This window comes from Mauremys mutica, chromosome 12, assembly GCF_020497125.1.
Source record: "Mauremys mutica isolate MM-2020 ecotype Southern chromosome 12, ASM2049712v1, whole genome shotgun sequence".
NCBI lineage: Eukaryota > Metazoa > Chordata > Testudines > Geoemydidae > Mauremys > Mauremys mutica.
Window position 1 is genome coordinate 43,124,445 of NC_059083.1, and position 71,150 is coordinate 43,195,594.

The 71,150-nt window shown below is 50.2% G+C and overlaps 1 protein-coding gene and 1 pseudogene across 1 annotated transcript; one reads left to right on the forward strand and one right to left on the reverse strand.

Annotated features, from left to right (window-relative positions):
* Window positions 1–6,065: 6,065 nt before the first annotated feature.
* LOC123345968 (E3 ubiquitin-protein ligase TRIM39-like) lies at window positions 6,066–21,940 on the reverse strand. The gene is made up of 6 exons (XM_044983107.1): window positions 21,381–21,940; window positions 19,636–19,731; window positions 15,858–16,088; window positions 15,308–15,330; window positions 15,105–15,208; window positions 6,066–6,755 (listed from the first exon to the last, which is right to left on the reverse strand). The coding sequence occupies exons 1-6, from the start codon at window positions 21,795–21,797 to the stop codon at window positions 6,196–6,198; spliced, it is 1,431 nt and encodes a 476-aa protein (XP_044839042.1). The 5' UTR covers window positions 21,798–21,940; the 3' UTR covers window positions 6,066–6,195.
* Window positions 21,941–36,218: 14,278 nt separating this feature from the next.
* Window positions 36,219–59,614, forward strand: LOC123346805 (annotated as a pseudogene).
* The last annotated feature ends 11,536 nt before the right edge of the window (window positions 59,615–71,150 follow it).

Sequence of the window (71,150 nt, forward strand, 5' to 3'; positions counted from 1 at the left end):
GGGGCTCACATGGCTGTTGGGTGCCCAGGGCATTGTCAAGGCTGGCTATGGCCTCACCCAGCCTGGCTGAGTGCCCCATGCCCATGTGCCCAGTGCCCTGGGATCGCAGCCTTTAGGGAGCCCGTCAGCTGGGGCAGGGGGGCACCAATTGCTCCTCTCCGTCCCTCCCCACCATCACTCACCCTTAAGGCAGGAGGGGGCAGACAGGAGCAAGCGGCAGGCAAGGGGGACTTGGGGGAGGGGGTGGGGGAGAGGAGCGAGCTGCAACAGTGAACGGTGAGCGGGGAGCCTCTGGGGAGAGGGCTGAGTGGGAGCCGGGCATGGGGCAGAGCAGGAGCGGCACATGGGTGGGGCCTCAGGGAGAGGAGGACAAATGGGGTGGAGCAGTGGGCAGGGTGATGATCTGGGTACCAGGGAGTTTCTGGCACTCATGCCTGGCATCCCCAAATGCCGGAGGCATGCACTGCCCATGGCCGGCACCAAGCAAAAGGCTTGGTATGATAAACATACCAGAGAGCGTTCCTTCAAAGTAGGGGACCAGGTTATGGTCTTAAAGGCGCTACAGGCCCATAAGATGGAGGAATCATGGGAAAGGCCATTCACAGTCCAAGAGCACCTGGGAGCTGTCAACTATCTCATAGCATCCCCCATCTCAACCCTAAAGCCTAAAGTGTACCATGTTAATTCTCTAAAGCCCTTTTACTCCAGAGACTTAAAGGTTTCTCAGTTTATAGCCCAGGGAGGAGATGACGTTGAGTGGCCTGAAGATGTCTACTACAAAGGCAAAAGTGATGGTGGCGTGGAAGAGGTGAACCTCTCCACCACCCTGGAACGTTTACAGTGGCAACAGATCAAAGTAGCTGATGCACTCTCTCGTGAAAGTTTCCCAAAATCAAATGGTTAAAAAGTGTTCTTGAAATGTGAAAAATCTTGTTGTTTACATACTTAGTATATGTAATGGTGCAGTGTTTTATTAATCTGTTTATTTTAAAGTTCTAGGGAGAAATCACCACCAGTGGTTCCCCCACTGTCTGCGATTTGGGGGGCGTGTCATAAACAGATAGTTAAGGGTTAAGGTCTCTTTTACCTGTAAAGGGTTAACAAGCTCAGTAACCCGATGAACACCTGACCAGAGGACCAATCAAGGGACAAGATAATTTCAAATCTCTGTGGAGGGAAGTCTTTGTCTGTGTTCTTTGTTGGGTCTTCGTTCTCTCTTTGGATCTAAGAGAGCCCAGACATATCTTCAAGCTCTCCCAGTTTTCCTGAAGTATTTTCTTCTATTCATTATAGTGAGTATTAGAAAGGTGGTTTAGTCTTATAATTAATTTCTGCATTTGCAACTGTGTGTTTGCTGAAGAAATATCTTTATTTCTGTTTGCTGTTACTTTGATTATTCTGAGAAAGGAGGGGGGGAAACACTCTCTAGGTTTATAAGATAGACCCTGTATATTTTTCATCCTGGTCTTACAGAGATAGTGTACTTACTTTCTTTCTTTTAATAAAATCCTTTTCTTTTTAGAATCTGATTGATTTCTTCCCTTGTTTGGATTTTCAGGGGAAGGGAAGGGGGATAGGGAATCCCTCTTTGTTTGGTTCAAGGAATTTGAATCCAGGTGATCTCTCCCAAGGACTAGGGGAAGGGAGGGGGAAGAAGGTGGGGGGAATGGATTATTTCCCTTTGTGTTAAGATTCAAGGAGTTTGGATCTGTGTTCCCAGGGAAGGTTTGGGAGGAATGGAAAGTGTACCAAAACACTATATTTTTGGTTGGTGGCAGCTTTACCAGATCTAAACTAGGATTTTAGTTTAGAGGAGTCCATGCAGGTCCCCATCTTGTGGACGCTAAAGTTCAAAGTGGGGAATAAACCTATGACAGAAGGGCTGGGAGCCCCACTGCTGGAACCTTTCCAAACACACTGGAGACGGCTCTGGAGAAGCCTCTGCCCAGTCTGAGAGTGAGGGGCTCTTGGGGGCTGTTTGCAAATGAAATCCCCCTTTGGAGATGTTCTCTCCCCCTCTTTCTGCCACTCTCCAGACAGAAAGGGGAAGCCACCGAGGAACCCTAATGCCACTCACTTGCTGTAGGTGATGGTAGGATGGATGGCGGATGTTCAGGGTCAGCAGATGTCCCTCGCCCTCCTCCTCACTCTCCAAGCCCAAGGCAGGCTGGAGAGGGTGGTGACCTGAGGAGTTACCCTGCCCAGCCAGCAGGCAGGGTGATGACATTAGGGCGATCGACTGGCTGTGAAAACAAGAGTCTGTCTTATTGCCAGGGGATGGAGAAAGTCAGCCAGCAGCAGGGGGTGCAAAACAAGAGCATCTCCTGTTTGTCACAGTGCATTAAACTGTCTCGTCGTACACAAAGAGGAGACACTGTGATCTAGAAAATTAGATGAGATGCTTCAGTCTGAGCTAAGTAGTTGCTGCTCTTAACAATTTCAAAAGAAAAAAATACCAATCAAATAGAATATTATGTCATAATCTGATATGGCTCAATGTGATAGGACATCTCCTATTCTGCACTGCTACTAGCTGCTCAGGAGCCGGTGGAGAAGGGCCTGGTGGGGGGGGGGGTGTTTGGCCCCCTGGAGCCGTTGGAATACCTGGGTGTCCAGTTAGTCCTGATCTCCGTCCCTCCCTTCCTGCCCAATGCTGCCTCTGCTTTCTACCCTGGGGCGACCAATCTCTGTTATCAGCCCTCTTCCATTGGGCTGCAAAGACCCCACCCTCCATCACATCCTCTCGTTCCGCCAGCAGGTGCAGCTTCAACTGCCGCCGGCGGCGTGTGATGGAGACGCGCTCGAGGGGTTCTTCCTCATCCCCTACCATGGAGACCACTACTGGGTGCATTATTCCACGGGGGAGGCCCGGTGCTACCTCTGCCAGGAGATGGGACACGTCTGGAGGGAATGCCCCTTGGCCCAGAACGGAGGGTGTAAAGAAACCATGTTCTGCGGGAGTCAGAAGGGTCTAATGATTATGGCACTGGACTAAGAATCAGGAGACCTGGGGTCTATTTCTGCCTTGCTGGGCAAGTCAGAAATTCTTAGTGTGCAGACTGTAGATTAAAATAGGGTTGACTTCTTCAGGGACAAGAAACTGTCCAGAGCTGTGGCATTTGAGGCCCTTTCAATTATCCTGTGCTGGTTCCATCAGGCAGTTTGTGTTTCCATTGCTTGGTTGAGTCTCTCTTAGATCTCCAAGGAGAACCTTGAGTGCTCTGGTTTCATTGGAAAGACAGCAGAGAACCCAGGGAGTTACAGTAGGTTCTGGTCACCCTGCTGTCTCTGTCATATGCTTTGCAGGAGTTCATACAGAATATCATGCCAGGCAAATGTCCTGCTTGGATTGGACTTAACTTTACAACTCCTGCAATGAAGTGGACCTGAGCGGATGGCTTCCCATTAAATCAAACATTTTGCATCTTTCCCCATGTTAAATACATCTGAAGTTTTTTTAAATATTAGCCAAGCTAATTGTTTATCATTATCTGTATTTATTATTGCTGCACAATAAAGCCTGCCTGCTGTGCTGGCACAGTGACAGCATATTTATGCAAGTTTTCAGTTGCGGAAGTTTGGCCTGTATTTATTTATGTCTGAAAAACACCAAAAGTTAGATTCTGACTGTGTGGAGACATCAACTATTATAGAAACCACATTATAATGTTTACTTTGCTTACTATATATGGGATTTTAATAAAAATGTCATAGGAAAGATCTAAATGATAAATCAAGCCTGTGTTCTTGCACATAGGTTGTTAAACCCTGGGAACTGCTGAGAACAAATTTGATTGGGCTCTATCCAGTACCACAGACGCGATACCGGTATGTACTGACAGCTACAGATGATTTTTCAAAAGAAGTAGAAGAATTTCCACTTAGAACTATGACAGCACATGAGGTGGCAAAGAAGACATGTAAAATTAGATATCAACATGGCTATGCAGAGCAGATACGGGCAGATCTAGGTTCTGAATTGAAGCATGAGGTAACAGCTTACATTTTCACTATATGGTCAATTACACACTCGTAGCCGTGTGATGGGGGCTGTTAGCAGTTACGAACTGAGCCCTTTGGAAGCCAGCACCCTGGTCACTGAGAGCACCCAGGGCACCGGGTGCAGCTAGAATAGGAGGGACTGAGCAGTTTGGGTTTGGAAGGGCAGAGGGGATCACTTGCACCTGTAGGGAGCCTGATGAGGTCACTAGCTCAGTGCTGAGAAGAAAGCAGCAGTATAAAATTCCCAATTGGAGCAGGAAGGGGCTCCTTGTAACTACTGCTATCTTGTGATGCACCATAAAAAGTTATAAAAGATGCTTGGTGGAAGTTCCCTGGCAGACTGAATGCTGCTTCATTCACACAGAGCTCTGCCAGCCAGGGGTTGCAGGAACTGATGGGGGAGCCCATTCACAGTTAGAAATTTAAAAATGAACATTGCCTGCAATCTCTTCATGAGACTTCATGCTGCAAATTCTGAGTGACAACACATTTTTGTGTCTTGTCAGATAGTAAAAAGCATGTTGTATATTACCCTATAGCTTCAGGAGCTCATGCCACCTAGACAACAGTAGACTGGATAAAAAGCACAAATGAATCCAATAAATATAATTTTAGGGTATTTATTTTCAATTAATCAAGGTACATTTAGAGCACTCTGCCATGGATGGCATAGTATGAATAAATCTTCAAAACTGAATTATTACATTGAAAATGTTCATAACGCATCAAGATTAAAACAAAAAGGAGTCCTAGCAATGCCATGTGATGTGCCTCCCCTCAGATTCTGCTCAGCTAGATCTTCAAGAAATTAGGTTCAACAGCTAATTTCAAGGAATTAGATCAGTCAGTCACTATTTTTACAGAGCTTTAGAGAAAGTGGTGGACAGAACCCAGAGGAATTGTGATGAATTTCCTGGAGAAACTTTATTTTCTTTGTACTCTAAACCTCACATGACAACAAAAATATCACCCTTTCGAGTGATTTATGTCTGAGAAGGAAGGTTTGCCAAAAAGCTTCACCAAATTTTATGTTATGTGTCATTAAGTGCCGGCGTCTTTAATACAGTTAAGTTAATGTGTGATGATTGAGTAAAGGAATACAACCCCTTCTCTATTTGTTTATCAAACTACATTTGTTGTGTGCTTATAACCAAGAACATGAAGAGCCTGGCAGTACACCAAAATCAACAGTGGACAATGACAGTACATTGTCTGCAAATAATATGTCTAAAGAAAAATAAACTAAAAACTGGAGATTGTAGAAGAGATTTCCATCAATAGGAAGAGAGCATATGAGGTTGGGGACCATGTTTTGTTAATTGATGTAAGAAAAAGAAAGGAAGGGTCATATCTTGATTACCAATTAGATGTAGATAGAAAGTTAAAAATCACATGAATTAATGCTGACAGAGGTTCAAAGATTATTTGAGAATTTTGTGTGAGTTAACTTAAATATATTGCTTAATTAATTCTATCATTTTTTCAACTATTAATTTTCAAAGATGAAGAGCAGGAGGTGGGTGTATGTGCCCTGCCTGCCAGAGAGAACCAGTCAAGACAATAAGGGTGGGGGGGAGAGGGAGAGACCAGCTGCACATGTGTGTAGTTGTGATGTTTATGACACATGTACATTGTAACTGAACAACCCAGTCTTACAATTTAATGTTTATTTTGTTAAGATAAATATTTTGGATTTCTTGAAATCCCACAATTGAAATACAAATGACGTTATTTAGAGAAGTTAAACTTCACTATAGATTTGAGGCAAAGATAAAAAAAATGTAAATAATTACATTTCTACAAATATATTTAGATGCTTGTTTTCTGAAATACTGTTGAAATGTAAATTAAAATATTCTTGTATTTACACCTTGTTACAATAATATTTTCTAAATTAAAATTATCTTCTTTCTTTCATATTTTACACTGAGATTTCACAGGGGTAAAAAATTCTGACAGGAGTGAACGACCCCATCCACCCCCATCTGCTACCCCTGGGGCAGGGGACGGGAAAAGGTGGGGGCTGGGGGTTCCCAGGTGTCTGGTTTTCAACTGGAACCTCCAGTTGAAAAGGGAAACTGGCAGCGTCCGGTCAGCACAGAAAGACCAGTTGCTGCAGTAACTGGCCCCCACCTCTGGGGGGGGGAAGAGCAGCAGGGCTGGGAGGGGCCAGTCTGTGCCGTGGGGTCACGGTCAGGGACAGAGATTCCCTCCGGCCTGAGCTGGGACCGGGCAGATTATCAGGGGAGCCGCGTTTGTAACTCCAGGGTTGAGACCAGGATAGAAATAAGGACGAAGCTTCCCGGAGAAGGTGTCAGTGAAAGTGAAGAGATGGGACCTGTCAGTCACATTGTAAAACGAGACCTCGCCCACCTCATAGTCCAGGAAAATCCCCACCTGGCTGGGCCTGACGCTCACGGGGAGGGGGGCCGGGGGGGAGGTGTTGACCTTATATTCCCCTTCCTCCAGCCACACGACCCAGTATCCATTCCCAGGTGTGGCTGTGACCTTCCCCTTCCTGCTCACAGATTCCCTACAAACCCCCAGAGCCCAGCCTGTCTTGTCTCCCACCTCCATCTCCCAGTAACACCTCCCGCCCACGAACCCCTCAGCGCCCAGGACACAGACACAACCATCAAATCTCTCAGGGTTGTTGGGCAGATCCTGGCGTTTGTCTCCGAGTCTCACACGTTTCCGATCCTCAGACAGGACGAGGTTGGGATTTGCCGTGTCTGGATCCAGAGTCACGTCCACTGGGGAGAGAGTCACAGAGTCAGGGCCGGGGGCAGGGGCTGGTCACTGGGATCAAAGGGAAATTAACCTGCGTCCCCGTTAATCACTGGGGCGGGGGGGAGGGGTTGTTGCCTGAGGGGAGTCAGGGCCTCTCTGCCTGTGAGGAGACAATGAGGGGGAAGGGCAGGAGGAGCAGGGGAGGGGTGGGAAGGTGTCAGGGGAGGCGGGGGAGGGGAGGTGACAGACTGATGCTGGGAGAGGAAAGGGGAGGGGGAGGTGACAGGAGCAGAGAGGGGGAGGGAGGGACATAGGGGTGGGGAGGCACAAGGGCTAAGGGGTGATAAGGGAAGGAAGGGGCACCAGGAGGACAGGGGTGTGAAGGGAAGGGCAGGTTCCAGGGGGCTGCAGGGGGTGAGGGAGGGGTGGGCACCAGGGCAGAAGAAGGGGATGGACCCCAGGAGGCAGCAGAGAGCAAGGGAAGGGGCAGGCACCAGGGGGCAGAGGGGCGTGAGGGAATGGGGGGGCGCCAATGGGGCAGGGGAAATCAAGGGCAGGGTGAGCTGCCAGGGGGTGAGATGATGAGGAGTGGGGAGGTGGAACCATGGGGGGGGGGAGCGAATGAACAGGCATTAGTGCCAAAGGGGCAGAATGGGGGGTTAGGGAGCAAGTGAGCAGAAGGGGGGCAGAGAGAGGGGTGTGGAGAAGGGCAGGCCATAGTGGGGCAGAGGCGTGTGCAGGGAGATGTGGGCACCAGGGTGGCAGAGGGAGGATGAAGGGAGGGTGGGGCCCAGAGGTTAGGAGAGGGGGAGGGGAGGGGTGGGGCAGTGCTGAGGTGAGGGGAAGGGCTGAGACCAGGGGTCCCAAAGGGGGGCGAGGGAAGGGACTTGCACCAGGCAGGCAGAGGGGGCAAAGGAAACAGCAGGCACCAGGGAGGCAGATGGGGCCAGGGTAGAGCTGGGACTTGGGGCAGAGGAGGAGCTGGCACCAGGGGACTGGAGGGGTGGTGAGGGGTGCAGGTGTCATGGAGCCAGAGGGGGAGGGGAGGGTCAGTGGTGAGAAATAAAGAGAAGGTGGCATGGGGGATGGTGGCAGAGGGGCGAGAGGAGAGCAGGGTCAGTGGGGCAGAGGATGGGGAGGGGCTGGGCACCAGGAAGTTAGGGGATAAGGGGAGGGTCAGGTGTTGGGGGGCAGGAGGAGGGAAGGGGCAGCAGGAGGGTGCGTGGGGAAGGGGAAGGGCAGGTGCCAGGGCATTGAGGGGGCTGAGCAGAAGGGCAGGCACAGGGAGGGCAGAGGAGGAGAGGGACAAGCACCAGGGGGCAGAGAGGGGTGAGAGGTAGGGCAGGTGGGTCGAGGGAGGTGCTAGGAGAGGGGATTGGGGAGAGGCAGGTGCCAGGGGTCAGAGTGGGGCTAGAGGAGGGGTGGGCACAGGGGGGTGAGGGAAGGGGCGGGTGCCAGGGGTCAGAGAGGGTGGGGACAGGGGCAGGAGTCAGGAGGGCTGAGGGGAGTAAGAAGGGCGAAAGCCAGGACAGCAGAGGAGGGTGAGGGGTGGCCATCAGCGGGTGGGGACAGTGATGGCAGTGGTAGGCACTAGGGAAGCAGATTGGGGTGAGGGGTGGGGTGGGAGACATGGCACAGAGGAGGGAAAGGGGAGAGGTGGATGCCAGGACATAGCGGGGGTGTGAAGTGATGGGTGGGCTCCAGGGTGCAGAGGATGTTTGGGGAGAGGGGCAGATGCCAGGATGGCAGGGGGAGAAGGGATGGGCTGCTCCAACGGGGCAGAGATGGGTGGAGGGCAGGGGCATGAGCCAGGGAGGCAAAGTGGGAGTAGAGGGGCAGGGGCCCAGGGGAGCAGAAAGGGAGTGAGAAGAGCGGGAGGGATGGTGGTGAGGGGTCAGAATAGACGCAGGGTCCAGGGTCCCTCACAGGGGTGAGGGAAGGGTAAGGGAGGGGCGGGTGCCAGAGAGGGGTGAGGCAGAGGCAGGCCCCAGAGAATCTCTGTTGCTTTCGGGCCATGTGTGGTTGGTTTCTCGCTCAGAGCAGGTCGGTGCTGTCCCCACACACACTGGGGGTGCAGCCCTGTCCCAGGGGGAGCAGCTGGGACTCTCCATGCCGGCAGGCCCCACAGGCCCCACCTTCCATCTGGGAAAACCCCACAGCCAGCCCCTCCCCTCGCCAGGCCCAGCCCCACCCCCACGGGGGCAGTTGTCTGGATTGGGCTCACTTGGGGGGCATTACAGTGGAAGATTCGGGGGGGGGGTATAAATGTGCACTAATGGGCTGTTGCTAATGAGGCCAGGGCAGTGGGGAGGGGAGGGGCATTTCCCCACTTACTGCCCCCTCCATCTGGAGAAACTGCACCGGGGACCAGTCCCAGTTCACACCTGCACAGCGCGTCTGCACTAGAGGTTTGCACCGGTGCAGCTACATCAGTGCAAGGAAACCCCGGCAGACATGGCTGAGACACTGCTGGGCCAGGGGCCGTAACCCCTCCCCTCACTGGGGTTATGGATCAATAATTACAGGGTCACTGGAGCAGGGGAGCTGGACTCTGGGCATCCAGGTGGGGGCCCGACCCACAGGGCTGCAGAGTCATTCTCACCCCCACGCTCTGGCCCAGTGCCCATGGCAGTGTTTAGACACAGGGGGACGTCATCAGACACCTGGAGCCCAGTGGTTCAAGCCCTCATGGCATCACACGGGGGGACTGAACCTGGGGCTCCCAGCTGAGGGCCCAGCCACTGGGCTAAAGGCTACAAGGGAAGAGGCAGCACCTTTTTCTGTTCATTGAAACCAGTCAGCAAACCCGACATGGATTCACGAATAGTTTCTCTTGACCCAAAATATAATTTTGAAGCAAATAAACTATTTCTCCAAAACATTTCACCCAGCGCCACTGCAAACCTGTCTGAGCAACTTAGGAGCCCCAATACCAGTGACCTGCAGTGAGAGACTGTCAACATCCCCAGAAACGCAGTTACAGGCAGGCCAGGCTCAGGACATCAGCGATGAAACACTCCAGAGCTGCTGTTTAATTTGCCCTTTGCAGACAAATGCCCCCTGGGCCCCTGATCTCACCCCCACAAATCAGGCTGAAAATGGAGACTCGGCTCCAGCCTGAACTCTCTGCCCAGAGCCATTTGTCCCATGGATGATGCTAGTGGCACAGACCCTCTGCAGCTGCACCTGGGCATCTCCCAGAGCGGATAACAGTCACAGAGACCATCTCAGAGACCCAGGGGCTCAGGTGTCTCCATCTAACGACTGTGCCAGCCACCTCCCCACCCACCGCCCCCCCCCCGCTCCCATTAACCAGCCCTGGGTCAGACATGCTGGGAACTTTCACACTCAGACTCTGGAGACACTTTGGGTCCTTCTACACAGCCTGCAGCAGCGAGTCTTGTAACGGGGTGGACAGATTCAGGCTTGCGGGGCTCCCTCTTGGGAATTAAAAATAGCCGCATAGATTTTCAGGTTCTGGTTGGAGCTCAGGCTCTGAAGTCCAGGGTGGAGCCAGGTCTGCCCCTCACAGTGCAAGAGGGGACATTGTCTGTGTCCACATCCCCTTCACCCCCTTCCTGGGACGGGGAACAGCAGCCCCAGGGCCCCTCCCTTCACCCCCAGGGCAGGGGAGTGAGAGCCCTCGGCCTCCTGGGCAGTGGGGCCTCCCAGCACAGGTTCCTGGGTGAGCGTGAAAGTGTCTCCACACAGAGAGCTCTGGGCACCCGGCAAATACACAGATGCGCCCGTGGATCAGGATCCAGGATGGTGCTCTCCCCAGGAGTGATGGAAGCTCCCTCAGAGTAGAGGGGTCACCCACTCGTGCCAACCCTTCTCCCTGAGCTCCTGTCCCCGCACCCCTGAACCCTCGCTCTCACACTGCCCCTTCTTTCTGAGCCCCTGCCTTCACACCACCTCTTCCCCAACACCCTGACCCCCTGGGCTCTCCTCTTGGCCCCCTCCCCCAGTGTCGCTCACTCTTACAGCTGGTAAAAAATGGGAGGGAACAGCCCTCCCATTGGTAAAAGTGATGGGGCCATGGCCCCCTGGCCCCTCTCTTCCAGTGCCCCTTACTCACTCCCCAACTCCAGTAGGAGAGGACCCTTGGGACAGTGTCAGTGAGTTCGGTGCTGGGGATACAAAGGCTTTGGCTACACTTGAAGTGCGAGTGTGGTCAGAGCGCCAGCGCTGTCCGTACTCCACCTCCCTATGGGGATTAGGGTACAGCGCTGGGAGCCGCGCTCCCAGCGCTGAGGCTTTGACCACACTGGCGCTTTGCAGCACTGCAATTTGCAGCGCTGGAGAGGGTGTTTTTTCACACCCTGCTGCAGCGCTGCAAATCTGCAAGTGTAGCCAAAGCCAAATTGGGTTTTACACCCCGGGTGCTGGAGCTCTGTGTATCGAGGGTATCAGGAAACAGAGGCCGTGTCAGACCCCCACTGTCCTGCCAACATGGCTCAGCCCTGACATCTGCCGGAGCCTCTCCCTGGGGAGGAATCATCCCTGTAGCCCGTTCAGGCCTTGGCCTCCCTGCGGAGATGGCTGGTGAGCCTGTCGTTAAAGTGAGTTATGATGTGAGCTCCTGTCCACTGGGAACTGGACTCTGAGCCTGGCAGTCCCAGCCATTCAGTGCGATACCAGCGATGCTCAGGCTTGGAGACACAGCCAGTGCCCCAGCGGGCAGGGCGAGGGCCTGTCCATGGAGAAACGGGCACAATCTGCAGCAAGGGAGGTTGAGGCTGGAGATGAGGAAACACTTTCTAATTCCCAGGGCAGTGAAGCTCTGGACCCGGCTCCAAGGGAGGTTGTGGGATCCCCGTCACTGGAGGTTTGTAAGAACAGGTTTGGCAAATCCCGACCAGGGATGGTCTAGTCCCTGACCTAGCGTGGGGGGCTGGACTAGGTGACCTCTCGAGGGCCCTTAGAGCCCTGCATTGCTCTGGTTCTAGGTTACAGCAGTTCCTGGGGCTGGGCCCTGGGGGCTCTAAGCCTGGTGAGTGGCACGTGACAGAGTTAACACTGTTAGTGACCATGGCAGCTGGCAGCTCAGCGTCCCTGCCAGGGGCCTGGGCTGGCATGTGGCTGCCTGTACCCGGCTCAGCAGGGTGTTACTGGGCCATGTGGACAGGACCTAGGGTTGGCACCTGTCCATAGGGTACCAGGCGTCTGTTTTTTTATTGGAACGCCTGGTCGAAAAGGGACACTGGCGCCTCCGGTTGGCACCACCAACTGGGACATTAAAAGTCTGGTCAGTGGCGCAGCGGGGGCCTGAGGCTAAGGCAGGCTCCCTGCCTCCCTAGGTCCATGCAGCTCCTGGAAGTGGCCACCAATTTACTTCCCTGGAGTTTGAAACTTTTCTAGCAGAACATAACCAAGTGTCAGCCATAGTCAAGCCTCCCTTTGAATACAGGTTGGCTCTGGGGGTGGGGGGAAATGTATCACAAGGGCTGGTCCTTTTAAGGGACTCAGGGACCAGGTGACCTGTGACAGGCCCCTGTAAGGGAGAATGAGACAACACAGACCAACCTGGAAGTAATTAAATCCCTAGGTGGCTAGTCGGCAGCGAAACAGCTAATGAGGCTGATAAAGGGTAACCAGGGCTCAGCTGAAGGGATCCCAGGGACAGGAAGCTGCTGAGGAGAGGAGCTCCCAGGAGAGCTCACCAGAGCAAGGAGCCTGGAAGGGGTCCCCTAGAGCAGTGCTCCCCAAACTGTGGATTGTGCCCCCCTCACGGGTGTGGAAGAATATTTGGGGGGCCTGACAGGGCCTGGACCAGCCGCCACGGGTGGCGGGAAGGGAACGTCACCCAGACCTGCTCTGCCTCCGGCCCCACCCTCAGCCCCAGCTGCATCTCCGGCCCCGACTTCAGCCACCCACTCCCGGCCCTGCTGCAGGCTGAGAACCCAGCTGCAGTCCCAGCCCCAAACATGGTTCAGCCCCCGGCCGAAGCCCCCTGCTCCCGGCCCAAACTGCGGGTCCACTCCCAGCCATGGCCCCCAGCTTCTGGCCCCAACTGGAGCCCCGTTCCTGGCCCAGTTCCTGACAGCAGCTCCCAGGGTGGGGGCGCAAACCAGGTAAGGAAGGACATGACCAAAAACGTTTGGCGACCACTGTCCTAGGCAGAGGAGCTCCCCTAAGGGGGAGGAGCTGCCAGAGATGACAATGACAACAGCAGCTGGAGCAGGACAGAACCCTGGAGAGCTGCCCCCGGCTGGAGAAACTGGATGCAGAGAATAAAGGCACAGTCTGAAATGACCCAGCTCCAGAAGGGAGGGCTGGAGTCATCTGATTCCACGATGGAAACTAATCCAAGCCCAGCTCCGGGAAGGACTGAGGGCTCCTGACTTGAGGACAGTGAGGAGCAGCAGTGAGAGCTGGAGGCTGGAGCAGAGTGAGGGAAAAGATTTTATTTCGGGGTTTACTTGGACTCAGAGCGGACCCTAGGAGGGGACTTTTCTCTCAGATTTTTTGGACTGTGAGGTGTAATTTAAGGAGTGCTGAAGAGGATAAATTGAGGCAAGATGCTTGCCAAGATACCAGCCTCAGCCATTTCAGGGTATCAATAACAACACTCATTGCCCAGCCCCTAAGATCTGCATGACAGCGCGGGGCCTTCCCTATTGCACACTGGGACCCTGGGGCTCAGGGAGCCCTGGTTACTCTGACACACACATTCCCCCAGTGACTCCCCTGAGCTGCTGGACCCGGGTCCCTGGGGTCAGAGCACAGGCAGTCGAGTGGCACTGACCGGCCGGGGCTGCTGGGGTGGGGGGAAGGAAAGGGTTAATCCCAGCATGGTGGCACTTTGCTGCCCAGCCCTGGCTGGTCTCTGCCCTCTGGGAGCAGCTCAGGGCGTGTGTCTCTGAGCAGGTCCCTGCCCAGCCACCCGCCATTTGCCCCAGACACAGAGAACCCAGGTGCCGAGGGAAGGAGCAGCCCCAGCAGCCGCATTGGCCCTGGCACGGGCTGAGCCTGCGAGCACAGCAGCAGAGGCAGCGGCAGAGAGAGGGGCTCAGCCACTGAGAGCAGCAGCGTCCCCTCCCGCAGGGGAGGGGTCAGCGCTGGGACAACAGGCCGGGCTGGGTCAGGGGCTGGGAGCTCTGGCAGCGAGCGCGGTGCCAGCACCAACAGCCCTGCTGGAGACCCTGGGCCTGGCCAGCCTGGAGCAGCCAGCGAGTGACTCAGGGCCTGGGACCCTGCCCAGGAAGGGGCTTCTGGGGGGCTGACAGGAGGCTCCCCAGGGGCTGGTGATCCCGTAGAACGAGGCACTGAGCTGACTGGCTCAGGATCCCGACAGGCTCAGGGGCCAGGGGTGTGGAATGGCCCAGAGCCCAGCCGGGTTCAGGGCCCAGTGGGCACAGGCTGTGCTGGGCTGGGGGCAGTGAATGGGGAGGGGAGCAGGGATGTGCTGGCTCCAGCCAGTCACAGAGAGGAAGCTGCTTCCCCCACAGCCTGGGGTTCCTGCTCCCCAGAGCCCTGAGATCCTGCCCCTGCAGCCAGCACCGACTGCGCAGCCTCCATCGGCCGGGACAGACACACCCAGCTTGGCCCCTTCGACTGCCCCTGCTGGGGGTGGGTGGGAGGAGAGGAGCGGGGGGGCGGGGTAGGAGGAATGAGCCAGTTCAACAATCACAGACCGAGCTCACTGAACCTTCCCACCCCCCTCTCCTCTGCCTTAGCTGCTTCTCTGTCTCTCCTCGCTGTCAGGTTTCTGCCTTTGCCCCCGGTCTCCGTGCTGGGGTTGTGGGAGGGGTTTGGACAGGGGCAGCTCATGCTCAGCCGTTGTGACAGGGTCAAACACTTGTGAGTGAGTCTCACTCACTAAGCAGCAAACCTCTGACCCAACCTCACACTGGACTGTGCTCAGAGCAGACGAGGGGCCCGTAGGATTCAGCTTGTTACCCAGTAACACACGGCCCAGCTCAGACCACAGCAGCCAGACTGGCCCCTCCTCCAGCTCAGAAAGCTCGGCCAGCCTTGGCTAATGGGGTCTGGGGCAGTGCTGAGCGGTGGCCACACAATGCAGCCCCCATATATCCCAGGAGAGGCACAGACACGTCATACGTTACCCATCTGTGCAGCTCCCAGCATGATGGGCCCAGTCCAGGCCTCACAGCACCTGGCTCAGGGACACCCAGTAACTCAGCCATGGAGGGGTCAGGATGTCAGAGTGACGGGGCCTGGTCAGACACCTGGGCAAGTACCAGCAGGTGGCTGTAAGTAGCAGGCAAACTGCCCACCACTGAGTGCATCAGCCTCCAGCTATCACAGCTCCAAGCCTGTCAGCTGGGTGCAAGCGTGTCCTGGGGTCCCAGGCTCTGTCCAGATCCCCAGGCACAACACAGCTGAATGTCCCAGTAGAATCCACTCACCTCCGAATCTCTGCAGCGCTTCCCTCATGTGAAGGGAGATTTTATACACGTTCTTCAGGTCAGTAGAAACAGCTTCTGGTTCCTGGAGTTTCACATTCTCACTCCTATGAAGAAAAGGTCCCATCATCACTCAGCTGCTCTGTACATACAGCATCCCAGAACCACCACCAAGAACATAGGAGCAATGAACATAGGAAACACACCTGCTCAATGTGCTTTTCACATCCTGGAAGGAAAAAAAGAGAATCAATGTTCTGTATTAACACAATGTGCATAAAACTGTGTGAGTTTCACTCCGGATATCAAACTTTCATCTAGAAAATAGATCAACCCTCCCAGGCTTCACTGTTTTGTGGTAAAATCTCACACACCATTTTGCATTAACACTTGTTTCATTTATGTAGGTGAGACAGGAATTTAGCTAAAGGGTTCTCCCTTCTAGGGACCCAACCCATCAGTTTCTGTGTTTATCGCCTGTGTTGGGTCCAATGTTCTGGAGTCAGAGCAGGGATGGGTTCAGCTCAGTATCATTCTTGTATCATCCATTTCATCTCCCATGGCCTCACTAGGTCTCCATGAGGAGAATTCCCCTCTAACATGAACTGGGATATTTTGGAACTGATGGAGCCCTTAGCCGGATGTTCTGTTTGTCAGTAAACCACAGAACACATTTACTCTAATTGTTCAGATCCAGACCCAGGGATCTGAGTTATAATTCTGGATGGGTGGAGATGAATTTTGATGCTATCTCACCTTTAGCAGCTCGATAACTGGTTGCTGACACTTCTTCTCTAGCTCTGTGATCAGCTGCTGCAGAGAGGAGCTTTGCTGGGAGAGTTTGGTTACATTTTCCCTTAGTCTCTGCAGAGTCTCCCTCTCCTCCTCCTCCAGGCTCTGCAGAAGCAGCTGCTCCTCCTCTCTCAGCAGTGTGTGCAGTTTGTTAAATTCACCTGCAATCATCTTCCTCTTATTTTTCACTTTCCCCTTGAGACAGAAAAATAGGAAAGGCACAGAGAAAACATGAGCCAGATGTTGAGTTACACAGACTGGGCCTCTGACTATGAAGCAGGAGATATTAGATCAGTATCAGGTTTGTAAGGATATTTACTTTTTTGGGAAACGTACCATGAAGGGTTTGTTTTAGTTCAGAGTTAATACGGCCAGTTCCATAGAGGGGTTGTCTAGGGTGCTTTGTAAAGCCACAGCGTTATTGCAGGTGGCATGGGATGGACACAGTGGAGTGGGGAGAAATCGAGGGAACAGGAGAGATTTACAGGGGGCTGAATTGGGCGTCCATGGAGGGATTTGGGTGCCCAGTGCTGGGCACTCAGACACCCAGGGGAGCCGTCACAGCAGGATGTGGGCGATGCTCCTTCCTTGACAACCTGCTCCCGGGGCTGCAAAGTTCAGGACTAGGGCTGGTGCTAATAGTCCTTTGGGTGCCATCCAGGGGCTCACATGGGTGTTGGGCGCCCAGGCTATTGTCAGGGCTGGCTATGGCCTCACCCAGCCTGGCCGAGTGCCCCATGCCCATGTGCCCAGTGCCCCTGGGATCACAGCCTTTAGGGAGCCCTCTAGGCTCACAGAGCAGAGGGTTGGCTGATGCCAGCTCTGTCCCCACCTGCTCTCTGAAGGGAGCCGTGGGAACGATGCTGAGCCGGTGCTGATCCTGGCTGGGGGAGGGGCTGGCTGCTCTGCACTGGCCTCTCTAGCTCCCCTGCAGCTCAGCCCAGAGATGCTGGGTGACCCTGGGGGGAGCCAACCCCCAGTGTGACTCGGGCTGCAGTGATGTTGGGGAAAGTCCCTCTCACTCTCCCAGAGATGCCAACATGGCCGGTGGTTTCAGCAGCTTCCCCCGCCCCTGTCCCCTGCCCCAGAGCCCTCCCCCCCGAAACCCCAGTACGTGAGCCCCTGCCCTTCCCCCCACCAGTCTGTGCCCTGCGCTGACACCCTCCCTTCCCTGTGCAGGGCTCTGACCCATCTGTCTGTCCGGATCCCTGTGTGGTGGGGGAGGGGCTGTGCTCAGTGGCTGTGTCTGAAGAGGCAGCTGCTTGAGCGCTGTAACTTCCACCTCCTGCCTCTGCCACGGCTGACCCGAGTCCCCAGCGCAGCCTCCAGCACCCCTGGGCCCCTCTGCCAATGGGCTTTGGACACCGATCCATCCCCCACCCCACCCCCACCCCACCCCTGGGAGCGCTGCAGCCACAGGGCACTCAGACAACTCGGGTACGGCCCTGACAAGCCCAGCTCCCTCAGGAGCCTCTGCTGGCACCCGCCCCAGGCTTTGTGCATGTGGCCTGGACCCTGCAAAGGGCCGTGGGCCTGCAGCTTCCTTCCCCTCCTGCCCCTGGGCGCTGTTGAGCTACAGCTAATTCGAGTGGCGCAGCGTTATCATATCCCTAAGATCTGCCCGCATCAGACACGGCCAGCGCATCTGTCATGGGGGCCTGTCACCTCCCAGCCCTGCTCCCGCCCATGGGGATACCCACCACCTGGCTCAGCCCCTCTCAGTGGGTGACTGGCCCGCCCCTGTGGGGCCTCGTCTCTCCATTGCTGGGGCTGCAGTTACTCTGCCGAGTGACGCTGATCATGGGGCCGTGACCTCTGGTGATGTAGGACGTTACTCGCTCTCACTGGGCAATAATCAACGGTTTCAGAACCACCCCAGTGACTGTCCCAAGGTGCAGCCACCTCCATGGCGCCAGCTGGGCACTTTGTGGGCCACATTCAAACCCGGGTGTTAATGGTTGTGCACCTAAATCCCTATTGTCTGAGGAACTGAGCAGCAGCTACTTCCGGTGCAGCAGTGGGAGCTGCTGCGGTTCTGTCCTCTGGAAACCAGCCCACTTCCACTGGGCTCTAAATACGGCTTCAGAAGCAGAACCAGAGGCACCCAGCTCTGAGCATTTCTGCTCTTGTAAATGGCCATTTTTATCTGACTAGTGGGGCACCTACTTCTCCTCTCATCCCTGCTGCTGGCGTCTTCCTCACACCCCCACCCCCAAACTCCCTGCAGGGATTTCACTGTAAGAGGCAGCTGAATCTGAACAGACTTTTTTTCCCATGGGTTCATCACCTGGCTACAGACAAGCACAGGTAAAGCCATAGTGACAGCAGCAGGTGACTGGGATGAAGTGGCCACGTGATGGCAACAGAGGCTGTGAAGTGGCCGAGCGGCACCTGGCTTGACACTGACCTGCCCCTGGCTCTGCTCACTCAGGGGGTGTCCCCACTGCAATGAAGGTGACACAGCACCGTGTGTAGACACACCCAGGGTAGCTCTGATCTGGCTAGCTCGGGTACTCGTAGCTATGAAGCCGCAGGAGCAGCACAGGCTGTACACGCCCATCCAGACCCCTGGGTGTTACTCAGTGACTAGCCTGCAGCTGGCTGTTGGGGCCATGTAGATGCACCCTGGAGGCAGATTTTCCACAGAGCTCCACACCCGCAACTGGGTTTGATGTTCAGAAGAGCTCAGCTCCCAGCATGGCCCCAGCCCAGCCAGCTGAGTGACTCTGAACCTCACCCATGGGGGGCAAATCATCCTCCCCGCTCCAGTGTCTGGCCCAGGCACTGGGCAGATTCACTGCAGGGATGGTGGGCGCAGAGCGAGAAGGAACAATCTGTTTCCTCCAGGCTGCAGAGAAGCTGCGGAGCTTTGTCATGGAGGCCACTGAAAACTGATGTCTGTAGCAGCCGACACACCCTCCCCATCTGCAGGAGGGAAACAGGACCCATGGAATAGTGAAAACACTGCACCCAATATTGAGAATTTGCCCCTATCAGAGATCTCAGGGGTGGGTCTGCACCACTGTACAGGGGCCAGGAACTGCCCCTCCTCCGCCTACAGGAGCTGCTGCGCTGAGATCCCCACCAGAGACATAGCCTGGTGCTGCCAGCACCCTGGATGGCAGGTACCATAGGCCTGGGGAGGCTGAGTTTCCCCAAACAGGATGCAGCGCCCCTCCCTTTGGGGGCAGGCTGCAGACCTGCTGCCTTTGGAGTGCTGCCTGCGCTCCGCCCGGAGCCCTTGTTCCAGCTCTTCCCCCGAAGCCCACAGCACCCGCCACTTGCTGCCCATCAGCTGTGGGGGGGCCCTCCCCCATCAGTCACCCTTAAGACAGAAGGGGGAGAAAGGAGCAAGCGGCAGGCGAGGGGGCTTTGGGGGAGGGGAGAGGAGTGAGCTGCAACACTGAACGGTGAGCGGGGAGCCTCTGGGGAGGGGTCTGAGTGGGAGCCGGGCATGGGGCAGAGCAAGAGGGGAGCGTGGGCGGGGCCTCGGGGAGAGGAGGCCAAATGGGGGTGGAGCAGTGGGCAGGGTGATGATCCGAGCGCAGGGGAGGATCCGGTACTCACGCCCGGCCTCCCCAAGTGCTGGAGGCATGCGCTGCCCATGGCCGGCACCAAGCGTGTGCAACGGAGCAAACAACCAGAGCAGGTTCATAACCTCATCCTGGAGCTTTACAGCCCCGTCACTCCTGGGAACGCTGCAGGGGGAAGGGCTCAGGGAGGAATAAACCTGGACACTCACCTGCCACTCTGTGGTTTTCTTCTCCTCTTTAGACGTCACAGCCAGGGCCTCTTCCAGCTCCTTCCTCAGAGAGCCCAGGGCTCCCTGGAGTTTCACCTGCAGGGACATAGTGTGTGATAAACAGCCATTAGTCTGCCTGTCCGATGGGTGGACAGCACTGTCCATATTGGCATTTCATACACAAGCAGTAAATACCCTGGAAGGAGGCAGCAGACTGGGCTCTGCAGGCCTTAAAGGCCTCATGGGCGCAGAGATGCCAGTCTCAGAGCAGGGGCTCTGCTCCCTGCAGACACTCAGGACTTCTCAGAGCCTGTGTCTGAGCTAAAGCTGCACATCACTGAGCACAGGCCAGAGGGGAAACAGCTGAGAAGGTTCTGAACGATCCCTCCTGCCGGTGCCAGTGAAGAGGTTGGGGCAGCACCTCGCTGCTCTGTACCCAGACCCAGGCCAGGAACAAGACCCCACTGTGCTCCCGTCTGTCCAGGCTCCCATGTGGCCTCCCCCAGGCAGCAGCCGAGCACCTGAGCCAGCGCAGTCCCATTAACTGCACAGGGTGAAGCTGTGATGTGGCTGGAGGTCAGTGAGGAACCGGGAACACTCGGTCTGGGGGAATGTGCCACCCATAATTATAACTGCTCCAGAGCTGTAATAACCCAGGGCTCTCTTCCCCTTTGACAGAGTGTGAGTCATTCACACAGCACAGCAACGTGCTCCTGCCCTATCAGCCCTGCTCTGTGCAACACCCCTGGCAGCCCCCCGGAGCCGCCTGCTGAGATCTCCCCGTTTCACTTTTTCTCTTTTCTCTGAGCCCTCGAGTTCTCTCCCCTTTCTCTGCCCAAGGCCCAGGCTGCTGCTGTGAGCTCCTGGGGAGCTGTTCGGTGACACCCCTGCGGTGCTGCTGCAGGGAAGCAGTGAGCGATGGAGCCAGCAGGGGCTAGTGAGAGACAGGAGGCGGAAAAGCAGCCTTTGCATCCAGCAAAACAGCTTCATGGATGAGCCAGGATCAGAATGGGGGAGGGGCAAAGGTAGCTGAATTCTTTGAAGCTCCACCCACAAAATAAGCTCCCCCCATGTGAATCTCCAAAAGGAGACACATGATCTGTTCAAATGATACATTGTTCAAAACAGGATGGAGTTGCTGATTGGCTCCAAGGGGGTCCTGGGGACGGACTCCCCTCATGGGGCTAGAATTTACCCCTGGGCACCGCTGGGCTCCCTGGGCCTGGTCTTCCTTTACTGGGGGGGAATAAGAGGTGGCATCTCCCAAACATCACCCGCTTGTGGCACTGGAAGGAGGCGTCACTGGCAATAAATGGTGCCGAGCTGTAATTCTCCCTCTCCGCTCTCACAGGGGGAACGAAATAATTAACAGTGTTGATATTTAAATGATCAGTTCTCCAGTCTGAAGGTAACACACTCACCTAGACTGGCCTGCAGCTCGTGTGATTTAAACCTCACTGATTGTTAACACCGGCCGTGGTGTAAAAAGTCCCCTTATTTCAGCAGTGGAAGCTGAGTGTGAAAAACATTCAGAATCTCAGAGAAAAGTTTCCCACAGCAGGTATCTTTCAAGACTTGATATTCTGATTCTGTTGCTATCACAAAATGAGTGATCTGACAGTGTGGCATCTCCCCTACAATGAAGGCTTTACAGAGCTGAATGATGCATCACACCTGTGACAGGCAACTTTCAGTGAAATCAGCCTGTAATTAAACTTACATTAAACTTGACAGCAATTCCCTACCTCGTACTCCTGGGCAGCTTCCTCTATGGGAACCACCGTGTGAGCGCGGTGAGCCCGGGATCTGTCGCACACCACACAGATGGGGGTTTGATCCTCTTCACAGAACAGTTTCAGAGTCTCCTGGTGTTTCCTGCACACCCTCTCCTCCCCTGCTTCCTTTGCTGCCTGTAAACTCAACCGTTTGGCTATTTCTACAACATTTGCCAGCCGCCTGTTCGGCCTGAGGTTTCCCTGTTGCACAGTTTCTCTGCACTGAGGGCAGGAGATGTCTGTATTCGATCCCTCCCAGCACTGGGCGATGCAGGCTCGGCAGAAATGGTGCCCACAATCTATAATCACAGGGTCCTTAAAATACTCCAGACAGATGGGGCATGTAGCTTCCTCCTGGAGACTTTCCACGGGGTTTTCTGTGGCCATGGCTCCCTCTGGACAGTGTCACAGGGTTAGTTTCACTTTCCTGAGCTCAGAAATATGCCCCGCCTGCAGCAGTAGCAATTGGGTGTTTCCCTTCCTGGAACTGACTCAGGCTGTTTGCAGAGCTGGAGCCAGATCACCCGTAATGTTCCAGCCCTGGGGGCTTTGGTGAGAAATGTCCCAACAAAGCTCTGATCCTGCAATCAGCCCCCTCTGCTGGTGTGCGGGGGTCACTGGGGCTGCACATGGCCATCAGCTCCCCCTTGTTCTGATTAACTGACAGAACTGCGTGTCCAAGGAGTGATATTTAGGCTTGGCAGAATTCATTTGATTTAATATGTAATTTTGACAGATAAGATTAATATTAATTTGTAAGAATTTATCTATTTAAACTGTCACACTTTCAGTTGTTATCAATATTATTGTTCACAGTTGTGGGAAATTGGGGGGGTTCAGACAATATTTTAGTCAGACAATTATTTTATCACAGTAGACACAGATTCAAAAAGTTAAAAAGTGTAACTGTTAAAACACAAATTGTCAATATCTCATGTCAAAACATGCTAAGTAAATCTCCTTAAATTAAACTCTAATACAGGGGTCAGCAACCTTTCAGAAGTGGTGCGCTGAGTCTTCATTTATTCACTCTAATTTAAGGGTTTCGTGTGCCAGTAATACATTTTAATGTTTTTTAGAAGGTCTCTCTCTACAAGTCTATATATTATATAACTAAACTAGAGTTGTATTGTAAAATAAACAAGATTTTCAAAATATTTTAGAAGCTGCATTTAAAATTAAATTAAAATGTTGATCTTATGCCGCCGGCCCACTGCTGGTCTGGGGTTCTGTTCACCTAGGCCGGCAGTGGGCTGAGTGGGGCCTGCGGCCGGGACCCCAGCTGGGAAGGGTCTGGCAGCCAGAACCCCAGACCAGCAGCAGGCTGAGCGGCTCAGCCCACTGCCGCTCAGGGGTTCCATCCGCCAGCTCCTGCCAGCTGGCATCCCGGCTGCCAGACCCGCTCAGCCCGTTGCCGGTCTGAGGTCCCGGCCCTGCCCACATACAGTGGGTACCTACCTTCTCCCTGGTTCTGGCCCATTCTTTTCCTCTCTCTGCACTGAGCTGAGGGTGGGAGTGGACCGAGCACAAGGCTGGGGGTGAAGGGTCTGGCCAGGAGCTAGAATGAAGGAGGGGGCTCAGGGTTGGGGCAGGAGGTTTGGGTGTGGGGGCACTTACCTGGTCATCTCCCATTTGTTGTGAGGGGTGCAGGTGGGAATGTGAGTGGGGGTGCAGGAGCTCCCGTTTGGTGCTCAGGGTGGGGGTGGGGATGTGCAGGGTGCATGGGATGTGGGGGGGCTGGGGATGTGGGGGGTGCAAGAGTCAGAGCAGAGGGCTGGGGGCATGTGAGGGGGGTGCAGATGTCAGGATAGGGAAGCTGGGTATGTGTGGGGGTGCCAGAGTCAGGGCTGGGGTCATGGGAGGGAGTGAAGGAGTCAGAGGGCTGGGTGGTACACGGCTCAGGGCAGGGGCCTGGCGGGTGTGTGGGGTTGCAGGGCTCAGGGCAGAGGGCAGGGCTGAGGGCAGAGGGCTGAGTGACTGCCCTCCCCTCCAGAACCCCCAACCCCCTCCTCCGCTCCTTGTCCCAACTACCCCCTCCTGGGACCCCACCCCATCTAAGCCTCCCTGCCCCTTGTCCCCTGACTGCCCACCTAGGACCCTACCCCCTACCTGTCCCCTGACTGCCCCAACCCTTATCCATACCCCCGCACCCAGACAGAACCCTCTGGACTCCCATGCCCAATCCAACCACTCCCCGCCCCCTGACAGGACCCCCAGAACTCTGGACCCATACAACCTCCCCCGCTCCCTGCCTGCCCCAACCCCTCTCCACACCCCTGTCTCCTGACAGCCCCCCCCCGAACTCCTGACTCATCCAAGCGCCCCCAGCTCCTTGTCCCCTGACCACCTCCTCCAGAGACCCCCCACCCTCACTGCCCCCCAGGACCCTCCTTGATCCCTGTCCCCTGAATGCCCTGACCCCTATCCACCCCTCACCCACTAACAGACCCCGGGACTCCCATGCCCCATCCACCCCTCCTGCTTCCTAACTGCCCCCTCCAGAGACCCCCGCCCCAACTACCCCCCCGGGATCCCACCCCCTCATCCAACCCACCCTGCTCCCTGTCCCCTGACTGCCCCCACCCCTTATCCAACTCCCCCCCCCCCCAGCCCCGGACCCTTTACCTTGAGGCTCCCCGCTCATCCGGAGTTTTGTCGCTGCCGCGTGCGCGCAGCCCCGCCCTGCCTCTCAGAGCGCTGCGCGCGTGGCGAGAGGGCTCTGGATGAGCGGGGAGTGGTTTTCCCTCCCCTCAGAGCCAAACGCTGCCCCGCGGGAGCACAGAGCCCCGGCCCCCAGAGTGCTGCGCGCAGCGGCAGGGCTCCGGAGGAAGTGGGGGGAGGGGCCGGCCAGGAAGCGCGGACCCTGCAGCTGGCCGCGTCGGCAGGATTTTTAATGGCACACTGGAGTCCCGGCAGGCTCCAGCGTGTCATTAAAAATCGGCTCGCGTGCCATCTTTGGCACACGTGCCATCGGTTACCGACCCCTGCTCTAGTAAGTTCTCAAGCAGCATTTTTCTTACTGTAGATATTTGTAAATTTCAGTTCTTATCAATGGAAATGTTTTTTCATGGTTTGTGTGCGCAATGTGAAATCAACATTTGCTGACATCTACCGATAAAATCTAATCCTTTCAAGTCTAGGGATATTAAATTCACAGGCCAAAAACTTGCTTAAACTGGAATCAATTAAACTGGAAGGTTTCAAAGGCCTGATTCTGACATACGCTAAGGCAGCTCTGCCTCAGTGTAAAGGAGACGTAGTGTCAAAAGTGTTGCCAACACTGATTTTATAATGAATCTCATGAACATAAGAATGGCCAGACTGTGGACAATGTGGACTGTGGACTGTGGCTGTGGGCCCAAGCAGAAAATGAGCACAGCCCCCCTGGATTAAGGGTGAAGTAAAGGAATCACTCAGAATGCTCAGTTTTATATTTAGGTCCTTAGAGCCTTTGCTGGAGAAGCCAGGCCTGAAAACAAACTGATCACTGCCAAGGCAATATTGCCAGCACTATGTAAGCAAAAATCAAGAAGCTGCTGAAGAAAACATGAGGGCTTTTCTTCTAAAAAATTATATTCTGGACTGTTTGTTTGTTTGTGAGCAGTCAGGATTCGCTCTGGTCACGTACTCAACCTTTTCTACTCAGCCCCGAGAGCAAGAAACTTACTTTTGTTAAAGTGAGAGCTGAGATTGTCACGTAATCACAGGATTCCAAGAGCTGTGGCATTAAGAGAAACACCAGCTAGTGAAGGAGTCAGTGTGAAATTAGGAAATCATGCGACAACCCCAATGTGACGTTTTTGTGATTTAATGTGGACAGGAAAGAGCTGCATGTCTAACTATTGCAGGTCCTTACCTGGCCCCCATCCCTGCACTGTCTGAGCAACTCACAAACCTCCATGTGCTTAGACTCACCATACTGCTGTGCAGAGACACCTGTACCTGCCAGTAGTGTGGGAGCAGAGTCAGGGTAGTGCCTTCATCTGAGGTAACTGAGCATGCTCAGTCTGTGTGAGCATGCTCACTACAAGGCAAGCAGCAAGTTGGTGGGGGGAAGGCACATGGGTTCATCTGTCCTCCTCCTCCCCACACAATGGCTCTGGTGCTGTGTGATGTGGAAGGTTGTTACCCCCATTTAGAAGAGGGGTAAGTCAGGCCCAGACAAAATAAATGACTTACCTGACTTCACACAGAGCAAAACCTGGATCTGTGCAGGCTAACTTAGCACCTTAACTATGGGGCAAACCTTTCCCTCTGCAGCCAGAATCTGGGAGAAGAGGATGAGGAGACGGATGGACACGCACAGACACAGAGTTTGTCTGATAATCATCTCACTGACCCTCCCCACAGGCACTAGGCCAGTCTGTGCAGAGTCAGGTGATAATGGTGAGATCACCAGTCCCTGATGTGGTCTTCCAGGGGGCTCTGCTACCCCCTGATTGGCTTCCTTTGGTTGGCCCCTGGCATCTAATCAGGCCTAGAAGTCAGTGCCTTTGGGCTGTGTCTCTAGAGGCAGCCTGAGCCAGGGGTTTTACCCAGGCCCGTCCTTAGGATTTATGGGGCCCTACGCAATATTATTAAACTGGTGGTGCCCCTATGCCCGATGGCAGCCCGGGCTCGCAGCCCAGCGGGGAAGGGACGAGGTAGCAAAGGATAGTGAGATGCCCGGCCTGCCTCACAGTGGCAGAGAGTCACAGTTCCCTGCAGAGATCCCGAACCAGCCCCCTCACGCAGAATAAACTTGCAGACCCATTTTAAACCCTTCACCACAAAAGACAAAGCCCCTAGGATTCATCATTAACTATTTATTTCTCCTCCCTTGGCTCCCTACAGCCACCAGCCACCTTCTTTCCCTCTTCTCTCGCAGTCACAAAGACCCGAGGCACAGGAAGACCAGGGCCCTCCTCATTCCCCATTGATTTCCATGCTCAGCAGGGGCTGGCCCAGCTCAGAGACTCTCAGCCTGGGGAACAGTGTCCCACAAGGGAAGGGCTGGGAGCCCCATTGCTGGAACCTTGCCAAACACACTGGAACGGCTCTGGAGAAGCCCCTGCCCAGTCTGAGAGTGAGGGACTCTTGGGGGCTGTTTGCAAATGAAATCCCCCTTTGGAGATGTTCTCTCCCCCTCTTTCTGACTCTCTCCAGATAGACAGGGGAAGCCACCAAGAAACCCTAATGCCACTCACTTGCTCTAGGTGATAGTAGGATGGATGGCGGATGTTCAGGGTCAGCAGATGTCCCTCGCTCTCCTCCTCACTCTCCAAGCCCAAGGCAGGCTGGAGAGGGTGATGACCTGAGGAGTTACCCTGCCCAGCCAGCAGGCAGGGTGATGACACTAGAGCGATCGACTGGCTGTGAAAACAAGAGTCGATCTTATTGCCAGGGGACGGAGAAACTCGGCCAGCAGCAGGGGGTGCAAAACAAGAGCATCTCCTGTTTGTCACAGTGCATTGAACTGTCTCGTCGTACACAAAGAGGAGACACTGTGATCTAGAAAGTTAGATGAGATGCTTCAGTCTGAGCTAAGTAGTTGCAGCTCTTAACAATTTCAAAAGAATAAAAGACCAATAAAATAGAATATTATGTCATAATCTGATATGGCTCAATGTGATAGGACACCTCCTATTCTGCACTGCTACTAGTGACACTCTTCAATGGATCCCCATCATCCACCCATCATGAGGTACGTGGGAGAGGATTGTTATTCGTACTTGACAGAAGGAGAAACTAAGGCTGAGAAAGGAGCAGTGACTTGTCTTAGCTGATGCAGCCAGTCAGTAGCAGAGTTGCTCTCAAATGAGCTACAGACCAACAATTGTTCATAGTAATTATTCAGCAAGTATTTTAGAAGAATTGGAATGTTAGAGAGGATCATGAACTGCTCCCAGACAATGAATGGAGAGCAGCATCAACATGGGTCAAACATATCACTGGTTGTGACTTATTTGCTTGGTCATAAAAGAGAGCGACAAAGACCAGCGTTTCCTCCCTGTCAATAGCCCCCTCCTCAGCCAATCAAGGTTGAGACTTTGAGGGGTGGGAGGCTAAGGGTTCTCATCAAATAGCCCAAAGAATGGTGCAGGTCACCACCGAGGGGATCACTCTCGGAGCACTATTCCAGTCTCACCTCTCTGTGAGGGCCTCCCACAACCCCCCTGGTGCCCGCTGCACACACAGAGCTCCTGGTGGTGGGAGGAGAACAGAGGAAAAGGTCAAAGGAAGCCAGAAGAGAAAGGTAGGAGGGACACAGGAAAAGGGAAAACAAAAAGGAGAAACCCCAATGTCCCCAGTAATTCTAAGGGACAAAGTCCTAGGTCGGAAATAAAATGCTGCCACCTCAATCTAGTGTTTTCCTTTCCTAGAATTCAGCCGGCCCCTGATTGATCAGCTTGAACAGGTTCCAAACCTCTCGGAAGCTCTTACCTTCTATACAGGGACGTCTGTTTTCTAGCAAAATCAAGAAAAGAAAAGGAGAAAACTCCGAAGAGGCTCCTCCTTGCGCTCACGTACGTGACAGTGAATTCTCTCTGTCCTCAAGGAGAGACCTCGAGAAGGAGACGTGCTGCAGCAAAGCCACAGGGATCTCCAAGGTTACCCCTGTCCTGCACCCCTGTCCTGCCTGGCAGATGTCAAGATCTCTCTGTGAGATCATCGCCTCCCCGCCACCTTTGTCCAATAGGCTGAGGTCCTGCCAAAGGCCCTTGTGATGTCACTGCCACACCCACCCCTCCCCTGCAGTGCTGATGTCCTGCCCCTGTCCAGCCACATTGGATGTTTGAGCTGCTTCCCCTGGATCACCCCATTCAATGACTCCGACTACACAGTAGAACACAAGGGGTTAGGGGTTTGATACAGGAGTGGGTGGGTGAGATTCTGTGGCCTGCATTGTGCAGGAGGTCAGATTAGATGATCATAATGGTCCCTTCTGACCTTAAAGTCTATGAGTCTAAGAGGCTCTTCCCCAGGCCGCAATCAGCTCTTCATAAATTAGTAGACTTTATGGCCAGAAGGAACCATTGGAGCGTTTAATCTGATCACCTGCGTATCCTAAGGCCTGCTGTATATCAGAAGAGCTGGGTTTTTCTCTTATTCAAACAGTTTCCAGAAAGGCATCTAGTCTTTATTAGACGATATCAAGAGATGGAAAAGCCATCATTTCTCTTGGCAGTTTGTTCCAATGATGAATCACCCTCTTACAAATCTGGGTCTTATTGTCATTATACTTTTTCTGATTTCTGCTTCCGTCCATGGAGTCTTGTCATGCCTGTCTCTGCTAGATAAAAGCCCTTTTATACTCAACATTTTCTCTTCATGAACTCAAGCAACTCACCTCTCATTCTTCTTTTGTACATACTAAACCAGGCCTGCACAACTCGTAAAGTGGCGAGGGGCACATTACTCCAGAGAAAACAGCTGAGGTCCGAAACCCCCCGGCCCCGCGGAAACACCCCGCCCCAGCACCGTCCAGCCCTGCAGAAATAAACCTTCCTTCCCCAGCTCTGCCCCACCAAAACAGCTGTGGGCCAAAAAGGAAGGTTGGGGGTGGGGAGGTGATACTTGATTTTAAATCAACCAGGAGCTCCCAGCTGAAGAGGTGGCTGGGAGCCCTCAGGGGCAAATTAAAGGGCCCGGGGCTCTGGTGGCTGGGGGAACCTAAAGCTTTCTGGGGCTGGGGCAGGGCTTTAAACGGCCCAGAGCTCCTGCCGCTGAGGGGAGCCTGAGCCCTTTAAATCCCAGCCCCAGCCCATCCGCTGGAGCCACGGCCGGGATTCAAAGGGCTCTGGGCTCCCCGCCGCTGCGGGCAACCCAGAGCCCTTTGAATCCTGGCCGCAGCTGAGATTCAAAGGGCTCTGAGCTGCCCACAGAGCGCGGTGTGTGGGGGATTTAGAATTCCCCCGTGGGCCGCACAGTGAGCCTCCACGGGCCGCATGCAGCCTGCAGGCCATATGTTGTGCAGGCCTGTACTAAACAGATTGAGCTTTTTCAATGGCTCATTACAAGGCATCATCCCCATCACTCAATTATGAATCTTTTCTGTACCCTCTCCAATTTTTTTAACATAATATTCAAAATGTGGATACAAGAACTGGAGTCAACATTCCAAGATCAGTCTCCCCAATGCTGGATCATTTCCCTTTCCATACTCACCACTCTATCCGTCCAAGAATAGCTTTAACCTTTTTTACTACAGTTTCACATGGACAGGTTATGTTGAGCAGCTCGTCCACTATGGCCCCAAAATCCTTTTCAGAGTCACTGCTTTCCAGCGGACTGTCCCCCATTCTGTAGGGTGCCGCCTGACTCCTTTGTGACTGGAAGCATGGGTTTGCCTATGGCTTTATTTAAACCCAATTATTTAGTAAGTATTTTAGAAGAACTAGCCCATGAGAGAGAGAATCATGAACTACTCAAAGACAATGAATGGAGAAAAGCATCAAGAGTAATCAAATACATGTTTGGTTCTGGCTTATTTCCTTGGTCTTAAAAGAGTGTAACAAGGACCTGAGTCTCCTCCCTCTTTTTTTCCTTTCAGGTTGCTGGGACAGATTCCAAAAAACAAAACACGACTCTCTTGTGACTCTGCTCCAACCAGCTGTGTCAGAGGCTGATGGTTTGGCAGAAATAACAGATGTGTTCCATAAAAGGAATGTTGAATTGTAGGTTTTGTCTCTTCATGCTAATAGCATCACATGATTCTTGCTATTCCCCTCCTTTTCCTCTAGCATTCAGCTTCAGTCAGTGCACAGAGAGGGGGAAGAATTAAAAAATTCACTGAAACCACTAGAATTACCCCAGATGCTCAGATGAAACAATCTATACTTTAGAATAAATTATTGTATTAAAAAGGGTTCTCCTGGACTCTATATAACTCAAAGGAAATGGGTAGCCAGCTACTCCCCAGAGACCCTGGAGCTGTGGTGACACTTCTTGCAGATACATAAGGTAGGGGAATGGTTTTTGGTTTATACTTTGATCTGGATATAAGCAAGCTCATAAATGATCTGGAAAAAGGGGTAAACAGTGAGGGAGCAAAATTTGCAAATGATACAAAACTTCTCAAGATAGGTTAAGTTCAAAGCAGACTGTGAAGAACTGGGTGACGGGGCAACAAAATGGGAAATGAACTTCAATGTTGATAATTGCTTACAAATCATAATTTGAGCCCATGATGTTTTCCACATCCCCAGTGGTGTCCAGCTGTGTGCAGCGGCAGATTATGGTTTTGTGGGGCTCTGGGCCACAGCAAGTGCCCCCCCCCCTTCTGCCCACAGTCTCCCCCACACCCCCATGCTCCTGCCAGGGAGCAGAGTCGGGGTGCAGGGGCTTGCTCTGCTCCACCTGCCCGGTGCTTCAGCCAGAGAGTGGATTAAGGGCACAGGGGCTTGCCCCGCTCCACCTGCCAGCCTGCCCAATGCTCCAGCTGGAGCGCTGAGTGGGCGGAGTAGGTCAGGACAGAGTGATGCCCATTTTTCCAGCACCCACCAAATTGGCCGGAGCCCCTGGGCCTGGGCCCAGTTGACCAAGTGGCTAATCTGCCACAGTCTGTGTGCCCAAATCCATCCCTGGCACAGGCTGTGAGCACTGCTGGGGGGGCATAGGAAGCAGAGGATGGTGCTGTGGCACCAGGCTGATGTGGGATGGTCTCACTTGTACATTGACAGAGCCCCCAGCCATGCTGGTGCCAGAGTCCCAGCTGACCTAGGTCAATTCTCTATGGGGCTAGGCTGGCTAGACTCCTGCCCAGAAGCACCAGGCAGGCTGGCTCAGCTGGGCGCTGGCACAGGAAACGCTGGGGGCATGGTGCAGACACACCAAGCTCACACCCATGTGGTGCTGAGAACAGGGAGGCTCGGCGAATGGCACAGGGACAGGCATAGGTGTCAGGTATTGTAGGCAGGGGGGAGGCTGTCTCTCCTCAAACAGCCTAGTGTAGCCCCACGCACGCTCAGCCCCAAGGCTAGGCTGGCCCCCTCCTGCAATTCCAAGCACTCTGCCCTGGCTGTCCCAGGTTGGTAGGGGCTGGCCGGCCTGCCTCCCGAAGGCACTCAGGGCGGCTGGAACTGGGGCTGCGCTGCCTACTTGGCCCTTGGACTGCACTGCCCAGCGCTGGGGGCACTGCAGCTGCACTGCCTGGCTCTGTGGGGCTGGCCACCCAGTGCACAGGGGTTGGGGGTGACCAGGCTGCCTGGCACATTGGGACTGGGGACAGCCCAGCCACCCGGAGCACCGGGGCTGGGGATGGCCCAGCTGCCCAGTGCACAGGGGCTGGCTGCCTAGCACACTGGGGCTGGGGGCACTGTAACCATGCCGCCCGGCACACCAGAGCTGGGGCAGGGCAAGGGTGTTCGGTTTTCTGCAATTTGAAAATTGGCAATCCAAGCCACAGCCCACCCAGGGTGAGGTGCTGCAGCAGGGAAATAGTCTGCAGAAGCCCCATAGCTTCTTTCAGAGTTTTCCCTGGGAATTGTTTCCCCCTGGAATTGAAATAGGGGGTGGGGGTTGTTTGAATATACAGGGGGGTGAGGGCCAATGAGGGGTGAGCCCGTGAGGGAAATCGCTCATTCAGACCTTGCTTACAAATCATAATTTGAAATTATAAGGTTGGCCAACGTTGCCGAAACCAATGCATGGACATTGTCATAAAAAAAACACAGCTGTGTGAGGAAGCCAGTCTTTGTTCATACATTTCAAACCTATTATGCTTTTTCAGGTACAGTTGTTTTAATCATACTCTGCATATGCTTTTAAAGTGTGTATTAACGTTTCAATTTCAATTCAGATTTCCAGCCAACAACTCAACTGGCAACACTGTGTAACTAGTTGACCACTGAGAGGGGTGATGGTGAAATTCGGGGGGGAGGAAGATCCTCGGCAGAGGGAGGGAGCTGGTGCAGCAGGAAAACAGAGTTCTCTTCCTCCCCCCCCCCCCATAAGGTAATGTGGAGGAGAAGAGTGCAGGGAGGGGTTGGAGGTGGGGAGGAGACCTGTGAGGAGGTCACATGTCTTCCTCTTTAGCTGGTGTGCCCCCGACAATGGGGAGGCACCAGCCATCTATCTTGACTTGAGGCAGGGTCATGGTGCTTCAGCTGAGATTTCTGCAAGAAGAGGTTGACATTTCATTAGGTCTGTGGGTGTTTCCTTAAGAGAGGATTCTTATCTCCTCCTTTCCATACCTTCCGGGGAATATGTTTATGGCTTAAATTACTGTAACTTTGTACTTTCACTTTCCAACTTGGTGGCATAACAGGGGACAAAGTCTGAACTTGGTTTAAAACTAATGAAATGCTTTCACTGCAGATGTGAGGACCTGCAGAAGAGCTCTGTGTGAGCTCAAAAGTGTGTCTCTCTCACCAGCAGAAACTGGTCCAAATAAATACCTCACCCACCTTGTCTCTCTAATATCCTGGGAACAACATGGATACAATAACACTGCACCCACCGAAAATGTCAAAGAAAGGACAAATATTAAATTCTTTTCCTCAGTGATTTTGGATGCAATTAGCTGGATTGAATGGACAAGGAGTTTGAAAGACGGAAAACACCTTAGAGATTCTGAAGGCTTCTTGAAGGTTTGTTGTGTTTTTCTTTGAAGGATTCATCTGGTAGATTAGATTTGATTATATGTTTTGGTAGGCGTTTGGGAAAGTTTGAGATTGGGAGAAGGAGGTTCAGTTGAGGAAGTGGAACTCTACTTGAGCTGGTTATGTTTGGATGGAATTGAAGTGGGAAAACTTTTAATTGCAGACCACTTTCTTTCTGCGGAGAATAGTGTACTTGCTACTGCTACTTTTGTCTTTTTTTTAATTATATTTTTATCTGTTCAGGGCATCTAGAGCCTTGGATCAACTTTTTTATGCTGTATATTTAGAAAAGAAAGGCAATAAATGAATCCCAATATATTTTATTCTGAATATAAATGTGGTACTAAAGTACAATAAAAGTGATATGGTAAGCTATATTCCCCATATGTGATATTGTACTTTAACATGCAGTTACTATGTTATATGGCATTTCTAATTAGCTCTTTTGCTATTATATTTAGCTCAGCAACAGTGGACTTGATCCTTTTCTTATTGAAGTCAAAGAAAAATGTGTAAATTATTTTGTTTGGATCAGGATCAGGCCCCATTAATTATAAATAGCAACAAATCAGGTTCTTGAATCTTACTGTACAATATAGAATCATATAGGCCTATTGTAATCTAATTAAGTGATGTATTACATGGTACAAACAAGCTTGTAACTGTCATGTGACTATAGATTTTTGCTTTAACTGAAGGCAAAAAGGTATAGAAAAATGTGTAAAATATATCACCTGGGGCTAAATATTTCCCAAACTTTTCAAAACAGTACTATTTTGAGTACATAGTTGAATTAGCAATTCAATGTAGAAGCTTTCTACCAATTTTGATCAAAATTAGATTGTTTCTTCGAGCCCTGGCCCTTTTTGTGATTTTATGATTTTTTTACAGCTCAGATGGCCAAAAATATTTAGATATTATGTTACATAGAAAAATGGCCGCACTTCCAGCATGTACAACCACCGTGGTGGTGACCACCAGATATGAGTCTAAAGTGGTAGCAATGAATTTTTTCTAGTTGATGGGTTCCGTTAACTCATTAATAAGACCCCTTTTTAAAGAAATCTGACTGGTAGACTGATGTGTGAAATTAATTGTAAACTAAATGGATTAAAATTGGTTTTGTTTCATTAATGTCAAACCCCATTTAAACCAATTTAGCTTAATTCCGTAAATTTCTGGTTAATTGGTTGGCTGGTTTGGATGCACCACCAGTCTCTGTTGGACAGTTTGCCCTTTGTGGTGCTTGGATGAACTCTTCAGCTCTGTTTATTCCATCTGGCCTTTGAGTTTCACCAGTCAGATGTGTATGTGCGGGTGGCTTTGTGTGATGCCTACTCAGGGCATCCAGAACTGTAAGTCACTCTGTTATCCCTCTGCTCTAGCAAAAGTGGGATCTGCTGGTGCTAAACTGAGGGACAGCTCCCTGTCACCCCAATCTGGTAGCCTTCAGGCCTCTGCCAGTCCTTGATTTGCCTTGTAGGTTAAACCTGGTTGCACTTTACTTCCCAAACTCCCCAGAAGAATCTCCCTGCAGCATCCAGCCCCATCATTGGATGTTTACAGCAATTACCAAGTCCGCTGTCTCTAAAGCATACACACCAGCTTTCCTGACTTAACCAAGAATAAGCATTCTACTTAATATAACGGCACTGAGCTATACTGATGGTAAAATAAAGAGGTTTATTATCAAAGGACAGAGATTTAAGTGATATGAAGCAAGAAGAATAATAGAAACAGAAAATGGTTGAAAACAAAATAAAAGTAATGCTACACTTTCTAGTGACTAAAACTTAACAGGTTACACACCTTTTCTAAGGCAGTTTTCTCACCTAAATCCTCTTCTCAGTGTCACAGGCCCATCTGTCCCCACCACCTCCAGACCAGGATCCAGCTTTCATGGATTTCAAAGAGCACCAATCTCTTTGTTCCCTCAGTGAAGGATAACCCCACAGTTTCCCCGCCTCCTTACAGTCCAGTAAGACTTTGAACTGTATCCTTAGAAGGAAACGCCTGGACAAAGGTCTCCTCTCCCGCTGGTGAGTAAATGACAGACTATCTCATTCTTCTGCTCTTCCTGTTCAGTGAGTGTGCAAATATAATTCTCATTGTCTTTGGCTCACCCTGCTCCATTTACATTTGAGACCCAGGCAGACAGGCCACTCACCATTCCTTAGTCTGGGACCAACTTGTTTACCAACCCTGCCTGTCTTCATGATTAGAGTATATTTTCAGTATACAGAAGTAACTGTTTAATTGTGATCCATGCATACTTAATAAGAACATAAGAATGGCCATAGTGAGTCAGACCAAAGGTCCATCTAGACTAGTCTCCTGTCTTCCGACAGTGGCCAATGCCAGGTGTCCCAGAGGAAATGAACAGAACAGGTAATCATCAAGTGATCCATCCCCTGACGTCCAGTCCCAGCTTCTTGCAAACAGTTGCTAGGGACACCATCCCTGTCTATCTTGGATAATAGCCATCTATGGACCTATCCTCCATGAATTTATCTAGTTCTTTTTGAACCCTGTTATAATCTTGGTCTTCACAAGACTTCAAAACAAGACATTCATCACACAATGAATCTGATAACCATTTCAATGTTTTCATTTGATACCTTACACAACATATAATGACAGTGACGTCTTAGGTGTAATGAATTTGACAGGCCTGGGTGGCTCTTGATCTGCAAGGAAGCTACACCCCTTTGGGATTTGTCACATTGATGATGAGATGAATGGGGCAGCTCAGTCCTCTCGCAGCTCTTGTTTCAAGTTTTCTACAAATACAGGCAGGAATTGCTGCATCATTCTACACTTGTCTCATGTTTTGAAGGTTTTATTTATAACTATAAGGGCTAGAGAGTGACTTTAAAAGGAAGCTGATATTCTAGAGAAGATGGGAGCCTAAAAAGAGTGTGAGGTCTCTGACTTAGCATGAACCGGTCCAATTCAAGTCCTGCACATTGCAACAGATTAACGCTTCACGCTACAAGTTCCCATTCAATATGTTTTGTTTGGTTTTTAAATCACAAATGTTCATTAAAGTTTTACTAATGAATAAGTTTAAATAAGTGGGTTCACTGGTAACATCTATCTACTCTAGGGTTTATATATATGTTCTGTTTTAGAATATTCTAGTCTTTAAAGTCCAGGATGATATTTGACTTGTCTCTGCAATATGTTAATTTTTCTCTTTTAATTCTGTCATTCAGAACAAGTTACAATGAAGATGAGGTTTTCCACATGCCTCCAGGTCTCCATTGTGAACTCTTCTCTGGCTGGTTACATCATCTTCTTCATTTTGCTACCTGCTCACACACTGGAATCAGGTAGCAATTTTCCCACTCTTTCCATGTGTTTTGTGTTTCTTGTGCAAATTATTGGCTCAGCTAAGTGTGTCAATTCCACCATTTAAGTGTAAAACCAAATGATTTTACATGAAAACTGACATACTCCCTGTACCTGGAAAAATCCATATATCCCAGGGTTGCCGGGTGTCTGGTTTTCAACTGGAAAGTCCAGTTGAAAAGGGGACCTGACAGTGTCCAGTCAGCACTATTCACGAGACACCAAAAGGTCCAGTTACCTGAGTAACCATCTGCAATCTGCTTCTCTTCTGCCGCTGGGAAGGCAGGAAAAGCAGCTCCTGCTGGAGCTGGAGGAGCTCCCAGCAACTGCCTGGCTCCAGCAGAGAGAGGTACTGAAGGCCAGCGCCTGAGCAGAGGGATCGTGAAGAGCATTTGAGGAGTGGAGCTGGTGGCAGGACTCACCACCCAGCCTTCTTTCTCAGCCAACTTGTGTCCCGCCCCTAGGATGCTGCCCCCATCTTTCCCCAGTCACCCTCCACCCCTTGAGCATGACTCTCCCTCCCCCATCCTGCCCCAGTCACTCCGCCATCCCTGGAGCTCGGTTCTCCCCCCACATCCTGCCCCAGTCACCTCCACCTCTGGAGCTTGGTTCATCTTCCCCCATCCTGCCCCAGTCACCCTTCCATCCCTGGAGCTCAGCTCTCTCTTCCCCTACTGCCCCAGTCACCCCCACCCCTGGAGCTCAACTCTCCCCCCGATCCTGCCTCAGTCACCCCCACCCCTGGAGCTCGGCTCTCCCTCACCCATCCTTCCCATGTGTGACAGGACAGGGAGTTGTGAGTATTGACCTGGAAATGTTGCATGGGAGTTTTACTGGTATTGTCTGCATTGGTGCTGGCTGGTAGTGGGATATCAGAGTGTGACTTCAACTGAGGGGTGATATGTGAGCAGGTAACCTGAGCCCAGGAGCGGGTTGGAGCCAGATGACACCTTCTGCCCTGGAAACTGGACAAAGGCTGGAGGAGCGGCCAGGGGGTGTGACTGAGTGAGACTGCTGGAGGCGGGGTTTCAGTTTGGAGCTAGATGGGGAAACAGAGGGAGGCCCAGAACTGGGGTCTGGGCTCCCTACCCCCGAAGATGGACCTGACTGAGGGGTTCTGTTTTCTGTACCTACAAGCTGTGTTTTGGACTGTGTTCCTGTCATCTAATAGACCTTCTGTTTTACTGGCTGGCTGAGAGTCAGGTGAATCGCAGGAAGTTGGGGGTGCAGGGCCCTGACTTTCGTATGTTCCGTGACATCACGTCACCCGCACCCCTTGAGCACGGGTCTCTCTCACCCATCCTCCCCTTATTACTCCTCCACCCCTCGTGCTCAGCTCTCCCTCCCACCTCCTGTCCCAGTCACCCCTATATCCCTGGAGCTCGGCTCTGCCTCCTCCATCCTGCACTAGTCACTGCTTCACCCCTGGAACATGGCTTTTCCTTCCCCATCCTGCCCCAGCCACCCCCACACCCATAGAGCTCGCCTCTCCCTTCCCCATCCTGCCCCAGTCACTCACTTCCACCCCTGGAGCTCGGCTCTCCTTCCCCATCCTGCCCCAGTCACTCACTCCCACCCCTGGAGCTCGGCTCTCCCTCCCCTGTCCTGCCCCAGTCGCCCCCACCCCTGGAGTTCAGCTCTTCCTCCCCCATCCTGCTCCAGTCACTCCTCCCCCGTACAGCCCTGCTTTGCCCTTGGGGAAAGGAGGTGGAGAGAGCAGCAAGTGGCAGGCGGGGAAAGAGGAAAAGGGGTGGCGGCAATTCCAACTCTCGGTTCTTGTTTTTCACAAATTGGAAAGTGGGCTATCCTACCACCTACACCATCCTCAGTTCACCCTGTTCTCAAAGCCTAGGAGAAGATATAGGCCTGACTGTGTGTCCTGAAGGTCAACAGACTTAATCTCCATCAGACACAGAGGGAAATGAGTTCCCAAAACTGGACTCTTCACTGAAAATGACCTGTAATTATATCTTCTACCCCCCCCCCCCTCCCCAATGAGAGAGAGCCTGATCTGAGATGAATTGGAGCTCAGTTCAATCCGCCTGATGTGAAACTAGCTGAGCTGTGTCATTACTAGTGTACTTTGCCTGGGGACCTGTTCACTGCCTTCCACTTGTAAGTGAAGTGGAGGAATTAGGAAAAAGGAATCTGTGACCATCTTGCTTCTGAGCTGGAGACGAACCAGCACTGGGTCCCCAGTTTCATTTCAGAAAACAAAAGTTTTTTTCAGCTGCCCCTACTGTTCTCCCACAAAGTCGGAGCTTTATGAAAAGATGTCCAGTTTCCCCAGGGGAGCTGCAGTTGGCGCATTGCCTGGTTTGGAATCTGGGGGAGCAACCTGGTGTTCATGATTCCCCGTTATCAGCCCTGACTCTTCTGATTGCCAGGTTCCTGGACCCCCTTCACAGGGGAAGCTAGGGTTGGAGTTTCTGGGGGCTCATCAGTACCTCCCCAAAGTACTCCCGTTCTCAGTCCAGAATGACTGGGTGAGGGAAGGTTGAGGCCTGTCCCACTGGTAGGGACCCAGACATTCCCCTGTAGCCAGATGGATCTGGGCACTTGGGTCAGGCTTCACATTGCCATGGATGCACCGTAAATAAATGGTCTGCTCAGTGAGCCCAGTAACCTGTACCAAGTGGTCCCAGATTAGGGTTTGACCATGACCTGAATCAACCCATTTTACCACCTCAGCCCTATTTATCTGGATTAAAATGATCAGCTTGGCCAGGTTCAGTGTGTGTGGCCAGCTTTCTACTCTCCAGACCTGCCTGTAGTTTCACTCTTTATGAGGCCAGTCATGGCACAGGTTACTGGGCCACCCATATGAAAAACCAGTCACCAGTCTCTGGTGGGTGAGGTTAGAATTTGGCCCAACCCTTCAGACAGATCCTTCCCCACAACCTGGATTCTACTGGAACCAGCTAGGGCCTCCCAGATTCCTGGAGCCTGATGAGGGCAGCAACTTTGTACCAGGGATCCTGCCCCTGAGATGCTAGTCTCCCTACCCAATTTTCCCTTCTTCTTGAGCTATCTTCTGGCCTCCACGGGGCTCTTCCTAGTTGTCTCTGAAGCAGCCTTGGCAGCCATATGATTTTACATTAGTCTGACAGGTTCAGCTGCCACATGCTTTAGCACTCAATCTCTCCCCCCACACACACACCCTACACACACACTCTGGGAATATTTTTGCAGAGTGATCCATCAGGATGAGTTCCACCACTTCAGCACTGGATAATATCTCTGACTTCAGCCACCACCAGTACAGGTGCCAAAGCTTCTGGGCCACCACACAGGCTGGGCTCCTCAGGGATACTCTTGTTCCCAAAAGTGTTGGTGCTTGGTGCTGTCAGTGACGTCCAGGCATCCAAAATGGCCATTTTGACCTGGGCATAGTCCATGACCACAACCATATCAAGGCCTCATTATGTGTCCTGTGCTGCCCTGGTTAAATATTGAGCCAACCATGGCCCATTGCTCGGGCAGCCACTGTGCCACCATGGCAACCCACTCAAAAGTCACGAGAGAGGCCTCAGTGTCATCCTCTGGGCCTATCTGAGTAAGTTTTGCTGGCACAACTGGAGTCAGTGGGATGGGGCCTGCAGCCCAGTCACTCTGGAGGTGGTAAGAAAGTCAGAACTTGCTGAACCAGGCACTGCCACTGTTACTGTTTCTGGGCCACCAGCTCCCAGATCCGTTGCTATTGTTGTTGCTCAGCAATGGCTGTTGTGGCTGGGACACCAGCTGTTACAGCAGCAGCTGCTGCTGTTGTTGCTCCTGGTTGGCCTGCTGCTGGTGGTTCTCCACCATCTACTTTAACTCCAAGTCCAGATCCATGTGGCACCAAACCACCCCATCAGGCCTTGAGGGGGTCACTGATATGGGCCAGTTGGGCTTCTTGCCTCCACAAGCCTTAGATCAATGCCCACATTTTTCACCACGTGTGACCAGGTCACTACTGAATTGGTGACAAACCACCACTGGCTCCTTATTCAGGTGAAAGGACATGAAAGGGCTTTATTTAGCTGCTGCCCCCTTCAGGCACAGCACCACCAGCCGCAGGTTTACTCAGTGCCAGCAGGTCAGTCACCAGTGACAAATCAAACCATTGTCTAGTGACAGACCCAGCTTCCCTTAGGGAAGCTCTGGCCAGCGGCAGTGTCTAGTGAGTTCCTGGCCCAGCCAGGCCTCTCTGAGTGAAAGCTGGAGATCTGCTCTCTCTCCGGGGCAGCCATAAACTGAGCTGGGCTCTGCCCTTTTAACCCCTTCCCTGGCACCAACTGCAGGTGCAGTGGGGAGAGGTGGGGCTGATTGGGCCCACAATAAGCCATACCTGGCGAGTGTGGGGTTTGTGTGCCCCACCACAAAGTCCCACAAACGTGGGTGTCAGGAGAGCAGCTGTTTCTGTCCCTACAATGGGCTGCTCCTCCTCCCCCAGAAATTATTGTTGACTTTTCATTGACTTACTAGATACAATTCTCAATCTTGCTCTCAATCTCTCTGTTTGTTTGTTTATTGGTACATTCCACAGCTCACTTTCAAGTGATTGGACCTGACCACCCCATAATAGCCACTGCAGGTGAGGAGATTGTGTTACCCTGTCACCTGTCCCCTAAGATGAGTGCAGAGAACATGGAGGTGAGATGGTTCAGATACCAATTCTCCTCAGTCGTGCACCTGTATCGGCATGGGAAGGAACTGAATGTTTTGCAGATGTCAGAATATCAGGGAAGGACAGAATTTCTGAGAGACAGCATCAAAGATGGAAATGTTTCCTTGAGGATACACAATATCAGACCCTCTGACGAAGGACAATATACATTTTTTTTCAATCAAGTTCTTTTTATGGAGAAGCTGTATTGGAACTGAAGGTAGCAGGTCAGTAAACTGTATTGATATTTTATCCTGAGACTGCAATCCCCCCCCCCCCCCCCGCCATTTGAATATCACTTCCCAGAATTCCTTATTTGCTGTCAGTTATTTCCTAGTAGCAGAAGCAGCCTTAGTGTATAACTTTAGCAAATAAGCTGGAAGCTTCCAACCTGTATGTTTCTGTATTAGAGGTATTTTTTTACACTCTTCATTGTCCAAGTTGGACAATAAGGACTGCAGGATAGGCATGTCACCATATTAGAGAGAAGTTATACAACCATATGGTTGTATGAAAACCCTGAACTAGCAAAGGATCCAGTAAGAGTTTGAGGCTCTCATCCATCATGGAAATGATAGATTGACACTGACTACTCCTCTAAAGGTTTCTCCTGACCACCAACATTTCAATCTTTCTCTTTTTTATTCTAACCCAGCTTACTGCTAAAGTCCCAACCATTGTTAGACAGTGAGAAAACAGAGACAGACAAACTATTATTAAATGAAGAGGAGATACATAGGCTCATAGAAATGTCAGCCTGGAAGGGACCTCAACAAGTCATCTAGTCCATCCTCCCATGCTGAGGCAGGGTTAAGTATACCTAGGACATTCCTGACAGGTATTTGCCCAACCTGTTCCTAAAAACCTCCTGTGATGAGAATTCCACAGCATCCCTTGATGTGTATCAAAGTAAAATGAGTAGTGCAGCAATCCATGATGACTTTCAGTCACTCTCAGTTATAACAGAAGCAGTGACAAACTAAGGCTGAACCATACAGAACATTGCAGGAAGGAAGAAAAATCACTTAGAACTACACTGTGGGGTCTCAGAGAGGAAAGAGCAAAATCATGTACAGACAATTTGTTCGCCCCTATGAGACGCTAGAAATTAAACATGGTGTGTGACATAAACACGCTGCTGATAGATATAATAATGAAATCAGCACTGGCCACCTTTCCTGAATCCATCACTAGAAGATATTAACTACTGATATCAGCACTTACCAGTCGTAATTCCATTCCAAAACCTGACAGAAAAGGATTTAGGGGAAAAAAGTGAAGTAAAAAGTTGTGGCTGAAACTGCATCATTATGACCATTTTACCAGCCATCTTCCCCAAAGAAGTGAGGTTGAAACTGAGTGCTAATTGGTGATATTATTAATATCCAAGGCTTCTCTATACACAGGTGATGCAACAAAATAAGTTATGTAGGTTTAGTTAAAACAGTAGTTATTTTAGTTGAATGCTCTTGCATTATTGGACTAAATCGGGTAGGCAACCTATGGCATGCGTGCCGAAGGTGGCACGTGAGCTTATTTTCAGTAGCATTCACGCTGCCCGGGTCCTGGCCACCAGTCTGGGGGACTCTGAATTTTAATTTCATTTTAAATGAAGCTTCTTAAACATTTTTAAAACCTTATTTACTTTACATATAACAATAGTTTAGTTATATATTAAAGACTTATAGAAAGAGACCTTCTAAAAATGTTGAAATGTATTACTGGCACATTAAACCTTAAAATAGAGTGAATAAATGAAGACTCGGCACACCACTTCTGAACGGTTGCCGACCCCTGGACTAAATCAAGGTGTGCTAGGTAAGATGAATGTCTGGATGTGTGGTGATTGTTAGAATTAAATATTTAAATAGTTATTTCCTTTTAAGTTCTGTATTGTTTGAATATGCTCTTTAGCACTTAACATCTCTTCAATGAATTTTTTCTCCGGGAACTGTTTTGGATTTTAAGACACTTAAAAGTGATTATGTAGAGTCGGAATCGATTGTATAACAGAGATGGGGATCAGTTTTAAAAATTATGCCCCCCCTTCTTTGACCAGCTCTATCTTTAGCCATGTTTTGATTGGTTGGTTGGTTTGGTGTGGTTTTGGTGGCGGGGGTTGTTTCTTTTTAAAGTATTAATATAGTTTCCTGCATTCAAGGCTATTTTGAATTTGGAAATAAATTATTGTATTTCCTTCTAATGAAGGTATAAAAACTAGGACTGTCAAGCGATTAAATAAATGGTATTCTCTTATTGTTTAACAGTGCGATTAACCACATGATTAATTGAGATTAATTTTTTAAAATATTTTGGATGTTTTCTACATTTTCAAATATACTGATTTCAATTACAACACAGAATACAAAGTGTACAGTGCTCACTTTATTTTTATTACAAATATTTGTACTGTAAAAAACAAAAGAAATAATATTTTTCAGTTCACCTAATACAAGTATTGTAATGCTCTTTTTCATGAAAGGTGAACTTACAAATGTAGAATTATGTACAAAAAATAACTGCATTAAAAAATAAAACAGTAGAAAACTTTGGAGCCCATGAGTCCACTCAGCCCTACTTCTTGTTCACACCAATCACTCAGACAAACAAGTTTGTTTACATTTGCAGGAGATAACGCTGCCCGCTTCTTGTTTACAATATCACCTGAGAGTGAGAATAGGTGTTCGCATGGCATCATTGAAGCCGGCATCACAGATGTTAGATGCACTAAAGATTCACATGTCCCTTCATGCTTCAACCACCATTCCAGAGAATATGCGTCCATGCTGATGATGGATTTTTTCGATAACAATCCAAAGCAGTGCGGACCGATGCATGTTCATTTTCATCATCTGAGTCAGATGTCACCAGGAGACGGCTGATTTCCCTTTTTGGTGGCTTGGGTTCAGTTGTTTCTGCATCAGAGTGTTGCTCTTTTAAAACTTCTGAAAGCATGTTCCACACCTCATCCCCCTCAGATTTTGGAAGGCACTTCAGATTCTTAAACCTTGGGTCAAGTGCTGTAGCTATCTTTAGAAATCTCACATTGGTATCTTCTTTGTGTTCTGTCAAATCTGCAGTGAAAGTGTTCTTAAAGCAAACAACATGTGCTGGGTCATCCTCTGAGACTGCTATGACATGAAATACATGGCAGAATGCAGGTAAAACAAGGAGCAGGAGACATACAATTCTCCCCCAAGGAGTTCAGTCACAAATTTAATTAACACAAATTTTTTACCGAGTGTCATCAGCATGGAAGCATGTGCCTCTGGCACATAAATACCTTGTGTTGGGATGTTGTGGTTCCCAAATGAGTCCGATGCCAGGCAGAATCAAGGGTCTTTGATTCAATTCAATTCAGTCCAATTCAATTCAACAAGACTTTATTCAACGTGCACAAAGGGAGAGCCCCTGGTACAAAAATCAGCCAAAGTTCTTCCAGCAAGGCACCCCCCCCCACCTCATTGCTATTTTATAGCACATGGCAGTTACATAACAAGTTACATAACTCAAACCTCTAACCAATCATATTTAACCTTTCCATATATGGATTTGTTCATCACATGCTTATACTTCTCCATTCCACATGTTGGGCTCGCCCCCCTCCCCTTGGCCTTTTCTAGAATGTTCCTATGGTGGTGAGCTGCAGCATGCTTCCTTATGCATAAGTACCTTCTAAAATACATTTTGTTTAAAATGAACACAAGCATACCCTTCACTTGCAATGTTGTATACAAAAGTGCCATGCAAACACCTGTTCTCACTTTCTGGTGACTTTGTAAATAAGAAGAGGGCAGCATTATCTCCTGTAAATGTAAATAAACTTTTTTGTCTTAGCAATTGGCTGAAGAAGAAGTAGGACTGAGTGGACTTGTAGGCTCTAAAGTTTTACATTGTTTTGGATTGCAATTATGTAACAAAGAAAATCTATATTTGTAAATTGCACTTTCACAATAAAGATATTGCACTTGTATGAGGTAAATTGAAAAATACTATTTATTTTATCACTTTTACAGTGCAAATATTTGTAATACAAAATAATATAAAATAAGCACTGTACACTCTGTATTCTGTGTTGTAACTGAAATCAATATATTTGAAAATGTAGAAAAACATCCAAAATATTTAATAAATTTCAATGGGCATTCTATTTTTAAAAGTGTGATTAAAATTGCGATTAATCATGATTACTCTTTTTTAATCATGATTAATTTTTTGAGTTAATCACATGAGTTAACTGCCCTAATAAAAACTTAGCCTTTGTGCTGAATGTTTATATTTTAAATACCAAGTAAAAAGAATGTTATTTAGGGTGCACTGTGAAGCACTCGAATGTTAGGAAAGGGTTGATTTACAGTTGCACCTCCCCCTGTTCTTTAGTCTTCCTAAATGAGGCAGGGGTCCGGTGGAAATAATAGTGTGTGCTGATGTAATTAAAGACTGCATCAGAATGCCTACACGCAAAGCATGAGAATTAAGGTTATACAGGCCACCTTGACTCTGGAATGTCCTAACTATTAAGGGCCTGATTTTCCAATCTAAATACAATTTTGTTAATAGAGTTTTTGGTACATAATCTCCTAGTGGTTTATGAAAAATGTGAAACTGTATTTTATAATGTGCATCTGGAAGAACACCATCATCACACATAATCAGTACGTTGTGAGCTCTCAACCTTCACCATTGCAACATAGTCAACTACCATTTGAACTCCAGGTCTCACAGCAGTAGCAGCCACAGACTGACCTCCCGAAGTGTGGAGCAGAGTATAGGCCACTGAGTCGAGGTATTGGATGCGGGGATGGTCAGGTGAAAACCAGTATGCCTCTGTCTGTCCCCACCACTGAAAGTCTGGGGAGCTCATATGGGGCCCTTAGCATGGGGAGATGAGCATCCCAGAGTGTTGGGTCCAGAGGTGGTTGGAGGAAACAACACTGCTACAACTGCTCTGTCAGCTCCAAGTATCAGAGGGGTAGCTGTATCTGGATCTGTAAAAGCAGCAAAGAATCCTGTGGCACCTTATAGACTAACAGACGTTTTAGAGCATGAGCTTTTGTGGGTGAATATCCACTTTGTCAGCTCCAAGGCATTCTCACAGCACAGGGTACTGTGTAGCTGTGTGAGCATGGTCTTTACGAAAGTATTAGTTATCACTCTGTCAGGAGCAACACAAGTGAAAGAAAGGAAATGGCAATTTTAAGTTTATTCTCAGCAAAACCTGACTGAAATTACATGGGAGTAAGGAGAGGTACTTCCCTAGGCTGAGGGCTGGCACCTGACTGAATATCAAAGGCCTGTTTCAAACAGTGGGGGTATGACAGCTTGCCAATTAACGGGTCACCAGAATCCTGTATAATGTGAAAATGTGAGACAACCTAAAAATAGGGGTCACTACCAGCTCCCCTGATAAAACATATAGAATTATCATAGATTTGTCCCATTCTTTTCCAGGCTTAGGCTCCAACCCTCTCATGTCTGTTGATGGATACCAAGAAGGAGGGATTCGAGTCATGTGTCAGTCATCAGGATGGTATCCAGAGCCCGAGGTCCTTTGGCGAAGTCTCAGCGGGCAGTATTTACCTTCTTTTTCTGAGTCAAAATCCAGAGGAGAGAGTGGCCTCTTTGAAACACAGACTTCTATTATTATAACAGAGAATTCAAACCAGAACATATCCTGCCTCATCAGGAACACTCACTTCAACCATGAAAAAGAATCAACAATTTTTATATCAGGTTAGTTAACATCAAAACCACCCAGTGTAATCAGCAAAGCATTTAACTAAATTAAGTTTACTGAATAACATTAAAGCTAAAATATGTCTATACCAATTAAAGTTACAGTGAAACAAATAAGAATTTAATAGGCTCATAGGTGCTTCTACATTTTAGATTTTTTTTCCAGCCATTGAATGCAAGTGAAGTATATTAAGTTCTAAAGATATTTCAATGCTCTTCTCTTGTTCCTGGTAAGATAGTAATGAATTAATATTGTTTGATGAATAAGGAAAGTCAAGTTCTGGGGCATAGCCAGTTATTGGACAATGGGTTGTTTATAAATGAGCATTTTGTCTGGGTTTGGAAGGTGGGTATAACGTACTTAAATTAGTGAGGTGACTATCAGGGGCGGCTCTAGAAAGTAGGCTGCCCCAAGCAGCGCGGTGCGCTGCGCCGCCCTTCCCCGGTCCCGCGGCGGGTCCCCTCTTCCCGCGGCTCCGGTTGAGCTCCCGCAGGCATGACTGCGGCAGGTCAACTGGAGCCGCGGGACCACGGCACCCGCCGCAGTCATGCCTGCGGCAGCTCCGCTTGTCCCGGGCTCCGGTGGACCTCCTGCAGGCATGCCTGCGGCAGGTCCACCGGAGCCAAATGCCGCCCCCCCGGGAAAGGGCCGCCCCACGCGCCTGCTTGGCGCGCTGGGGTCTAGAGCCGCCCCTGGTGACTATGCAAGTGAAGTTTCCAACCCAAACTGAGAGGGTGGATGGGATAGACTAGTCGTCCTGCCTCATAATGGATTGGCAGATGATGAATAGTGTGAAATATGATGAAGGATAAGATTTTTGTCACTGAGGTCATGGATTCCATGACTTTCAGAGACCTCTGTGGCATTTTCCACTTCAGCTTCAGCCCCATGCTCCAGATGGTGGGGTTAGAGCTGTCAGCCGCTGGGGGCTGCGGAGTCCCGCAGTTGTCAGACGCTGTGAGTGGCAGGGGCCCGAAGCTTTGAGTTGCCAGCCCTTCCCCCCGCCCAGATAGTCACTTCTCGTTTATTAAAAAAAAAAAGTCACAAACATGTCACGAGCTTCCCTGAATTTTTCTTTATTGCCTGTGATCTTTCTGTGATTTTTACTAAAAATAATTGTGACAAAATATTAACTTTACATATGATGAACAGAGCATAATGGACCTGAGATTCTGCCTTTTCTGCCCCCCTATATACTGATATGGTGGCAAAAAGAAGAATTCTCAGGTAGCATTAAGATGGTATAATCAGCTCTGTGCCATCTGCACTTCCTGTGCTAGGGGTCCCAGTGTTCTTGGAGTAGAAGAGTGCATGACTGGAGTTTGCTGCACTTTGGTGATCCCCAGCTGGTTCCATGGCCCCTTGAGGTTCTGGGGTTTTGTTTTGATGTTTCTGAGAGGATTTGGGATTTCTGTCTGTACCACTTCTGAACTGTGGATAATTTTATGAAGTTGTATGATGAAACTACTGTGTCATGGAAAGCCTCTAGCTGGTGGATCCACCATGATTTAGCAGGATTGTGTCACATCTCTGCCAGTCCAGAGACAATGACAAATGAGCACTCAGTTATCATCTATTCAGTGTAAACCCCCTTGGAACAATGGCTTTGCTGTAGCTGGGAGAAGACATTTCCTCCTCTTGTCTATGGGGTGAGGACGAGGCTGGGAGATGTGGAAAGTTACCAAAAGACAGAACAAATGAAGCATGTGACCCCCAACAGGAGTCTATAAAGGGACTGCATTAGTAGGAGCATTGCCAGCAGATCAAGGGAAGTGATTATTCCCCTCTATTCGGCACTGGTAGGCCACATCTGGAGTATTGTGTTCAGTTTTGGGCCTCCCACTACAGAAAGGATGTGGACAAATTGGAGAGAGTCCAGCGGAGAGCAACGAAAATTATTAGGGGGCTGGGGCACATGACTTACGAGGAGAGGCTAAGGGAACTGGGCTTGTTTAGTCTGCAGAAGAGACGAGTGAGAGGGGATATGATAGTAGGCTTCAACTACCTGAAGGGGGGTTCCAAAGAGGATGGAGCTCGGCTGTTCTCAGTGGTGGCAGATGACAGAACAAGGAGCAATGTCTCAAGTTGCAGAGGGGGAGGTTTAGGTTGGATATTAGGAAACACTATGTCGCTAGGAGGGTGGTGAAGCACTGGAATGGGTTACCTAGGGAGGTGGTGGAATCTCCTTCCTTAGAGGTTTTTAAGACCTGGCTTGACAAAGCCCTGGCTGGGATGATTTAGTTGGTGTTGGTCCTGCTTTGAGCAGGGGGTTGGACTAGATGGCCTCCTGAGGTCTCTTCCAATCCTAATCTTCTATGATTCTATGACTCACAAGGGGAAACTGGGGAGAGAGCCATTTTGCACTGGATTAAGGTAAGGGAGGTTGCTGTTAGGGCAGGGTAGGCAAAGGGGGCAGAGGACCCTGCCTGCATGACAGAACATAGATGGTCCCCCAAGGACTCCCACAGGAAGGGTGAGCTAGTGAGGGATAATGGATTTAGGATGGTTTATTGTTTTCTATATGATCTGTATTCCCTGCACTGCACATGACTGAGTGTTAAAATCAGTAGAAAGTCTGACTACCAGTATGTGTTACATGTTCACAACCACCACGGTGGCCATGGGAGAGTTAAACAGTAAACCAGGAGCTTCACAGCTGTTGGATAGAGTTCTGGGAGAGGGTGTGTTTAACTACTGGACAGTCTGAAAGGTGAGCACTGCTCCCAGAAGGGCTAGACAGCTGGGAGCAGGTTCCATCACGTGGGGGAGGAGGGGGCCAGATTGCAGGTCTGGGCCTGAGACTGTGCCTAAGGATCCCAAGATTGGGGCAGTGGCCGGAGTCCATTGATGCTCCAGAAGCTTAGCACACTCTAGGGACCATAGCACAGGGGTATGGATTCCCCTCACAGCTGTCCCAGTGGGAGGCCAGAAGAAGGCTCTTGCTAGCACCTGTGACAGTGTTCCTTTACTGAGCAGGTTAAAAACAAAAACTCCCAAATGTTTTTACTCTTTAAAGTTTTCAAACTCACCCTCCCATTTTCGGCTGGTTTATCACATTAAAAATATCAGATCCTGACTTCTCTGTTTGTTGGACGAGCCTGACTAAACCTGCAGAGTCTGACTAATGATGGCACCTGAGGCTATCACCTCAGCATCTACCCATCTTTTTCCCAACTCAGTGAGGGATGTTGCAACCTCCTGTGACATTACTGTTCAGTCTTGCCACTCTTGTCCACGTCCTCTAATATGTTGATAATAAATATACAAAGAAAGCTGCTTTCATCCTTCCACAAGAACATAAGAATGGCCCTACCGGGTCAGACCAAATGTCCATCCAGCCCAGTATCCTGTCTGCTGACAGCGGCCAATGCCAGGTGCCCCAGAAGGAGTGAGCCTAACAGGCAATGATCAAGTGATCTCTCTCCTGCCATCCATCTCCACCCTCTGACAAACAGAGGCTAGGGACACCATTCCTTACCCATCCTGGCTAATAGCCATTAATGGACTTAATCTCCAGGAATTTACCCAGTTCTCTTTTAAACCCTGTTATAGTCCTAGCCTTCTCAACCGCCTCAGGCAAGGACTTCCACAGGTTGACTAGACGCTATGTGAAGAACTTCCTTTTATTTGTTTTAAACCTGCTGCCTGTTAATTTCATTTGATGGCCCCTAATTCTTACATTGTAGGAACAAGTAAATAACTTTTCCTTATCTACTTTCTCCACACCGCTCATGATTTTATATACCTCTATCATATCCCCCCTTAGTCTTCTCTTTTCCAAGCTGAAAAGTCCTAGTCTCTTTAATCTCTCCTCATATGGGACCCATTCCAAACCCCTAATCATTTTAGTTGCCCTTCTCTGAACCTTTTCTAACACCAGTATATCTTTTTTGAGATGAGGAGACCATATCTGTACGCAGTATTCAAGATGTGGGCGTACCATGGATTTATATAAGGGCAATAATATATTCTCCATCTTATTCTCTATCCCCTTTTTAATGATTCCTAACATCCTGTTCACTTTTTTGACTGCTGCAGCACACTGCATGGGCGTCTTCAGAGAACTATCCACGATGACTCCAAGATCTCTTTCCTGATTAGCTGTAGCTAAATTAGCCCCCCATCATATTGTATGTATAGTTGGAGTTATTTTTTCCAGTGTGCATTACTTTACATTTATCCACATTAAATTTAATTTGCCATTTTGTTGCCCAATCACTTAGTCTTGTGAGATCTTTTTGAAGTTCTTCACAGTCTGCTTTGGTCTTAACTATCTTGAGCAGTTTAGTATCATCTGCAAACTTTGCCACCCAGGACTGCTCAGAGGATTCAGGGGGCCTGGGGTCTTCGGCGGCGGGGGGCCCTTGCTTCGGCAGTAATTCGGCAGCGAGGGTCCTTCCTCTCCGGGATCCACACCGAAGTGCCCCGATGAACCGCGGCAGGGCCCCCCCGCTGCTGAATTACCGCTGAAGACCCGGCACTTCGGCGGTGGGTCCCGCTTTGACGGTAATTTGGCGTTGGAAGGACCCCCCGCCGCTGAAGACCCGGAGCGGAAGAAGCTCTGGGGGCCCGGGCCCTGCAAGAGTTTTCCAGGGCCCCTGGAGCAAGTGAAGAACCCAGCTCAAGGGGCCCCAAAAAACTCTCATGGGGGCCTGGGGCTAATTGCCCCCACTTGCTGCCCCTCCCCCCGGCGGCCCTGTTGCCACCTCACTGTTTACCCCTTTCTCCAGATCATTTATAAATAAGTTAAATAGGATTGGTCCTAGGACTGACCCTTCGGGAACACCACTAGTTACCCCTCTCCATTCTGAAAATTTACCATTTATTCCTACCCTTTGTTCCCTGTGTGGTATATGTATAATATAATTTTCTTTGTCTGTATATATCATTAAAATCTGTCCAAATTCTGTTAGCTGAAATCAAATGTATGAATCATTTTCTGCTGTGATTTGCAGTGTATATTTTCCCCTTATATCAAACAAATCCTCCTGAGATATATATACAGTAGAAACTCAAAGATATGAACACCAGAGTTATGGACTTACCAGTCAACCAGACAAACTCTGGAACCAGTAGTAATCAATCAGGCAGCAACACAGACAAAAAAAAAACCGCAGCAAATACTGTTCAGCCCCATGGCTCCACTCCCAGCTTCAGCCCCACTGGGGCTCAGTGCTTCAACCCTGCAGATCTGTTGTCGACTTCAGCCCTGTGGGGGACACTGGGATTCGGGGCTTTAGCTATGAGGGGAGCGCTTATTTTAGCCCCAGCACTCCCACTGTAGCTAAAGCCCCAAGCCCCATCTCCCCTCCACCCCTGCTGAAGCTGGGAACTAAGCTGTGGCGAGCCCCGAGCCCCGGCACCCCCCGTGAGGATGAAATCAGAAGCCGAGCCACGGGGCTGAAGCCCCGAGCCCCAGCATTCCCCCAAGTCTAAATCGCTGAGCCTCGGTGCTCCCGCTGGGCAGAAGCCCTCAGCCCCCCGCCTGGAGCCCTGGCAGCCCAAGGGTCAGAGAAGCCCCAACTGCCCCCCTCCACCCTGCAGGTGTAACCCCAACTCCCCATGGCTGAAGTCCATAACCTCTTGTTCAGAGTTATAGAATATTTCAGAGTTATGGACAACCTCCATTCCTGAGGTGTTCAAAACTCTGAGGTTCTACTGTATCTGGAATAAAAGTACTTGATTTTCATCAGTGATTCCCAGCTAACATGAATCGTGGGGAGGGGGGCGTTGTTTGTTTTGTTTTTTCCAGATCCCTTTTTCCCAAGAGTCTCTCCCTGGATGGTGGCGCTGTGTGTGATTCTGGTGGTTTTAGTTGGTTTCATTGGTCTCACTGCTTATCTCTTCAGATTAAAAGGTAAAATACTAAAGTAAAAAAATATAATGAAATGAGAAACGTTTTCTCCTAAGATAAAGTGCTTGGGTTGGATACAAAGGACAGCAGGGGCAGAGACAGAATAGACAGAAGGAAAGAGTGTGGGGAGATAACGAAGTGGATGGATAAACTTTAGTGGTCATTTTCATAAAAGTAAGTTTCTCCATTGTGTGTCTGTTGTGAAACTGAAATTAACCTGAACATAGCCATAAACTGTGTAATTATAAATGTCCAATCACAGTAGCTTGGCATGAAAATTAATTATTCAGTTTGCATCTGATTTATTTGAAGGTCTAGTCCTGATAATGACCTGATACAGTCATCAACTGGTATCTGAATAAATGAAAATCCTCCCTCTGCCCTTACAGTGAGATCTCTCAGCCTAAAGCAACCTTCTATATCCTCATCAGGGCCGGCTCCAGACACCAGCGGGCCAAGCGCGGGCTTGGGGCAGCATCCCATGGGAGGGCGGCATACGGCCCTGGTGGACCTCCCGCAGGTATGCCTGCGGGAGGTCCACCGGAGCCACGGAGCGGCAACCGCCAAAGCGCCCCCCACGGCAGGGCGCAAATCCTAGAGTCGCCCCTGCCTGCAGCCGCGGGGAGCCCAGAGCCTTTTAAATCCCAGCCATGGCCGGGAGTCAGAGGGCTCTGGGCTGCCCGCCGTGGCGAGGAGCCCAGAGCCCTTTAAATCCCAGCGGCGGCCGGGAGTCAGAGGGCTCTGGGCTGCCCGCCGTGGCGAGGAGCCAAGAGCCTTTTAAATCCCAGCCGCAGCCGGGAGTCAGCGGGCTCTGGGCTCCCCGCCGCGGCGGGCAGCGCAGAGCCTTTTAAATCCCAGCTGCGGCCGGGAGTCAGAGGGCTCTGGGCTGCCCGCCGCGGCGGGGAGCCCCGAGCCCTTTAAACACGCCTGCCGCCCTAAGGGCACACGGACTGCCCCCCTTCCACCCCCCCCAGCCCAGAGCGGCAATTCAGCGCGCTGCTCGGGGCGGCAAAAACTGTAGAGCCGGCCCTGATCCTCATCCCAATATCCCTTCCTCGTGAGCTACCATCCTTTGTCCGCTATGTCTGACTCCAGATAGGGCCCTGCAAAATCAGTGGCTGGCCCTGATTGATTGATCTCAATTCCCTTTGAGAGAAATAAATAAATATGTAAATAAACATTCCTCACTGTGGATGATATTCATAAGAATTCTGTTGTTTATTGATTTTTATTTTTCTGTTAGCAGGGTGCTAATAACCCCCTCAAACGTCTCATCAGTGAAGACATCAATTTTAAAAACTTGAAGGGTTTTGTATTACAATATATAAAAAAAAATGTGAGTGGCCTGAAACTACTCATGAGAAGTGTTGCACCAAAAGGCAAATTGAGATGATTGTAAATAGGACTTTAAACACAGCTCTTCTACTTACACCTCAGTCACAGCACTTATGACTAGAGTACGATCCTGTAAAGTACTGAGCAATCTGGCCTCAATCCAGAAATGTGCTGAAACATGTGGTTAACTTTAAGGACATGTGTAGTCCCATTGATTTCAATGGAGTAACTCGTAGAAAAGATACTCAAGTTTTGAAAAGATCCGGATTATCAGTTAGAATTTATTTTTTCCCTTTTGCCACCCTGTAACTTTTCCATACTTTGCAAAGTTTGAAACGTTCTAGAACTGGTTAAGGGAAAGAGAAGGAAAATAAGAAAAAGGAAAATGTGATTTAAAAGAACTGTATGTAATTTATGTTACTGAAGGCAGTGTTGAAAAGTGGGGAGGGGAAGAGGGTGGAGGAAGAGTTGGGAAATGCATTTGTGGATTTTCAAAATTTGAAATAAATTATATATTTAATGAAAAAAATGTAAAAATAATGAAAGATTTGGTCCATTTCAAACCCTGTGAATGGAAAAAACTTCAAAAATTTAGATTTTTAAAATAATGTTTCCATTGCTCAACTAGCTTCAATTTTGGCATCCACTTTTGAAAATGTTGACCAAGTGCTTACTGTATGCTTTAAGGTGGTACAGAAATGTTATTAACTAGAGAAACATTAAATACAAGAAGTCATATAATCAGAATATTAGTATTAATAATTATATGGCCTGATCTGTTATTGCTCACACACCCACTGTTCTGAGTGAAGTCAATGGAAGGTTAGAGTGCGCAGGAAAGCAGGATTAGGTCCCAATTCTGTAAGGCCCTCAACATCTGCATCCATCCTTACCCACCAACACGCTTAGGCAAATACTCATGCATGTGCTTAACACTATTACCCTAAGAAGCCTCATTAACTGTAATGGGACTAATCAGGGTAGTAAAGGTAAGCACATGCAGAAGTGTTCGCAGAATCAGAGCATTAAGCATATGATCAACTTAAACTTCAAGGGAACATAGGCACAAAATTGAAGTGAAACACTAATCTAAGGGCTTTGCTGAATTAAATTCTTTCATAATTAGTATTAATTAAATATTTCTGATTCTTATTTTTAATTAGAATTCTTATTATAAACCTCTAAATCTCAACGCACACACAAAAAAATCTATTAATGTATGTTTAACTGTTTGCTTCTTTTTTAGGGAAACATCTTGAAAACAACAGTAAGTTCAGTTTTGCCATTCCTGTGAAGTTGTATTATGTGAAGAATGTTTTTAGTTAAAAGGGCAATGTCAACTTGAAAATCATATGCAACATCAATCTAAGGGCTTTGCTGAATTAAATTCTTTCATAATTAGTATTAATTAAATATTACTGATTCTTATTTTTAATTAGAATTCTTATTATAAACCTCTAAATCTCAACGCACACACAAAAAAAATCTATTAATGTATGTTTAACTGTTTGCTTCTTTTTTAGGGAAACATCTTGAAAACAACAGTAAGTTCAGTTTTGCCATTCCTGTGAAGTTGTATTATGTGAAGAATGTTTTTAGTTAAAAGGGCAATGTCAACTTGAAAATCATATGCAACATCAATAAGTATAATATGCAATTCAGTATGTAGCCAATTGGAATTCATAAGGAAAACAATATTTAAAATGTATATTCATGAAGGTTGAAATTTACATTGACTGGAGGTGCCATATGATGATGACTTGGGGATTTTTTTAATCTTTTCCATGTAGCACAGATGGGCTCTATAGTAGTCTCATAAAGCAGCCACTGGGAGAGGGGCAGTAGGGCTGTGTCCACTGGGATCAGGATTATGTAGATTCAGTAAGGGGTGCATATGAGTTGCAATCTTTAGCCCAGGCCATGCTGAAATATTGGCCACTGAGGAACTTCAGAGCTGTCCTATATGCTGCCCATGGGTTAGTGGGGACAATTTTTTTGCAAAATCTCTGATCAGAGCCTGAATGAATGATCTTTGTAACAGATGGTTTGGGAGGCCTGGACTGGAATTATTTTCACCTTGAGAGAGAAGTTCTTACTTGATGTCCATTTCTTTCTGTTCATTGTGTAGCTAAACTTCAAACAGAACTTGGTAAGATTTTCTCTTTCTCTAACAGTCTTTTCAGTGATAATGAATCTTACTGATACTGCACCCATCTAGATGAATTTTCATTTTCATCTATGTGTTTGCTTTCAGACTGGAGAAGATCCTTAAATGATGCAGGTAATTAAAGCTCAGATTTAATTAATGTCCAGATCTCAGCACCCCACAAAGATCCCGGTTCCTTTTTATTAATTCATCAAGAACTATTTAAAATAAGGGATTTTTATTATTTTCTCTGGTGGGAATTTGAATGGTGAAGGCAATTGCCCAAAATGAGCTCCAGAACTAAACACTCCCTTTGGAAATATGGAAAATAATGAAATAATATTGCCCTTAGCAAGTACATGCTCAGGATGGTACATGGGCTATGACTGAGTGTGGCACTATATTGGGAGGATGGACAGAGCTGAGATGCAGGCAGGGGGTTTGCCATCCTCGAAGATGTAAATGGCTGTCACCAATTATTGATCTGGTTGAAGTTGATGGGTGTATTGAGCTCCTTTCATTCAGGCTAAGTAGAGGAGCAATTAAATTCTACTTTATGTGGTGCTGTCTGAGACAGTGTTGACCACCGCCCCAGGAATATGGTCACATGAAAGCATGGGGAGAGGCCAACCCATGTGAGCTCAAGGGTTTCCATGGGGACAGATTGAAAATGCAGGGGTTGGGGTGTACATTGGTTGGAGCTGTGTGTGTCTCTTTGTGGGTTAGAAACAAAGCAACCAGAGCCGAGACACAAGTCAGGTGAAAGCCCAAAAAGCAGTCATCAGTATGGCCCTGAGAGAGAATAGCCACAACTCCTTGGGACTCAGGACAGGCTGGAAGGCAGGCATGGATACCTGAAAAAGGGAACTGCCTCCTGTTGGGTCCTACTATGTTCAGGGACAGGGACTTTTTGTACATTCTTTGTAAATAAACAGGATTGCACCTAAGAAAGTTCTGACTCATATCATCAATTTCTCTTCCTAGTTGTTCTCCCAACTGCTCATGCTAAAAGGAGCAACAATACTCTCTAAATGCCATTTACGTTAAATTACTGAATATTCTATGCCTATATAGTGATATTTCTGCATACGTTTAAAGGAAGAACCTCAATCTCCTCTCCAGAAATCTGGACAAACCATAGCCAGGTTTTTTTAAAAAATACAGTGAGATACAGTTCCAGAGCTTGAAAGTGGAGAATATGGCCATCCCTCCATTTGCTGTCATGTTCAGTAATAGTGAATACAGTGGGACTAGATGGCTCAGGGGAGGAAGGCTGGCCTTGTTCAAGGACATAACATTAAGAAGTCGTGGGATAAGAGGGAAAGTTATCTCATGGATCAATAACTGGTTAAAAGATAGGAAACAAAGGGTAGGAATAAATGGTCAGTTTTCAAAATGGAGAGATGTAAATAGTGGTGTCCTCCAGGGGTCTGTACTGGGACCAGTCCTGTTAAACATATTCATACATGATCTGGGAAAAGGGATAAACAGTGAGGTGGCAAAATATTCAGATGATACAAAACTACTCAAGATAGTTAAGACCAGGCAGACTGAGAAGAGATACAAAAGGATCTCTCAAAACTGGGTGATGGCAACAAAATGGCAGATGATATTCAATGTTGATAAATGTAAAGTAATGCACATTGGAAAACATAATCCCAACTATACATATAAAATGATGGGGTCTAAATTAGCTGTTACCACTCAAAAAAGAGATATTGGAATCATTGTGGATAGTTCTCTGAAAATATCCACTCAATGTGCAGTGGCAGTCAAAAAAGTGAGGGATAGATACTAAGACAGAAAATATCATATTTGCCTCTATATAAATCCATGGTACCTAAAAAATCACTGGGATTCAAAAAGCTGTAGTAAGGTGCTCAAGCCCCCTATAGAATAAATGGGAAGAGAGAGCGAGAGGGAGAGAGGCACCTATGATTAGAATGCACGTTCAAGTCAGCATGTTAGGCAGGGACCCACCTAAGTTAGCCAGTGGGGTATGCTGAGGAGAGGGGTGTGTCCTAAGCTTCACACATCTCAAGGAGTTTGACACCTAAGTCCAAGATACAGGGAAGCACGTCCCTCTGCTTGCAATTCTCAGCTGCAAACCCTCAGCTGGAGTTGTGTCTATGCAATTTTTTGGAAGAATCAAGGCAAATCCCATCCCTCATAACTTTTAGCCCAGGGATTAGGTTACTCACATGAGAAACCAATGGTTCAAGTCCACCATCTGCTGGAGATGGTGAAAGGATTTGAACACAGATCTGCCACATTTCAGTGGTGACCCCAACCACCAAGGCTATGGAGTTTCAAATGGGGGGCTTCCTCCACATCTTCCGTTGAACCTGTTCCACTTTGGAGTAAACAATTAGAGTCATTGGAGCAGGGTGTGTGGCTCCGAGGTCTTCCATACGCAGAATTAGTGCCCCAAATACAAGGCTATAGAGTCTTTCTCAAGCTTGCTCTCTTTCTCACTGTGACCCAATGACTCTTTAATTATTTACACACCATGGAACAACCTCAAGAGAAGTGATTGAGGGAGATGCACATCAGAATAGAATGGCTGTTTCTGACCTTGAACTGAAAGAAAGGATGAATATGTGGCAAGATGAAGACATCCAAGCTCCAAGACTTTAAATATAAGGATGGAGGGAAGGAGGGGCACAGCAGGGCAATGCTGTTATTGAGTTATTACTATGGATAGTTAGCTTCCACACAATCTACTAGGCCTGCCTATGATAACAGGATCTCTAGTCTCCTCCCTTAGAGGAGGTGAGAGAAGGTGGGAAATATTATAAGTCTCAGGCCTGCCCTAGCCATTCCTTTGACTTTGTCAGTGACCTGTCTGTATGAGGGGAGTGAATTTCCACTGCACATTACTCAAATCTCAGAGCTGGGTATGTCCTACAGGAAGGAGATTCCTTGAGTCACTCTCCAGCTGGGGCAGATTCTGTCACTAATACCATCAAGCCCTCCCCCAGGTCTGACTTCTGTCTCTAACACTTGGATTCTCTCTCCCAACAGCGAATGTGACTCTGGATCCAGACACAGCTCATCCCCTACTTATCGTGTCTGCGGATCAGAAAAGTGTGAGATGGGCAGAAACAGGGCAGGATCTGCCTAACAACTCTGAGAGATTTGATTCTTGGGCCTGTGTGTTGGGCTGTGAGGGATTCAACTCGGGGAGACATTACTGGGAGGTGGAGATGGAGGTGGAGGTCGGGGATGGGGGATACTGGGCTGTGGGGGTGGCTAAAGAGGCTGTGGAGAGGAAGGGATGGATCAGCCATAGCCCTGAGGGGGGGATCTGGGCTGTTGGGCGGCCTGGGGGTCAGTACCAGGCTCTCACCTCCCCTATGACTCCTCTGTCCCTGAGCCGGACCCCCAGCAGGATCCGGGTTTGTCTGGACTGTGAACAGGGGCAGGTGACATTTATTGATGCTGGTGATGAGGCCCCGATCTTCACTTTCCCACCAGGATCTATCCCTGGGGAGAAAATCCAACCCTGGCTCTTGGTGGGGATAGGATCCCGGCTCAGCCTGTCTCATTGAGATATGGTGTATGGGGGAGAACATCCCACTGGTGCCTCTGAGCAGGGCCGGCTTTAGGCCAATTCCCCCGAATCAGGCCCCGCGCCTAAGAGGGCCCCGTGCCCAGTGAGAATCCCTTCCCTGGCTAGAGGCGCCTTTTTAATTTTTACTCACCTGGCGGCGCTCCAGGTCTTCGGCGGCACTTCAGCGGCAGGTCCTTCAGTGCCGCTGAAGACCTGGAGCGAGTGAAGGACCTGCCGCCGAAGTGCCGCCAAAGACTTGGAGGCGGAGCGCTGCCCTGTGAGTACAAGCCCCACATGTTTTTTTATATGTGGTGTTTTGTTTTGTTTTTTAAGTCATCCCTGCCGGGGCCCCATCAAAACTGTTCTAATTGGGCCCTGCACTTCCTAAAGCCGGCCCTGGTCTGAGATCAGCTTCTCTAGCCTCAGACACCCTAGTCTTTGCTGTCTTGATGCAGACTTTCTACCATGCAGTTTCAGTGGCTCAGTGGAGGTCTTTGGACTGTCAAACCATAAGGGGCAGGGAGTGATCAAGATAAAGAAATTATATTGGCTTCTCTAAGGATTTTGCAGCCTGTTTGTCACTGTCCTCTATGGCCAGGAGGACTCTGGGGATCTGGGCTAAGTTGGTGTCGCCGATACAAGGGGGAAGTCCAGTGAGAATTTTTTTTAAAGGGTTCTCTAGCTGCAGTAACAGTGCCGTAGCCAGGTTCTAAGAGCAGGGGGAGCAAACACATAAAAAAAAGGTGCCACCTGCTGCGAAACAGCGAAGAATTTTTTTTTAAAAAATGCACTTCCATCCTTTAAAAAAAAGGGGGGGGGTGTTAATATATGGAGATATATCTATCTCATAGAACTGGAAGGGACCCTGATAGGTCATTGAGTCCAGCCCCCTACCTTCACTAGCAGGACCAAGTGCTGATTTTGTCCCAGATCTCTAAGTGGCCCCCTCAAGAGCGGAACTCCCAGCACTGGGTTTAGCAGGCCAATGCTCAAACCAGTGAACTAACCTTCCCCTTGGAACAGCTGTCCAATTCCACCACTAAGTGATACTGGCAGTACCCAAATGCCATTCCAGCCCCTCAAAAATGTATAGAATGATGTTTCAGAATATTCTGGCACAATTCAAGCCCTGGTGCTGAGTGACCTCTCTTGCTGGAGCCCCGTTACTTAGCTTCTGTAACCTTGCTCTTTCCTACCCAGTGCTTTCTCTTCCTGTATGACTCCTATTTGTTCTCCTCCTGGGACAGTTTTCCAATGCTCCTATCTTCCCTCCCCCTTCCTCCTAGAGTCAGTTAAACTGGTTTTCTAAGGATGCAGCTCACTCATTATCCCAGATGTTTACACCTGAATAGGGTCGTTAAGTCCTAATCACTTTCTTAATGCATCTGTTGGGTGCATAAGTGCTCCAGGGCCTGTCCGCAGTACTGGCTCCACTTGTAGAGAGACCTTCATAATAGAGCAGGTTTGCATAATCAGCTTCAGAATATCAAGCAGAATTCATAAGGTGTACATATCTAGCCCTAATCCATCAGAGGAGGATACTATGGGACATAGTTGATGCACAAAGGACAGCTCTTCTATGGCCAAAGAGGAATAAGAAGCAAGCATAGCCCTATAAAAAGGTACACTAAGTACTAAAGAGCACCCAGGGAGTCAGCACTTAAGGAGCCACTTTTGAGAATGTGCTCAGTGGAGGAGCAGCCACTCCCCTGCTCCCCCCCAGCTATGCTACTGTGCAGTAATCCCAGAATCTATGATCCTGGAGGACTTCCACCTACCCAGACCTCTTGTTCATCATCTCTATAACCCCTGGAAGCTGCTCCCCTCCATTCCTGCAGCACCAGGGATGGGGGGAGGGGTGAAGAACTCCTGGAGCTGCAGGAGGCGCAGAATGTGTCTGAGGGGCAGATGTCAGGGCTGGACAGGGGGTAGAATTAACAGCCAGGTCGGGGACAGGCATATGTGGGGGTGGCAGGGACACAAAACTATGTAATTAGTGTTGGGGGAGAGGCTGGAATTTACACAGCAGAGACCGCGGGGAGCATTTGTACAAATCTGTGTCATTAGAGCTCATTGGGGTCTCCCAGCCAGAGTTCCTGCCGCAGGGGCCAAAGTCACCTTCCGCTGTCACTACGGGAGAGCTGGCAACACTAATTGTCACACAAATGGGGGATGGGCAGGGGGAGTTCAAAAATCAAAATATAAATCAGAATACATTATTTTTAATCTCATAGTTTTGGGGTCAATTTGAGTTCTGACTCCTGATTTTTAACTTCTGGGGTTGGAAACACTGTGAGAGGTGGGGAGCCAGAGTGGGTTGAACCAGAGGGAATAGAAGAAACACAAGGAAAAGATAAAGTAAAACAAAATAAACAGAGAGTCCTGGAGAAAGAGTGAAAAATTGATATGAAAACAATGAAAGGAAAACAACCTGAAGAGGGGAACAGCCAGAGGCAGTGAGAGGGGAAGGGATAAACTTAGGGGGAAGAATGGAGAACACGAGGGGGACTGATCTGTGACAAGGATCAGAGGAGAGTGGAAGAGACACAGAAATAAACAGGGATAAGCTAAATGCCAGAGTAAGTGCTCTCTGAAGAACACTGATGTCTAGGTTAAGTTAACACATAGCCCAAATCCCGAAATCACTAACGTGTTTACCAAAGTACTGACTGAATTATCAACTTGGGCCAGAGAACACATCAATAATTAGGCCTTACAAAGAATTCAATGTAAACAGAGTTCATATCGAGATTAGGAGTTCCTTAAGTGTATTCAGGAGCTCTTATTACTCCCTTCTATACCAATCCCATGTTGGGATTGTGACATGGGGCCAGAAAGCATTAAGCAACCTGCAGGCTAATTGACCCAGATTCAACCTTTAGAGACACATTAGTAGTTCATGTCTTTACATATGTGTTTACATATATATTGTTAGAGGTTGGCAATGTAATCAATTCGTTCCTGTCTATGCTGTGTTCTGTTAATTCAGAGATTAAAAGAAGAGTTTAACACTTAAATGAATTGTAAATATAGTGACATCACTGTATTGATTTCTCTTTGAAGTATATCGTAAATCACTACGTGCATATGGTGGGAGATAAGCGATTGCCTTATGTAAATGCAAGTAGCTAATTACTGGTGATTATGGCTGCGATTCTGTTACAGAGGTTATGGAAGTCACGGATTCCATGACTTTCTGCGCAGGGCCGGCTCTAACATTTTTGCCGCCCCAAGCAAAAAAAAAAAGAGCGCCGCCCTGCCCCTCCCTGAGCGTCGTGTCGCACCGCCCAAGTCCCCACCCCCCCAGCGCCGCATCGCCCAAGTCCCCGCCCCCCCGTGCCTCGTCGCACCGCCCAAGTCCCCACACCCCCGAGCACCGTGTGGGGCCGCTCAAGTCCCCGCCCCCCCAGTGCTGTGTAGTGCCGCCCAAGTCCCCGCTCCTCCAAGCGTTGCATCGCACTGCCCACGTCCCTGCTCCCCTGAGCGTTGCTCCACCCAAGTCGCCGCCCCCCCCCAGCACCGCGTCACATCGCACCGGCCAAGTGCCCACCCCCCCAGCGCCCCGCCAGCACCGCCCAAGTCCCCGCCCCCCCGAGTATCGTGCCGTGCTGCCCAAGTCCCCACCCCCCCAGTGCCGCACCACGCTGCCCAAGTCCCCGCCCCCCAGGGCCGCGTCACGCCACCCAAGTCCCCTCCCCCCCCCGCGCCACCTGGCCAAACCAGAAACAACAAAAACAAACCCGATCGCCGCCGCCCCCAAGGTGCCGCCCCAAGCACATGCTTGGTAGGCTGGTGCCTGGAGCCGGCCCTGTTTCTGCGAACTCCGTGACTTTCGCAGCTGCAGTGGCTGGTGCGACTGACCCCAGAGCTGCCAGAGCAGTTGGCCCTGGGGCCACCTTCTCAGGTGCCCTGTGACCAGCTGCATTGGCTGCTGCGGGAGCAGCCCCAGGGCCTGCCATTCAGGCTGTCTCTGGGGCCAGCCACACCAGCTGCTGCTCTAGCAACCCCAGGCAGCTGGCCCCTGGGAGCGCCTGAGCAACAGGCCCTGGGGAGCACCAGAGCAGTGGGAGTGCCTGAGCAGTGGGCCTGGGGCCTCAGAGCAGCAGGTATTGGATCACCCTGGTATTGGATATTGGACTGAACCTATGGACTAATTCTGAAATTACTCTTTGCAACACTGAAGCTTACCATCTCTACTATGAAACTGATCTCAGAACTGTACTCATGTCTGTATGCATACTGATCTTTTAACCAATACTCTCTCTCTTCTCTTTTGTTTTAATAAATTTTAAAAGAATTGGCTGTAAGTGTGTATTTGGGTAAGAATTGAAATATTCATTCATTGACTTGGTGGGTGATGTATCCGATCCTTTGGGACTGATAGAACTTTAAATATGATGAACAAGATTTTCAGTAATCTTCATCATATTTGACTTGATTGTCTGGGAGGGAGCCCAAGGGTGGGTTGCTTTAAGGGAATTGTGCTTTGGCCTCTGCATAGCCAGTAAGGTATTGTAGAATCTGTTTTGTGCTTGCTTGATAAATCTAAGGGTACGTCTACACTACGGGACTATTCCGAATTTGCATAAACCGGTTTTGTAAAACAGATTTTATAAAATCGAGTGCGCGCGGCCACACTAAACACATTAAATCGGTGGTGTGTGTCCATGGTCCGAGGCTAGCGTCGATTTCTGGAGCGTTGCACTGTGGGTAGCTATCCCGTAGCTATCCCATAGTTCCCGCAGCCTCCCCCGCCCCTTGGCATTTCTGGGTTGAGATCCCAGTGCCTGATGGGGCAAAAATCATTGTCGCGGGTGGTTCTGGGTACAGCCTCACCCCTCCCTCCCTGAGCAGCAGACAACCGTTTCGCGCCTTTTTTTTGCTTGGTGAACTGTGCAGACGCCATAGCACAGCAAGCATGGACCCTGCTCAGCTCCATACCGCAATCGTGAATGTTTTAAACACCTCGCGCACTCTCTTGCAGTCTATGGTGAACCAGGACCTTCAATCCGAGGCGAGGAGGAGGCGGATACGGCAGCGCGGCGATGACAGTGATGAGGACGTAGACACAGAATTCTCTCAAACTGCGGGCCCCTGCGCTTTGGAGATCCTGATGGTAATGGGGCAGATTCTATCCATTGAACGCCGATTTTGGGCCCGGGAAACAAGCACTGACTGGTGGGACCGCATTGTGTTGCAGGTGTGGGACGATTCCCAGTGGCTGCGAAACTTTCGCATGCGTAAGGGCACTTTCATGGAACTTTGTGACTTGCTTGCCCCTGCCCTGACACGCCATAATACCAAGATGAGAGCACCCCTCACAGTAGAGAAGCGAGTGGCGATAGTCCTGTGGAAGCTTGCAATGCCAGACAGCTACCGGTCAGTCGGGAATCAATTTGGAGTTGGAAAATCTACTGTGGGGGCTGCTGTGATGCAAGTAGCCAAAGCAATCACTAAGCTGCTGCTACGAAAGGTTGTGACTCTGGGAAACGTGCAGGCCATAGTGGATGGCTTTGCTGCAATGGGATTCCCTAACTGGGGGGGGGGGCGATAGATGGAACCCATATCCCTATCTTGGCACCGCAGCACCAGGGCACCCAGTACGTAAACCGCAAGGGGTACTTTTCAATGGTGCTGCAAGCACTGGTAGATCACAAGGGACGTTTCACAAACATCCACGTGGGATGGCCAGGGAGGGTTCATGACGCTCGCGTCTTCAGAAGCACTACTCTGTTTAAACGGCTGCAGCAAGGGACTTACTTCCCAGACCAGAAAATAACAGTTGGGGATGTTGAAATGCCTGTCGTTATCCTGGGGGACCCAGCCTACCCCTTGATGCCATGGCTCATGAAGCCATACACAGGCAGCCTGGACAGTGGTCAGGATCTGTTCAATTACAGGCTGAGCAAGTGCAGAATGGTGGTGGAATGTGCATTTGGCCATTTAAAGGCGCGCTGGCGGACATTACTGACTCGCTCAGACCTCAGCCAAACCAATGTCCCCTATGTTATTACTGCTTGCTGTATTCTCCACAATCTCTGTGAGAGTAAGGGGGAGACCTTTATGGCGGGGTGGGAGGCTGAGGCAAATCACCTGGCCGCTGATTATGCGCAGCCAGACACCAGGGAGATTAGAAGAGCACACCAGGAAGCGGTGCGCATCAGAGAAGCTTTGAAAACGAGCTTCATCAATGGCCAGGGTACAGTGTGACTGCTGTGTTTGTTGATGAACACCCAACCCCCTTGATTGACTCAGTCCCTGTAAGCAACTCCCCCACCCCCTTCGAGTACAGCTTACTTATGCAAATAAAGTCACTCTCATTTAAAAAGCATGAATTCTTTATTGATTCATTATAAAAAGAGAGAGAGAAGTAAGGGTGTGGTTTGGGAGGAGGATAGGAGGGATGGAGAAGGCCATTAAAAAAAATTCACAGTAACGACATCCTTCTGGTTGGGCTGTCCACGGGGGTGGAGTGGGCGGGTGCACGGAGCCTCCCCCCACGCGTTCTTACACGTCTGGGTGAGGAGGATGTGGAACATGGTGAGGGTTGAGGGTGGTTATACAGGGGCTGCAGCGGCACTCTGTGATCCTGCTGCCGTTCCTGAAGCTCCACAAGACGCTGGAGCATGTCAGTTTGATCACGCAGCAGCCCCAGAGTTGCATCCCGCCACCGCTGATCTTCCTGCTGCCACCGCTGATTTTCCTGCCGGTCTTCCTGCCACCACCTCTCATCTCGGTTGTCCCTCCTGTCCTCACGTTCATCCCTCCTGTCCTCACGTTCACTGGCCTCTTTCCTGTAATTTGAAACCACGTCCTTCCACTCATTCAGATGAGCTCTTTCATTGCGTGTAACTTCCATAATATCCGAGAACATCTCATCTCGCGTCTTCTTTTTCCTCCGCCTTATCTGTGCTAGCCTTTGGGATGGAGGAGGGATGGTTGAAAAATTTGCAGCTGCATGAGGGAGATAAATATTTAGAAAGATACATTTTACAGAACAATGGTTATACTCTTTCACAGTGAAAAGCAGTATTCACCTAGCACATGTGATTTCCCTACAAGGTCGCATTTTTCATCTTAATAGTGAGTGCCTGCAGCTCTGGAGTTACAGATCTCACAGACACAGGTCCAGGCATCAGAATTCAGCTTGCATGCGGCCATGGTAAGCCACTGTCTTTCGGCTTCTGTAGTGATTTACCCCTCCCCCCCAACGCATGGCTAATACCACGCTAGCTCCCTGCTAATCAACAACCTCCCCCCCCCCCCCCACTGCGTGTCTGGTACCTTGGGGAAGATCGCCAGTTACCAAACACAGAAAAGATCATCGGCATTTCACTCCTCCCCTCCCCCCGCTTCGCTACGTGCAGGAAAGTTTTTTTTTTAAGCTGATGCAGTCCACGAACCCAGTAGAAAAATGGCCACCCCCCTTACTTAAATTCCTGATTTTTAACCAGGTTATCCTGAACGATATCACTTTGCTGAGGATAATAGAACAAGATAAAGAACGGATGCTTCTTGAATGCCAGCAGTCACTGGGACCATACGCTGCTATGCTTTGCCACGCAATGATACCTGATTACTTGCTACATGCATGGCGTGGTAAAGTGTCCTACCACGGTGGGCGGAACAAGGCTGCCTTGCCCAGAAACCTTCTGCAAAGGCTTCTGGAGTACCTACAGGAGCGCTTCATCAAGATGTCCCTGGAGGATTTCCTCTCAATCTCCGGACATGTTAACAAACTTTTCTAAGTAACTATACTGTCTGCGAATGCATCCCAAGTCCTCAGGGCAAATCAATCATTAAAAAAGGCTTGCTTAAAAAACAATGTTTGCTATTTGCAAAGGTACACTCACCAGAGCTCCCTTCCATGGCGTCATTGTCTGGGATAGTGGCTTGTGAGGGCTGGGAGGACGGTAATTCCGTCAGGGTGATAAAAAGCTCCTGGCTGCTGGGGCTCACGGAGTGCTGTGTGCTCTCTGCTAGGTCTTCCTCCTCTTCTTCATCTTCATCTTCCCCGTCTGCATAATCCTCAGCCATGGCAGAGATTACAACCCCCACCTCGGAATCCACGATCAGGGGTGGGGTACTTGTGGCACAGCCCCCTAAAATTGCATGCAGCTCAGCATAGAAGCGGCATGTTTTTCGACCTGCCCCGGACCTTCCGTTTGCTTCTTTGGTTTTCTGGTAGCCTTGTCTGAGCTCCTTAACTTTCACTCTGCACTGCACTGAGTCCCGGCTGTGGCCTTTATCCGTCATAGCCTTAGAAATTCTTTCAAATACTTTTTCATTTCGTCTTTTGGAACGCAGTTCTGTTAGCACTGAATCCTCTCCCCAGATAGCGATCAGATCCAGTACCTCCCGTGCAGTCCATGCTGGGGCTCTTTTACGATTCTCAGGAGACTGCATTGTTAACTGTGCTGATGAGCTGTGCGTGGTCACCTGTGCTGATGAGATCTACACACTGGGGAAGCAGGAAATGAATTTCAAAAGTTCACGGGGCTTTTCCTGTCTACCTGGCCAGTGCATCCGAGTTGAGAATGCTGTCCAGAGCGGTCAGTGGTGCACTGTGGGATAGCTCCCGGAGGCCAATGCCATCGATCAGCGTCCACACTAACCCTAATCCGATATTTTAATACCGATACTAGCGTTACTCCTCTCGTTAGGGAGGAGTACAGAAACCGGTTTAAAGAGCCATTAAAATCGATATATGGTGCCTCCTAGTGTGGACGGTTGTGGCGTTAAATCGGTTTTACGCTCCTAAAACCAGTTTAAACCCCTAGTGTAGACCAGGCTTAAGTATTGGAATATCCACCAGTTTGGGGGATTGTCTGCCCCATTCTTTGCGATTTGCCCTAATTCAGCAACCTCACCATGCCCCTCCCTCCGTGATCCCAGTCACACCACAGCTGTATTTCCATTTCTGATCCCAGGTGGCTGATCCCCAGACTCTCCCAGGCCCCCTCAGTCTGTCATCAAATCCCCTCCTGCAGCCAGACTGGACAAGTGGCCTGAGAGGTCTGGAAACAAGTTATCTGGTTAGCCCATCCCCTGTACAACACAGGAGCCCCAGCGCCAGCTCCCCAACACCCGCAGCCATCTGCAGAGACCCAGGAGCCCACTACAGCTGGGGAGACTTCAGGCAAAAAGAAGGAGTAGGCTAAGAATAGGTGTGACAGCTGCCTTCTTGGCTGACATACCCAGGATTGAACCAGGGACCCCTTGAGCTTAAAGCACAGGCTACCACAGTTTATGTTAAATATTCAACCCTTCAGAGCTGTAACAGCTCATATCACCTACAGATCAGCACACGGGGAAGCTGTAACACACACACACCAGTGGGTTACACAAGCACCAGAAAAACATGAGTCTTAAAGAGCCTAAAGACCAGGTAGGGAAGACACAGTAGGAGTCAGCAGCTGTGATTCTCACCCTCCTTCCCAGGCGTCTCCTTAATATCCTTCGGCAAAGTTTCCAGCTCAGCAAGTGCCCCAACCCCCATTATTTCTTTCTTCTGTATTTTGGTCTCATGAAGCTCTTTTTTGCAACACTGCTTCTGCTCTGAGCATCCAGGGAGTGGGACTTGGGGGGTGGGAGGGAACCACTCCCAAGCACTCACCGGCAGCACAGCTGGGAGCTGGCAGAGCGGAGCAGGCTGGGGCCGGGTCACTCCACTTCCTGCCATCTGCTCAGGGCCGGCTCAAGACCCCAGCGTGCCAAGAGCGAGCTTGGGGCGGCATTTTGCCGGGAGGGCGGCAGGCGGCTCCGGCGGACCTTCCGCAGTCATGCCTGCGGGAGGTCCACCGGAGCCGCGGGACCAGCGGACCTCCCGCAGGCATGACTGCGGAGGGTGTGTTGGTCCTGCGGCTCCGGGGGACCTCCCGCAGGCACGACAGTGGAGGGTGCGCTGGTCCCGCGGCTCGGGTGGACCTCCCGCAGGCATGCCTGCGGATGCTCCACTGGAGCCGCGGGACCAGCGCACCCTCCGCAGGCAAGTCTGCAAGAGGTCCCCCGGAGCCGCAGGACCGGCGACCGGCAGAGCGCCCCCTGCCGCATGCCGCCGTGCTTGGGGCAGCCAAATTCCTAGAGCCGCCCCTGCACCTGCTGAGTGCAGGACGGGCCTGACCCCTGCTGCTGTGCCCGGGATGTAGCTCAGGGGAAGGGGTGGAATGAAGGCAGGGCTGGGGCGAAGCAGGGGCAGGAAGAGGCAGGGTGGGGGCAGGGGCTTTGGGGAAGAGTCAGGCCGGGGGTGGAGTGGGGGTAGGGGCAGCTTTCCTGGTTGGCTCAGCCGGCCAGGGGATCAGGCTGGCTTCTGGAGCAGCACACAGCTGCGTAGGTGTGACAAAATGGGGGATTTTCTTATATTTTCATGGTTTTCCAATGGTTTGCATGCACAGGGAGCGGGACTCAGTGCCCCTGGGTGTTAGTGGTTTAACGAGGTGAGGGGAGAGGGAGTTTGTTGTGGCAGAGGACCAGAGAGGGAACTTGGGACCCCAGCCAATGGCCTGGAGGAGGGACACCCCAGAGATTGGTGACCTGACGACACAGCCGGTTCTGACCAGTGGGAGGACAATGGGCTGCGAAGAGAGGACTCCATGACCTAACCCGCTGGTTCCAGCCAGAGGAGGGCAGAGAGGAGAGGAGGCCAGATGACTCTATTTACCTGGAAAGAAGACAATGGACAGAAGCGGGGCCTGGGGCCGGTGATATCAGATGCCCAGCTGGGAAGCAGAGGGGCTCCAGGCTGGAGAGGGGAAGCAAGCAGAGTCCACCTGAATGCAGGGGAGACTGGGATGTGCTGAGGGAGGCCAGGCCTGAGGGTCAAAGAGTTTCCTGTGCTGTGTTCAATGCTCAATAAACCTTCCTCTTTTACACTGGCTGAGAGTCACTCCGGTCTAGAGAACAGGGTTGCATCATCCCCTTTGGAGGGTGGAGACCCTGGGGGGTCCGGAGCGAGTGGACTCCCCGAGTGGGCCCACGACAGAGACAGACGTGCGAAGGCTCAGAGAGGTGCAGCTCCAGGAGGTGGAGGGGCCAACCCTGAGAGAGAGCGGACCCCTTGGAAAAGGGCTGTCTCATTGGAAGGAGCATTCCTCCCCCCCCCCACCCCAAACCGCACAGGACCACGAGTAGGCACGATTTGTAAGTCCATGACAGTGGGGCACCAGGAAATTTGTGGCAATTTGGTGCCCCAAATTTCCAGGTGCCCTACGCAGCTGAATAGTTTGCATATGGTGTACAAGAGTTCGCCGGGGCTCAACCCTCTCCGGGGCAGCGAGGAGCCACACCGGCTCACTACACCCTGTTGGTTCCAGGGAATTGGCCAGGCCAGGGGGTCCCTTCCTCGGCAGTCCTTGCTGTAGCCGGCCGAACTGCGGTTAGCCCGGCCCTGGCTCAGGGCAGGGTGACACCGCGAAGTCTGGGTTCAGGCCCTCGGGCAGGGCTGAGCAGTAACAATAGTCTTAAGCCCAGCCCTAGGTCAGGGCAGGGCAACAAATGCTGAGTCAGGGGGCTCAGGCCCTCAGGCAGGGCTGAGC

Excerpts from the sequence above, each read along its gene's own strand:
- LOC123345968 (XM_044983107.1), bottom strand. The coding sequence starts at position 21,797 with ATGGCCACAGAAAACCCCGTGGAAAGTCTCCAGGAGGAAGCTACATGC. Across the intron at positions 15,209-15,307 it reads GTGAAAAGCACATTGAGCAG|GAGTGAGAATGTGAAACTCC; the intron begins GTGTGTTTCCTA and ends TTTTCTTCATAG. Across the intron at positions 6,756-15,104 it reads AGCGCTGCAGAGATTCGGAG|TGGACGTGACTCTGGATCCA; the intron begins GTGAGTGGATTC and ends CTCTCTCCCCAG.